The following is a 64,891-nucleotide window of genomic DNA, read 5'->3' on the forward strand; positions in this document are numbered from 1 at the left end:
AGCCTGAAATTTTAAATGCCTCTGAGAAACTCAAATTTATCATCTCCAAAATTTATTGAGACTTTTTATAAGCAAGATAGCAGACTAGTTGCTAAACATTTTTTTCAAAAAAAAGTTTGTGGGACAGCTAGGTGGTACAGTGGATAGAGCACCAGCCCTGAAGTCAGGAAGAGTTAAATTCAAATCTGGCCTCAGACACTTAACACTGACTAGCTATGAGACCTTGGGCAAATCACTTAACTCTAATTATCTCAGCACAAAAGAAAAAGTTTGTAAAATCTAATGACTGATTTCATATGGTGTTTATAGTTAACAATGCTTTTTTTAAGGTATAGTGAGCTAAAAATTTTTACTATGGAATAACAGGAAGAAAGTTACCTAAAACAAGTTAAGTACAAAGCAAACTAATGACAAAAGGTGATCCACTGAAGAAGGAAATGGCCAACTATTTTAATATGTTTGACAAAACTCAAGGACAGTACTAAAATGATAAAATAGATGAGACAAGAAGATAAACCACTCAGGTTGGAAGACAAAGGTGACCAATACATTACTGGGGAAGACTGGAGAGAGACTACAAGTATAGATATTGTACTAATGAAGTGGAGAAGCTCAGGTATGTATCCAGTGCTGTAAAGATTAATATGTAATGCTGGAGAAACTGAGCAAGATAGAGATTAGAGAACAATTTAATAATTTATTTAATGGAGAGATTTACTGGGACCAGATGGATCCATGGTTTAGTCCCAGGGCTAAATGAGACTATCATCTCAAAGAATCCAGCAGTCAATGTCAGATACAAGATTCTTTTATAGGGTAACAAGAACAATGACATAATGGGGGAGGTACCTGGATGGGGATGACCTAATGGGAGGAGGCACCTAGGATGAGATAATGGGAGATACTAGAGAGGTTCCTGATATTCTAGTGACATCTAAAATGGATAAAGACCCTTATCCCATCAAACATTAAGAGGGAATGATTATAGCCTAAGGTCTAAGATATAAGACCTTTATCCTAACATTAAGAGGGAAAGGTAAACCTGAGGGAGAGTAACTAAATAGGATAATTAGGGAAACTGGGTCAGGACATTAAAAGAGAACTGTGGCACATCAAATTTTGTATAGGAACCTGTAATGTAAGCTCTATAAACCAAGATAAGATTAAATATGGACATTGGGTAGGTATCTGTAAATTTAAATAGTCAGAAATGGGTGAATTAATTCAGATGATTTCTATACTACTGGGGACAAAAATCTTTTGGAAGAAATGGAATAGTCAATAAAAGGATAATAAAAGCAATACAGGGATATAATCTCAAAAATGACAGAATAATACTCATTCAAATCCAAGGCTAACCATTTATCACCACAGTAATACAAGTCCATACTCCAATTACTGGTGTCAAAAATGCCCAAGTTGATCAGTTATATGAAGACCTGCAAAATCTTTTAGAAATAACATTTTACAAGATACCACATTCATCATAGTGGGTTAAAATACTAAAATAGAGAATCAAAAGATAATTATGATAAGCAAATTTGACTTGCGACTACAAAATCTGAGTAAGGCAAAGAATAGGATGTTGTCAAGATAACTCATAAGTCTTTTTTCAACAACCCAAAAGGCCATTCTCTACATGAACAATAAACAAAAAATGGTCAATATAGAAATGTGATAGCTTACATACTTTGCAGCCAAAAGTGGAAAAGCTCTATAGAGTCAATCCAGACCTGGAACTGATCGTGGCTCAGATAGTGAACTTATTGCAAAATTCAGACTTAAACTGAAGCACATAGGGAAAACCATCAGATTGTATAGGTATGACCTAAATAACATCCCTTATGAATATAAAGTGGAGGTGAAGAATAGATTTAAGGATTAAATCTAGTAGATAGAGTATCTGAAGACCTGTGGACAGAAGTTTGAAATATTATACAGAAGACATCAACAAAAATTCTAAAGAAAAAGAGCAAGAAAATAAAATGGCTGTCTGATGAGGTTTTAGAAATAGCTGGGGAAAGAAGGAAAAGGAATAAAGAAAGAGAAAAGATATACCCAACTAAATTCAGAATTCTCCAGAAGCTAGTAAGAAGAAATAAGATGGTTTTCTTAAATGAATAATGCAAAGAAATAGAAGAAAGCAATAGAGTGGGAAAGACAAAAAATCTCTTCAATAAAATTAGAGCTATCAAAGGAAAATTTTATGCAAAAATAAGCATAGGAAAAGACAAAAATGGTAGGGATTTAACAGAAGCAGAAGAGTTTAAAGAATGCACAAAATTAGACAAGCCAAAATACTGGGATAATGAATTCAAATGGACCCTAGAAAGCATTGCTAACAATAGACTAGGGAAAATGATGATATTTTAGCTGAATTATTTAAAATTCTAAAAAAAAAAGATGCTGTTAAAGTACTTCACTCAATTAGTATACCAGCAAATTTGGAAAACACAATAGTATCTCCTGGATTACAAAAGATCAGCTTACATCCCAGTCCTACAGAAGGGCAATTGCTAGGAATGTTCAAATTAACGAACAATTGGGTTCATTTCACATGCCAAAAAGATCATGCTGCAAGCTAGGCTTCAGCAATGTGTGAAACAAGAATTATCAAGAGAGCAGGCTGATTTTTGAAGAGCAGAGGACAGGGAGTCCAAATGGCCAACATTTGCTATATTGTGGAGAAAGCATAGGTGCTCCAGAGAAAAAACAACTTCTGCTTCATTGACTACATTAAAGCCTTTGTGTGGATCACAACGAAATGTGACAAGTCCTCAAAAAGATTGGAGAATCAGATCCCATTTTTCTTGTCTCCTGAGGAACCTATATGTGGGCCAAGAAATAACAGAACTGAACATGGAATAATCGATGGTTTAAAGACTGAAAAAGACTAAATATTGTTGCCTACTTTATTTAATTTATATGAATTGTCACACAAAATGCCAAGCTGGACAAATCAAAAGCTGGAATTAAGTTTGCTAGGAGAATATTAACAATCTCAGTATGTTCATAATACCTCTCAGATGGTAAAAAGTAAAGAATTAAGAAGACTCTAGATAAGGATGAAGGAGAAGAATGAATAAACTGGCTCTAAGCTTATCATCTAAAAATAACCAAAACAAAATCCTAAACTCCTGGCAACTCATCCCATCACTTCCTGGCAAATAGAGAAGAAATTATTCTTGGGCTCCAACTTCATTGCAAACAGTGATTAAAGCCATGAAATTAAAAGACACTTGCTCCTTTGAAGGAAAGCTATGGTAAATATGAACAGCTTATTAAAAAGCAGACATCACCAATGGGCTGATCCAGGTCCAGAAGCAGGTCAATATAGCTGTAATTTGTCCAAAATCTAGAGCAACAACAACAACAAAAATCTAACAAAAGTTAGAACAGTCTTAGACAGACATACTGATTCACAGGGACTGCTACAAAATGTGGAGAGACCAGTATATAGACTGGTCAGCAGCTTCCCATGTAAGGAAATATGCTTGCCTCACAGGACAGTTGTCAGCTGCAGTCCCAATAAACAAAATAGCAGTTAGGTCTCACAGACCACTGTGATAATTGTCTTCCCATTATTAGAACTCTTTAAAGACCTGAATATCTACAGATGTAAGATAAGTATTTAGAATATCATGATTACATATAATCAGATTGGAAATTGAATTGCATTAATGGTTTCTAGACTATTTTCTCTGATCATAGAAATCAGCCACAGGAGGAAAAAACAGGGACATGATTATACCATAATATAAAGTCAAAACTGAGTCTCAACATATTCAGGACACAAGATAAAGTAGCCTTAACTCAGTTTCTCTGGCATTAAGTTTTGAAGGCTCCCCATGAAATCTGAGATCTGAAAACAGAATTAGAGATTAGAGATCTTCAAGTCTCTGTCTGGAGCCTTGGGGTGACTGAGGTCTGGATTCTTTGTTTGAGGAGGCTAGCCTTCTGGCTTATTCCAGAGTCCCACAACGAGAGCAGTTTTCAACTACAGCAAGATTCATTGGGTGTAAGGCTGTAGAGATTAGAGGTTTTTAATATTTTATTAGAGGGAGAATTTGGACTGGGGGCAAAACAGGATTCATGTTGACTCCAGCCAGGAGGATGGGACTATTTTCTCAAAGCATGCAATCCCCAAGGGAGGGATCCCAGTGTGAGAGATGTTGTCTAAGACCTTTACCCAAAATGACTATTCAGAGATCACTCAGTAGAAGGCAGAAAAGTTGTTTATTAAAAACCTCCGGAGGATGAACCATCCCATCAGGAGATAAGAAAGAGAAAGCTTGGATTAGGAGGGCTAAAGAAGTAGTAAAGATACATAGCTTTTATACAAGAAATTACATCACAAGTAAGAGAGCATTGAGAAGAGAGGGGGAGGCATCTAATTGGTTGTTGCTATTTGGGGAGATTGGAATGGAAGATTTCTGTTTCCCTGAAATCTCCTGATTTCTAGGACACAGAAAGTCAGGTCTTCAGGCTTAATCAAGCCAATAGACTAAATATCGATAAATGTCAAATACCAATAAATGTTATCAGTTCAGGTTAAGTAAATATGTTCTAGCTGGCCAAGGCTCAAGTAAATATGAGCCTGCACATATTATACAGGTCACAGAGGAAACACAGAAATAATAAAATACAGAAAAAGAATTCATACATTCCTGTAAGTTCTTCTCCTTATCTTTATTCCCCACATCAGAAATTCTTATAGGGCTCCACTGATCAGGGAAAAAAAGGCAAAGGTGGGTAGAGCACTGATGAGTGGGAATTTCCAGGAAAGGACCATAAATTTAGTTCTGACAGGTTGGGGATTAAGTAAGGATCATAAATTCTGATAAAATGGGAAGAAGCTTGTAGCCATTAAGTCTGGTCCAGAGGGTCCCATCTAGGTATCTGAGGTAAGCCATATACATTTTTATGACTCTTTGGAATGCTAGTGGTTAGGGATCCCAGTCCTAATTATCTCAGTCCTAATGGCTAGGAAGGAGGATGGCCACCAGGGAGAGTGAGGCAGAACAATTCAGGGAAACTGAAGCAGAGCATCAGGATAAATTGAAAGTTAACTTTTCTCACTCAGATGAGAAACCAAGCTATCCTGTGTTACAGGAGCAACCTGCTAGTGGCTGCTGGATGTTATGGGAGCCACCTGCCAGTGGTTTCTGGGGATCCAGATCAGACCAGCAGAACGGATCCCTTCATGTGAGAGGATGATAACAAGGATACAAGGAGACTGAGAGGCAGTTGCATTCTCTGACCTCTCTCCCCTTCCCTCTTGATACCACCAACTTGTTTCATTCCCAATCCATAAGCAACATCTGTGTCAATAAAGACTGATTTGCAATTCCTTCAGGGTTATTATGATTCATAGCTGTGGGGACTTTTGGAGAACAGATCTGCCCCCTTCACACTTAGGCATGGTCCTTAACAACCTTGAAACCAAATTACTGAAAATTCTTTCAGTGGACCTCCGCAATATATAAAGCAATCCAAAATAGAAGACCTAGAGGCATACTTTTGTTATTATTCCTCATCATTCACTACCATAAATTTTGAATGTGGACAAAGAGAGAAATTGTGTGTGTATGTGCTTATACTTGCATGCACTTGCACTTGTCTACACATGCATATGTGTGTTTGTATATATGTGTTGTGTGTGTCCTTTTCTTTGCCTTCCTTCTCTTTAAATTACTGGCAGCTGGAATCCACCATTGGTACTAATAACTGTTTCCTCTTTTGAGTCTGATAGAAAAAGCAGTTATAATTCACTTTGAGTTTGTATGAAGGCCTAATTTTCCACTGTATGAAATTTGTCAATAAACTTTAATCCAGTATCAATTAATCTTGCTCCTTATCTTGGTCCCTAAATTGTTTCCCTAGGAAAAGATATGGTAGAATACCAGCTAATAGGGTATATATCACCATAGGCTGTGTAGAGATAAAGAACTCTTGAGAAGTATACTTGAAAAAAGGTGTTAACTCAATGGAATTGATGAAATAATGGTTCTCTAATTCACATATATACTTCGTACTTAGTATGGTAGTGTAATGGTTCTCTAGTTCACACATACTTAGTATACTGTAATGATGTAATTGCAATAGGGTATTTAAACTAGGGGACAAAGTCAGACTCAGAGGGAGACTGGTTGAGACTGGCATCTGCTGGAGGAGACTGGGGCAGACTGAGACTGAGTCAGACTATGACAGACACAGACTGTGTAAGAGATAATAAAGACTCTGGACTCTTATTCTTGTCCATTCTTGTGGTGTCTATCCTGCTGAGGCCCTTCCAGAGGACTTCCAGAAAGCTATCCTGACCATTACGGGCTGGGTTTATTTTCATTTAAAAAGCAGAGAAACTACAACTGGAATGACTCAGGGGATTCAAATAAGAGCATTATTGGCAGATAGGGCCTAAGGACCATACTCATGAGAATTTAATGCCATTCCAGTGGACAGATGTCTCAGAATAGTGATCCAACATACTCTGATAGATACATTCCCATATAGAGATGATATGGGGATTCCTATATGGAAAATGGAACCAATATGAGATTGATAATGAATACTTCTTTTTAACTGTTGGAGGGTCTTTAAAGTATGTGAATAAATTTCAGTTCTGAGCATGAACTATTGAACCATCCATAATCAGACCTAGACCATAGTTAAATAGTATTTTGTCTTAATACTATGCATGTTCCTTTCAAATGTGAGCCTTTTGTCACTAGGCTGGACTTCAACCTGTTGGGATCCCATGCCGATCGAGTTTTCATTATCCTACAGTAATGCATGGTAAATAGCCTTTCCTTCTTAAGTCCTACTACCCAAAACACAGTGAAACAACCAGTTTGTTTTGGGGTCTCAAAAGAGTATTGGTAAATCTCCTGGAATGTATTATTAGTAGCAATGGAGGTGGTAGTGGTAAAATATATGTAGTACATACTATGTACCAGGCACAAGTGCTTTATAGTTATTATTTCATTTTACCCTAACAATAATCCTGAGAACTAGATACTATTATCCCCATTTTACAGCTGATGACACAAGCAAACAGAAGTTACAAACTATATAAATGCTTATTCTCTTCCCCTATTTTGTCACTTTTAAAATTTTACTCTGTACTTTGTTCCAAGTACAAGTTTCCCCAGAAATAATTTATATTAATTTAAAATCAATCTAAAGAGGTAGTCAGGAGTCAACAGTACAGTGTTAAGACTTGGGAGTCAGGAAGGCCAGAATTCAAATCTCAGCAAGTCATTCTTTTAGGCTGTTCTCATTTAGTAAACTAAGAGTAAATAGCATTTACCTTTCATGGTTGGTATGGGGACCCAAAAAAGATAATGAACATAAAATTCTGTAAACTTTGAAGTGTAAAACAAGTCATTTCTATGTTAATGAAATGCCTGATACCCTTTCTCTGGTCTCAATCCTACCAAAGACCTTGGACAAAACAATCTCAAATTAGGAAAAGCCATCTCCCCAAATAAATGTGTTAATGTTTTACTTCAATAGGGCGAGACACAATCTTTTCCAAAATATTGGATTTCTTCCTGAACCACTCGGGTCAAGGATTGAAATGGGCTAGACAATGATCCAATGTTCTTCAGTGAGTAAACACATCCTTTCCTTTTTCTTTTGCTTTCTCCTCTTTTAACAAATGGGAGCTGGAATCCACCATTAGTTCTAGTAACTGCTTCCTTTGAGTCTAATAGAAAAGGCAAGTATAATTCACTTGAGTGAATTTTGCTGTCCGAATCTTAGTTACCAATCCTATATCCTACTTCCACGCTTTCCACAACGTTAAAACTGGCTTTGTCACTTAAAACACTTGGCAGGAATCCTCACAAGAACTTTTCCATATAGTTTGAAATTCGTCTACAAAAAGTTAAAACACAACATCTATTTCCTGTCTTTATAACACTGAGAATTTCTAAATTAGAAATAAATCTAGACTGTAAAATGCCCAGGGAGCATGATCTACCAAATTCAGAACCTTAGTAAAACAACTCTTTAAAGGAAAAGGTGATGGCCCTGAAAAGAGCCTTAGGAAAGATTGGAGGAAGGCGAAGGAAGGAAAAGAGGCAGTTATTTATTTTTTTTAAAGAAATCCTTAAACTCAACCACCGAAACCATATAGAGTGCGGCCCTGTCGTTTGAGCGCATACACCACGTCCATAGCAGTCACAGTCTTTCTCTTAGCGTGCTCAGTGTAAGTCACGGCATCCCGGATAACATTCTCCAAGAATACCTTGAGTACCCCGCGGGTTTCCTCATAGATCAGGCCTGAGATCCGCTTGACGCCGCCACGCCGAGCAAGACGACGGATGGCAGGCTTAGTAATGCCTTGGATGTTATCCCGCAACACCTTCCTATGCCGTTTGGCACCCCCTTTACCCAAACCTTTGCCTCCTTTACCGCGCCCAGACATGGCGAAAGAGAACACAAAGACAAAGGAAATAAAAGAAGCGAACACCAGCAAGAAGGCTTTATATAATATAGTGCGGACCTAATAGAAAACTGAAAGTGAGTTCGCAGAGGTGGGATAGCGGGGAAGAGGAGGGAAGAAGAGGGCATTGGAAACCTACTGCCTGCCGTCTCCGCCCCTTTTACTATTATTAGTCGTCCTAGAAAAAGTATAGGAAAAAATAAGCAATAGAATTCCACTACCGCAGCTCGTATTTTCCCCTTTAAAATGGTTTTTGCCGGAAAAAGGTCTTGATTGGTACTATATTCTAATCCTCATTTTTGCTTAACTTAGAGAAACGCTGAATATTTATTAGACCACTTCCAATGAAATGAAAATAATATCTTGTTTTTCAGACTTTCCAATATGCGGATTGTGACTGTAGACAAAACAACTAAGTAATTTAAATGATGCGTATGAAAAACAATGCATAATATTAACTTATATAGGTTTATACTGTGAAGAGCAGTTTAATGGTCATTTGATTTTACCTGTGTTTTTTACAGCAAAGGAGGAATTGATAGAAGGATTAGAAAATGTACAAAGTTGCAAAGTCCATTCAGGCAGGAATTTCATTGTATGTAAATTATGTAAAATTTTTGTCCATCTCCCAGTACCATGCTTTTCTTCCCATAGTATTCAGTGAATGTTTACCAAATTTGCTTGAAAACAAATTTTAAAATAAACTTATGCAATTTAGCTGAAAGATATTTTCCACTGTTAATTGATCAAAACAATCAAGCATTTTAAGTGGTAACTTATATAACCATCCAGTAGGCTCTGGAGACATAAAAGCAAAAACTAAATAGTCCACGTGATAAAGGAATTTACATTTTGTAGTGAGAGACAACATGTACACTTATAATTATATACAAAAATATTTGGAGAGCTGGCTTGAAGGAAAGCTACAGAACTCTACAGACAGCGGGGTGGATTCTCACACTTGAACAGCAAGGCCGGTTTGACGGAAATGAAAGGATGTAAAATATAAACCTGGATAAATAGTTTGGAGTCAGATTGTGAAAGGCTCTAAATGACAAAGAGAACACTATTTGATCTTAGAACATGAGTTCTTAATCTTTTTCATGTCATAATGTAATGCCGGAAAAACTGAGGCAAGATAGAGATTAGAGTTTTTAATATTTCATTTGAAAGGGACCAAATTACTTGGATCAAATGGATCCATAGTTTGGTCCCAGGGCTGAATGAGATTACCATCTCCAAGAATCCAATGACATATTTATACACAGTATCTAAACAAAGGCAGAGGGGTGGAGTCCACACTCTGGTAAGCAGGAATCTCCAGACAGGAAAAATGGTTCTGACAAGTTAGGGTGTAGGACCAGAAATTCTTTTTTTTTAATTATTATTTTTTATTATAGCTTTTTATTTACAAGTTATATGCATGGGTAATTTTACAACATTGACAATTGCCAAACCTTCTGTTCCAATTTTTCCCCTTCTTCCCTCACCCCATCCTCCAGATGGCAGGTTGACCAATACACGTTAAATATGTTAAAATATAAATTAAATACAATATTAGTATAATATACATGTCCAAACAGTTATTTTGCTGTATAAAAAGAACTGGATTTTGAAATAGTATACAATTAGCTTGTGAAGGAAATCAAAAATCAAAAAAAAAAAAAATCAGGACAAAAATAGAGGGATTGGGAATTCTATGTAGTGGTTCATAAGGACCATGAATTCTAACAAACTGGGAGTTAAGAAAGTGTCTGGCTAGAGACAGAAAATCTGGACTCCCCCTTTTTGAGTTTACACATTGGCAATTTATAACCTCTGAATTATACCAGTCTTAATGAAGTGGGGGGAGAGGGGTTTGCAACTAAGGAGATTGAGGCAGAACAATTAAGGAAACTGAGGCAGGACCAACTAGAGAAACTGAGGCAGAACAATTTAGGGAAACTGAGTCAGGAAAATTAGGGAAACTGAGTCAGAACAATAAAAGAGAACTATGGTACAACAATAGATCCCTTTGATAGTATCTTAAAAATCATGAACCTTTTCTCAGAATATTTTTAAATACATAAATTAGGAGAAGAGGAATAAGCATTAACAAAAAAAACAATTTATGTGTTAAGTGCTTTTATAATTATTATTTCATTTGATCCTCATAACAACCTTTCTAAGTAGGCATTATTATTATCCCATTTTACAGTTGAGACAACTGAATTAAAGGTTTTGTAATTAGCCCAAGGTCATACAAATCATAAATCTGGGAAGCTGGATTTTAACTCAGGTGATCCTGATTTAAAGCCCAGTGCTCTATCTACTGCACCACCAGCTGCTTCTAAAGTACATAGCATTACAAAGGAAACCAAGTATATTGAAATATACTTAGTAATGAATATGTATAACATACATATATTTATTAAAGTTCATGGATCCTAATTAAGAATCCCTGTTTGAAATGCAATGGAAGGAACTAATGGAGGTTATTCTGAGTGACAGACCTACACTTTGGGCATATCACTTTGGCAGTTGTGCAGAAGATCAATTGAAGGTGAGAAAGATTGAAAGCAGAATGAACAATCAGTTATATGTTGCAATAATCAAACAAAGAATGATAAAAATCTATACTTAGCTTGTAGTAATGTGAATAAAGAAGAAAAGAAATGTTGTGGGATAATATCTTCAGGAAAGAGCAACTAATAAGATGGTAAGGGAGAATAATAAATTAAGATTGATTTTTATGTTTTCAATTTGGGTGGCTAAAACTGTGGGTGGCTAAAAGGTTGTGGTGCCCTGTACAAAAAAAAAAAAAAAAAAAAAAAAAAGAGTTCAGGAAAAAGGATGCATGGCTGTAAGAGAAAAAGAATTCTTTTTGGAACTTGTTGAATTTGAAAACTGTATAGGACTCTCAGATTGAAATATCCAATATGGGACTATAGCTTAGGTGAAAAACTAAACCTGGATAAATTTATATGGGAATCTGCATAGAGATGATAATTGAATTCATAGGAGTTGATAAGATCACCATAAGAGTGCCAAGCACAGAGCCATAGGGTACAGTCACAGTTTGGGAATATGGTACAAATGATGACTAAGCAAAGGAAACTGAGAGCGAGGAGTCACAGCTAAAGGAGAATTAAGTGAAAATGTATTGATAAAAACCCAGAGAGGAGAGAAAATCCAATAGGAAAGAGTGATAGTGTCAAATGATAGCTAGCAGTTGATCACTACAAGGATTGAGAAAGACCACTTACCTGAATAATGAAGAGATTGTTCATTTTGGAGAGAATAGTTTTAGTTGAAACTGAGAAAGAAGCTAGACTAACTAGCCAGGAAGAGAAAGTATACCAAAGGATACCAATGGACCTTTTTCTAGAGTTTGGCTGTGAAAGTGGATGATAATAACTTAAAAAGTGAAGATTTTTAAAAAAGGGGGAAATCCAGATGTTTTATAGACATCAGGAAATGAGACAAGAGAAGGGGTTAATTATTGTGGTAATAGTAAGAAACTAGAAGGAATGCTTTCAAGTACAAATATAAGAATTGGCCTTAGTGAGGCAAAGCAATTTCTACCTCAGAAAAATAGGTGTAAAGAACTAGAGAATACAGGAAATCTTTTTTTTTTTTTTAATTTTTATTTAATAATTACTTCATATTGACACTCGTTTCTGTTCCGATTTTTTTTTCCCTCCCTCCCTCCACCCCCTCCCCTAGATGGCAAGCAGTCCTTTATATGTTGGATATGTTGCAGTATATCCTAGATACAATACATGTTTGCAGAACCGAACAGTTCTCTCAGCCATGAACAATTAATTCCAGAATTTATCAATTGAAACTCAGGTCTCTTTGTCAAAAAAATCCACTTCCATCAAAATATATCCTCATACAATATCGTTGTCGAAGTGTATAATGATCTCCTGGTTCTGCTCATTTCACTTAGCATCAGTTCATGTAAGTCTCGCCAGTCCTCTCTGTATTCATCCTGCTGGTCATTTCTTACAGAACAATAATATTCCATAACATTCATATACCAGAATTTACCCAGCCATTCTCCAATTGATGGGCATCCATTCATTTTCCAGTTTCTAGCCACTACAAACAGGGCTGCTACAAACATTTTGGCACATACAGGTCCCTTTCCCTTCTTTAGTATTTCTTTGGGATATAAGCCCAGTAGAAACACTGCTGGATCAAAGGGTATGCACAATTTGATAATTTTTTGGGCATAATTCCAGATTGCTCTCCAGAATGGTTGGATTCGTTCACAACTCCACCAACAATGCATTAGTGTCCCAGTTTTCCCGCATCCCCTCCAACATTCATCATTATTTTTTCCTGTCATCTTAGCCAATCTGACAGGTGTGTAGTGGTATCTCAGAGTTGTCTTAATTTGCATTTCTCTGATCAATAATGATTTGGAACACTCTTTCATATGAGTGGTAATAGTTTCAATTTCATCCTCTGAAAATTGTCTGTTCATATCCTTTGACCATTTATCAATTGGAGAATGCCTTGATTTCTTATAAATTTGAGTCAGTTCTTTATATAGAATACAGGAAATCTTAAAGAATTTTTAGGAAAGGATAAAAGGACAGAGAACCTCAGCAAATGGTTTCTCTTTTCTCAGTAAAATATTTGGTGAAGTCCTCTATAGAGAAGATGGTAAGATAATGGATTGTGAGAGAAGTTATAGGAAAAGAATCTGCTTCAAAAAAACATTTAGTTTCAACTGAGATACAGACTCACTATAACATTCGTTCATCTGTCATCCAATTCTCCTTCTAGCTAAATGATAGACTCAAATACCTTCTTTTTCAAATATACATACATCATCTAGATATTTTTATTACAAATATTTCATTCAAATCATCATTCATAATATGTTTAGCCTATTTACTATATCCATCATATTTCTTCATTGACCTTGGTACTATATACAATGTTAAATCCATAAATTAGATGCTTTGTAATTGACAGCTACATAAGCATTATCTGAAAAGACTGGGGACTTTAGGGAACAGGTACCTGAAGATCCCAAATTTCTATTATTGTTTTCTCTTTCTCTAGTTCAATTCTGAACTAAGCTCATTGCTTCCCTGTTATTTCTACATGGAATATATTTTCTGATGAAACATCCAATTACAAGATATTGTTTTATGATCAAGAGAGATTATTCATCCACTTAATTTTTACTATTCAGATTATCCAACAAAACTTTTTTGAATGGTTTTGGAACTCATTAAGGAGATTATTTAGTATTATATTATAATGCAATCAGCACCATATCATCTGCAAACCCAAATATCTATAAGACCTCATCATCTACTAGAAAATTGCTCTTCCATTTAGATTCTGTGCTAGACATCTTCCTTGACATTGGAAACACCTTTGCGGGACTGCTGCACAAAGTCATTTCTATTGTCGCATCTTTCAAGAAATCTTTTATGACATTAACACAAATATAGGTAACTAATAAAAGCATGTTCTCCTAAAAAACAAGAGGAACTAATATAGATCATTTTGTTTTTCTCTTTGATAGAAACTGGAAGAAATGTGTTGACCCAGAGCTACTAAAATGTCCAAGATACAGAGAAAAACCTTAAAGCATATAGCCAGACACGACATAGACAGAACCAAGTTTAGCCTAATTTAAATCCTACTTAGGATTTCATAAGGGACTCGTGGAATTGTTCCCAATTTTTATTATAGGAGCACGCCAAAATGAAGAGAATCCATTGATGTTTTAGTTCCTGGATGTTAATAACCTAATAAAAACCAATTTCAGACACTAATTAGCTGTGTGACCCTGAGCAAGTCACTAAACTTTTGTCTGTTTAAATTTCCTCATCAATAATAATAGGCATAATAAGAGGACCTGCCTGTTATGGAAAATAAAATAATGTTTATGAAATGCTTTGCAAACTTAAAATAATACAAAATGTTTATCACCATCACTTATATTCAAGAGTTAATGTCTTGTTTATTCAAGAATTAATAACTTGTTTGAGTACTCATATTAGTAAACTGTGGTAATTGTTATTTTTATTTCTGTAGTAGAAACAATTAAAAGTAGCAATCCAAAATTCTTATGATACTATATTGGTATTAGTTTGCATCAAAATTTATTCCAGCAAATGATTTTTCAGTGAGCTTCCCCTTTGGCTGGTGAATTTTCTGCTTTATTATACAGAAATATATTCTTATTGTAGTTTTTATTTTAGGACTTCTAATTGTGTGACAATTAAGAAAACAAAACCAGGCTCTTCTTACTTATATCTATAATACCAGAGAAACTGAGGCAAGTAGAGATTGGGTTTTTAATTTTAATGTGGAGAGTGTAAACTAGCTGACTGAATGGAACTATAATCCAAAGCATTCAGTGCAGATAAACAGAGGCAGAGAGCTTATATAGAGTTTTAGCTAACTAGGATTTGCAAACAGAATACAAAACTTGAATATACAATTTTATCCTAAAAGCTGCTAACTTTAGGGGAAACAGGCACATAAGGGAGGCAAGGATACTAGGAGAACAAACAAGCCATAACTGCAGAAAAGGATCAAAACTTAAGCCTGACAAGATAGGGGTCAAGATTAGAAGTTCAAGGACTGGAGATAGCAAGACCTGAGGCAATAGTGAAAAGGAAGAGGAATTATCCTACAAGGATCTAGATAATGCACCTGGACATTTATGACACAATGGTATGTAAGGTGGGGTTGGAGCTTAAAGGTTTTCCTGGGTTCTTTTCTAAACTCAGTTTCCCCAGTCCTTATTGCAAGGAAAGGGAGGTAGCTATGGCTTATTATCCAGGGCTTAACATACCTTTTTGTTCTTATGTTTCTTCTTGAATTTAAAAAGATTTTCATTTAATGCCATACATAAAAGTTGTACAGTAATAGATTTATGAATAAATTGTATACAGATACATAAAATTGCCTAAACATATACTTTATTTTATATCATCTCAATCTGTGTCTTCCCATTAATTTACCATAGAAGATTTGTCCAATATGGTAAAAGCCTCTCTCTAGATAATTTAAAGATTATATGGGTACCATTGTATCAGTCTAACAGGCCATCTTATTTCTTCTTTACATGACTGAAACACTTCTTTTTTATCAATTAGACATCTCCTTGATAATAGTTTATGTAATGCTTATGATTATACTCCACATTTGTCCAACTCTTCACTGCAAATATGCTGTAGCCTATTTATGTTGTATGTCCCCCTGTCCATTGTATTCAGGTCACTGATAATTTTGAATTTTCAAGCATTGTTGTATTGAATAATTCACAACCATCTAACACAAGATATTGGTATGGGGGGGGGGGAAGGTAGGGGAAGATAGACTTTCCTTTCAAGAAGCATCTTGGTAACACTGAAATGCATAGTTTCCCACATATGATATCTTCTTCCTTATAATTCTGGGTTAATCTCATTGTTTGTAAAATAACTTTCAAAATACCTCAATGCGTTATCCATTCAACTTTATGTTGTACTTTATACAACAAGCATTCTTCTTCCATTTGTATTGATTTTTCCCTTTGTTTACATATTCATTTTCAAATGGTCACAGATTTCACTGAGGAGGTTCAAAGGAATTTCTAAGGCTTGAGGAAGTAAGCACATTATCATCAACCAACAGAAGCATCTGAAGGACTATAAAGAATTCTCCTTCCCTTTGGATTTTTGAAGTTCATCTTCTATGGCTGATTTTAACACCTTTTATCCTTGCACCAGGAGTAAATCTTGAGAACCTGACCAAGTTAAAGGATCAGACCACTCTTTGGGAGTTGAACTAAGTTTCCTAGATGAGGTACCAAATCTATATTGATTGAATCCTGGCAGTGGAGAAGATTTTATTTTGTCAGGATAATATCCTTTTTTATCTGCAGCTCAAATCTACAATACTTGGACTATTCAAATAAAAACTCCTTGAGAACTGGGAGCATTTTTGTTTTCCTGTGTATCCCCTGCATTTAGCAGAGTGACTGATACATAAATGCTTAATAAATGTTTGTTGATTAAGCAACAAAGATATCATCAAAGTCTTTAGCACCAGTCCAGAAGATTTTATAATGCTGGAGAAACTGAGGCAAGACAGATTAGATTTGTAATATTTTAATAGTGGGGAATTTGGGCTAGTGATCGAACAGGTCTCATGTCCAAAAGATCTCCGACATCTAGCTGGATGAATGGGACTTTTGTCTCAAAGCATTCAGCCATGAACAATTAATTCCAGAAACTTTTATAGCCATCTATCAGGGAAACAAAGGCAAGAGGGGAGGGGAGAACACTGGGTGAATGAACAAGCCATAATTTCAGGAAGGATCATAACTTTAGTTCTGACAGATTGAAGGTCAAAGAGGTTGGGAGCAAAAGACAGAAAGTCTGGGGTAAGTGAATACTTCCATCTGGAATTTTATGACTCACTGGAATGTGAGCTTAATGGGGTAAGGAAAAAGGGTGGGGGGGCCATAATGTTTTATTCAGGATATAGCATAACAAGGAAACTGAGGTATTACAATTAAGGGAAACTGAGGAAGGGAAACTGAGGTATTACAATATAATGAGTTTAGAACTCTAGTTTAAACTTATCTTTGTTCCTCTGTCTTGGTTTACTCCTGGTTATTCTTCTACACAAACAACTAAAAATAATCTTTGTGCCTTAATTTTTCATCTAACAAGAGATTGTTGTATGATTTTAACATATAAATGAGTGATATCTTACTGAAGTATTGCCTTTAAGACTGCATTTTGCTCTGCCTGGTAGGTAGATGGAATGTGGATACAGCATCAGGCCTGGAGTTAGATTAAGTTCAGATACAGTCTGAGACACTTTCTAGCTGTGTAACCCTGGGTTAAATATCCTGAGGCAAACACTTAACTGTTTACCTCAATGTCCTCAACTGTAAATTGAGCTGAAGAAGGAAATGGCAAACAATTTCAGTATCTTTGCTAAATGGGGTCGCAACATGAAATAAGACTGAACAACAACAAATTTACTGAGTGAAATCTTTTGCAATAATGAATGAATAATAAATGGAATCAAGTACTCTATGGATTTGAGTTGGTTATATAGAGGTAAAGATAAAGCCTTTTGGAGAAAAATTTTATGCAAGCTTAACTGTTCCCTTCTCATATATATCTTCATTGAAGATACCTTGAATGTGAGAGATCATTCTCTTAGAAATAAGGAGTTGCCCTTGCTTGGGAGGGAGGGGCAGAGGGCTAAATAATACTTCTTTTTGTTTTCCCCAAAATATCCCATATCTTCCCCTTCTTTCAGGGGTCATAAAAATCAATCTCGATGTTTTCCAAATTATCATCTCAGAAATATCTTCTTCTTCTTTTTTTTTTTAGAATATATTTTCTTAAACACCATTTTTATTTCTTATAATATAGCAAGTATGGGGACATTAGAATCTACCAAAGAGGTTATTTCTACTGCCATAGATGGTAAGTATCTTATCAAAATATTGCCAGATTTCTTCTACTTCTTATCAATTTCTTATCATCCCAGTCTTTTGTTTTGGGGATAATCTGGCTAATATGAATTTAAGATCTGAATTTCTGTACACTTTCATTTTGACCTCCACTATTTTTGTTGTTATATTGTGCCACAGTTTCCTTTTAATGTTCTGCCTCAGTTTCCCTAAATTGTCCTGCCTCAGTTCCTTGAATTGTTTTGATTCAATTCCCCTGATTGCAACTCTCCTCCTGACCATTAGGACTGAAATAATTAGGGTTATAGAGATCTGTCCACTCTGGCATTCCAAAAGATAAAACTCCAGATGTCTTATCTCAGATACCTATTTGGCATCCTCTACCTCTATCTCTCCAGACTCCCAAATTGTAAAAATTTATGGTCTTCATTCCCCACCCTGTCAGAACTGGATTGATGGTCTGTCCCTGGAAATTCCCGCTCTCAGTGTTTGTATGTAATGCCGGAGAAACTGAGGCAAGATCTAAAGATTAGAGAGTTTTTAATAATTTATTTGAAAGTGAGAGATTGTGCTGGGGGCATGATGCCCCCAGGGCTGATGTCCAAAGCATCCAGCTAACAATGTGAGTTCTCAGTTGACATATATATACACACATGGCTCAGCTACAGGGGTAGACTGAGGCAGAGACCAAGCCAGAGCACTGGGAATGGGAAAAGATTGGACTATCAATCTGGTTCCCATAGGGTAGGGGGAGTCACTGAACATAAAGAAGAACAATGACAGGATAGGGGGTAGGACCATAAATTCTTGATGACAGAAGGAGTTAGGAGCCAGGAAGTTTGAACTCCCCCTTATCCTGAGTCTCACATTGACAATTTATAACCTCAGGCAAGTAGCCTGAGTTATATCAATCAGTCTTAATAAATTGGAGGGGGTAGGGGGATTGCAACTAAGAGATTGAGGCAGAGCAATTAAGGAAATTGAGTCAGGACAATAAAAGGGAACTGTGGCACAAAAGGACTCCACCCCTTGCCTTTGTCTAATCTGATATCTGGAGCCATGTATAAATCATTAGTCTCACATTCCATGCTGATGCTGAATGCTTTAAGACATCAGCCCTGGGACCAAAATAGATTATTTGGTCCCAGACAATCTCTCCCTCTTAGAAACTCAAATAAAATATTAAAAACTCTCTAATCTCTATCTTGCCTCAGTTTCTCTGGCATTACAGTTAAATATGGTAAGGTTACCTATAATCTTTCAGGATAGTCAATTTAAAAAAATTATCACAAATTAGAAAAATCATGAACAAACATGAAAATTGCCAGTTATTCAGAAAGTAAGAATGCCATGTGAAATTAAAATTTTCTTACCTCGTTTTTAAAACAAGATTTGTAGTTTGTTTTTTTAAAGATTTTAAATTTATCATGGCAATATAAACATTGCCCTATTTGTCTGTGTCCCTTTCCAAAATTCCTTCTGATCTCTTCTATTTTTGTTTAAAGAATATATATTAACCTTTATTTTTACATCACCTAATCACTTTTGCATTATGAACCTATTTCACATAACAAATAATTTTTTTTCAAAGAATTAAGAGGAAACAGAAAAAAAATCAGCATAACACATCAATACATCAAAAACTGATATTTTATGCAATTTTTCCACACAAACTCACCCCTAGCTCCCTTCTCTGCAAAGTATTGAGAAGTATTGTTTTCTCATATCTCTTGTTATTAGAGAACTTTGTTCTTAAAAAATCTCCAATTTTTTAAATTGTTTTTACTTATTGTTGCTTCTATTTATATTGTAATCGTGTAGACTATTTGCTAGCCTCTGCTAATTTCACTTTTTATCAGTTCTCGGACTTCTACATATTCCCAAATATTTCATTAATCCCTAATTTCTTTTTCACAGCATCATCATTTTTTAAATATCCTTCCAAACTCTTCCTCTATCAAATAAAAAGTCCTAAATAATAAGCATAATCAAGCTAAGAAACTTTGTATTGTATTAATCATGTCTGAATCAATCTATTAATCATGTATTAATCATACATTTTCTGGTGTGAAAATGTATGCCTCAGACACTATGAACTTCATTTTCCTTAACATTTTTTAAATTAGTTTTTGAGATAATTTTTTTCCTCATTATATAGATTACTTTACATTCATCGAACTGTAAAGAATTATGAGAGTTGCTCCAGTGTTATTTTATTTTAATAAGTTCTCTTTTGTTTTTTCAAGTGTACTTAATGGCCTATTTGTTTTAGAAAGGTTTGAAAAAAACAAGATGGTGATTTTGTAATAATCATTTCATGATCACCAACAGGTGAAGAACTCTGTCCTTCTACAATAGTCAAAGTAGTAGCCAACAGGTTCAGCTACTGCTTTGACTATTGTAGCAGAAGGACAGTTTCTATGGTCACCTTCTAGAAGCCTTGGGCTTTGCCAACTATCCAGAATACTCCTCTATCTATTGTCTTTATTAGATTATATGTTCTTTGAAAAAAAGGATTATCTTTTGTATTTCAACGCTCAGCAAAGTACTCATCACATGGTAAGCATGTAATAAATATTGCAGATCTTCCTGACCCTGGCTGGTGTCCTATCCCCTACACCATTAAGCAGCCCTGGTACTCTTATGAGCTATCTTCCTAGTGAGCACTGCAAGGCAAGACAAACAAGTGTCACCTGAAATTATACTTCCTGCTTCGGAATGAAATAATTTCCACTAATTCCTTCATTTTGTTCACTGAAAGGAATTATGGAGTCATTCTTTAACTTAGAGGCTATTTTCGTATGTTTTCTGGGTTTTTATAAGGATTTGGAAGAATATATACTAAAGAATGTAAATATTGATATGGTTTCAGTTTCTCCAATAATATATTAATTCCTTGGTCAGGAATAATAATAATTACATTTACACAGTACTTTAAAGATTGTAAATGCCTCTCACATTTGGAATAGCAATAGCTAAGTTGACATTTAAAGAGAAGTCTAAAATCTGTGATAATTAAACTCTCAGAATCCTTTTTCTACCACTGTTTCCATGAGTGGTGAAAGCATGAATACTCATCTCAAAATCTATCAGCAGCTGTAGCTATAGCTATATCTACATTAATATCTTTATCTGTGGTTCAGTTGTTCAGTCATTTTTTCAGTCATATACCCCTATGTGGGATTTTTTTGGGGGGTAAAAATATTGGAGTGGTTTGCCATTTTCTTCTCCAACTCATTTCACAGATGAGGAAACCAGAGCAAAGAGGATTAAGTAACTTATCCAGTATCACACATCTAGTAATTATCTGAGGCCAGATTTGAACAGATTAAATAAAGATGAGTTCCTGACTCCAGGTCTGGCACTCTATCCACTTTGCCACCTAAATAATCTTTGTAGTGGGAGAAGCCTTCAACTTAGAAGAAGAAAAAAAAAAAACTTTGGCAGAAACCTTATAATAAAATCCCCTATTTTTGTTTTTTGATAATGATAATTATCAAACAATATGAGGTTCACATAAAAACACAATGATCACCTTGAGATGATGAGAGTACAACTTGAGAAACTGATTATATCATAGTAGGCTACATTTTTGAAATTTTTCATGGCTACCTTACATGAATTATTAAAATCAAGATCATTTTATTTTTAGAAACACAAATTAAGATCCATGGAATTTAGGAATAGAACAAGTTAAACCTTGTATTTGTAAGACATTTTTGCCTACTAACATCCACTATGTAATCTATAACTATCATTTCTATACCTTGATTGATCTGTCATCTAGTCTATGTGAATATTTCTACCAATGGTTCAGAATTCAATCACTTTGCCTTCTCATCCTGTACAACCTTTGTTCATATCCTCCTTTAAATTTCCTACATAGGATCTACCCCATCTATTGAGATCTCTTTATATCTCTTGGCATTGTAAAAGTAATTAGTAAAGCATTTGGCTGCTATCCACTGCTTGTGCTTTGTATCCTTTGATGATGCTATGTAATATGCCCATCTTCTTTTCTGGCCTTATATAACTTGGATGACACCATTTATACCACTTTTTCTTCTTCGTTCCTCATTGGTAATGTATTTCAACCCACTCATATTTATTCTGCAGCTTTCCTTTTCCCTTTGAATAATACAAAAATTTAATTCTTCAGAGACAGCTTGTCCTGAGTAACAGCTATGCCATCACCAAAAGCATACTCATGTCAAATAAATGTTGTTATTTAAAAAAGAGAGAGAGAGATTTGCTTTAAAATAATGTTGTTCTAGGATCCTATGGTTATTACTATTGAGAGGCATAAAGCATGGAGAGAAGTCAGGCAAGCACCAAACAAGCATTTATTAAATGTCCCAGGCATTGTGCTAAGTACTCAGGATATAAATTTTAAAATGAAGCAATCTCTCCGAGGGAAGCAGAATGTGTGGAAAGGAAACTAGACTTGGATCTTAGAAAGATGTGAATTTGAATCTACTCCCAGATATTTCACTAGTAAGGTGATCACTTTGACACCTGGACAAATCACTTTAATACCTCTGTGCTTTATAGTTTCCTCAACTATAAAATGAGTAAATTAGACTGGATACTATCCATCTATCCTCTCTAACCCTAAATCTATGATTCTATATATACCTGTAAGCAAATCTGAAGTAATTTGAGCAAAGGGACACTAGCATTTGTAAGAAAGAAAGAGATTTTGGGAAGGGCCCTTGAAGAGGAAGTTACCACCTACCTCAGCTTTGAAAGAAACTAAACAGGCAAATGTGAAAAGGATAGGCATTGAGGAGAGAGGGAATGTCAGGCGGGGCAAATGTATAGAGATAGGATATAGAATGAAAAACTGAAAGTGGGCATGTTGGTTAAAAACACTGGAAGGAGAATCATGAGTAATAAACCTAGAAAGGTAATCTGGAATCAGACTGTGAAGTACTTTATGACAAAAAGGAATTTTGTATTCTATCCTAAAGGCAATAAAGAGTCAATGGAATTTTTTGAGCACAGAAATGATCAAAGTTTGTTTTAAGTATAACACTTTAGTAGCTATGTAGAACATGCACAGGGAGATTCTAAAGGGAAGAAGAACAATTATGAAGTATTGCAATAGTACAGGCAAGAAATAATGAGCTAAGGTGGTGGATATATGAGTAGGAAAAAAAGTATGAAAAAGATGATAAAGAGATTATATCTACAAGACTTAGAAACTAAGTACATATATGGAAGTGAGCATAATGTAAAGTTTTAGATAATTTTCAGGTTGGAAACCTAGATTACTAGAAGAATGGTGATACCACTGACATAAATACGGAATTTATGAGGTAATGAGGAAGAAAAGATAATGAGTTATTTAGGATACCTTAAGTAATTTCAAAATGTCCAATATGAAGATGATGCTAAACTGGAGCTCAGAAGAAAGCCCCATGAATGCTCTTTACTACAGATGAATAACAAATGGATGATACATTCCTTCTAGATGGTGAATTCCCCTAAATGCTTATGTTTTTAGAAGAAAATGTGTTAACTGTATCAAGTCAGGAGCAATGCAAAGTCCCCATAGTCATTTTACAGGTGTTCTATCTAATTATCTACATAGGGAGAAAAAACTAAGTGAATGAAGTATAGCTATTTCCCAGATTAGTATATGGTTACATGGGACCATAAGACAAGTCTATCCACACATATATATTGTATAAACGTTAATGATGAATAGGGAATTAGAATCAAAATTGAATAAGAGGAAAAGCAGAATGGATTACATTTGAGAGAATACATAGTGTTTTTAATCTAATACATGCTTTAAAAAAAAACTACCAAACATTTATGCCACTTTTAAAATTAAAATTAGTTAAATTAATGAGTGCATGTTGAGGTTCATACTCCCTATCAGGAATTTTATGATTTCATGTCAATGAGGTTGCTTATACAGTGATATTCCCTCAAAAGAAAGCATTTATCAGTCATCTTAAAAGTAATGTGGAGACATCTATATAAGGAAAGAACTCCAAGGGCCTGACATTCTGGGAATTTTCCTGGATGCTTAACATGACTTATTATTTTAAATAGAAATTAAATAATTTTAATTATTTTGAAAAGCATATACATGGATACCCCAGGCCCACTGACCTCATAGATATAATTTCAGGCAGCATGCCTTACTAAATATGTGAAAGAATCTTTCATATATTCTCACCACCATGCAAAATTTTGCCAACAAATATTTTTTGAATTGACAGTTTTTCTTTGAAAAAGTTTCAAGATCCATTTGCTTATTACATAATCACAATGCTAGGTGCTGTGGATTCAAAAAAGAAAAATCCAAGGCTTCAAACTTCAATGAGTTTACATTCTCTTACAGGAAACAGTAAGAAACATGTAAATATGTACAAAATTTTAAAAGGTAATTTGGAGGGGCAGGTAGTACTTGAGAGGTGGATATCAGAATCCTCCTACATATCATGTAGGAGGTAATATTTTGAAGAAAGCTAAAGATTCTAAATCAGAAATGACGAAGAAATACAGATATGGCAAGAAATTGGAAATAAATGTTTTGTTTAAGAGGAACTTACAAAAGAAGAGTAGTTAGGGGCACAAAGCGTACAATAGAGAGTACCATATAATAAGGGTGGAAAGGTAGGTTGGAGTGAAATTATGAAGTATTTATTATGCCTGAGGAGTTTGGAAGCTAATAAAAAGCAACTATATGATAAACATGAGATCATTTCATATTATCTTAATTGAAATGGTTTTAATATTCGTGTTAATGATTTATATTTTTCATTGACAATTCTCTATCATTTACATTATTTGTGTTCACAAAAACATAGTTTAATGTCATTTAGTGTCACATTGTTTTAGTCTTCCCATCTTGCAATATCTATAAACAATCATTATATGAAAATAAAGGCAAATCAGAATATTTCCACGAGCGAAAATAATACATAATTTACTTTCATTAATACTTTAGCTTCTACCTTTTTCCAGACCTTATGTTTTCCTTTTCCCCCAGAACATTTTTATAACTACTATCTCTGCAAATTTAGACTAGTGTCGAGGTTAGTATTCCCAGGAATCTTTCACCTTCTGATACATGTGAAGAAAAAAAAAAAATCACCTCTTGTCTTAGCTTCCTCCTAATAAATGAAAGGCAAAATTTTCTATCCTGGGAATTGGTGAAAGAAATTCTGAACCCGAAAATGTTTGCCCTCTTTAATCTGCAGAAGTAGCTGCCCCGCCCCCATCCAAGACACCAAAGATTTTGCTAAAGTTTTAACTTCCTCAAAACAAATTTTACACCCGGATCCCCATCTCCCATTAGATACTCTCCCCTCCCAAAAACCTGTGGTTTCCCCCTTTTATCCCAAAATAACTTCGTGTAATGACTACAGAATCAAATCGTTGCCCCAGTAGCCAATTCCCACTATTCCATTTACAGAAATCGTGGGAGAGCCTGTGTTACTTCCCCCGCGGAGAAACGGAATTTTTGTGTAAATGATGATAAAAATAACTTGGTTTTTGTGCAGATGAGAAGCCAAGCATATGATGAACAATCCCAGGGAGGAAGAACTTTCAGGAGTAAAGGGACGAATTTGTATTTTAGAGAAAAAACAAGAAGTTGACTCGATTTCACCTGAATTTTGCTCAGAGTTACGTATGTTTAGAAAGGCTGCTGATGTAGTATTTGAGGCTACCGAGAAAAAAGAAGAGGGACATGAAGCCTGAGACGTCTCCACTTATTTTCCGATTGAAACCGCGTGATTCCATACAGGGAATTTTTATAATTTTCCCTTTTTTTGAAGTGTAACAAACACAACTCCTCTTCAGAGCTGAGACACTGTCCCTGCCAGGGAGGCGAGCTGGGCAGCGCACCAATCACAAAGCAGCTCCTCTCTATATATACCCCCGGCCCTGCGAGCACTGCTATATTGACACTGTGGGTTTTACAGCATTTTTTACTGTAATTGTCTAGGTTTGCTACTATGTCTGAGACTGCTCCTGCCGCGCCAGCTACTCCAGCTCCAGCAGAGAAGACACCTGTGAAGAAGAAGGCTAAGAAGCCAGCGGGTTCCGCAGGAGCACGGCGGAAGGCGTCTGGGCCCCCGGTGTCTGAGCTGATCACCAAGGCCGTGGCCGCCTCCAATGAACGCAGCGGCGTGTCTTTGGCCGCCCTCAAGAAGGCGCTGGCGGCCGCCGGCTACGATGTGGAAAAGAACAACAGCCGCATCAAGCTGGGGCTCAAAAGCTTGGTGAACAAAGGCACCCTAGTGCAGACCAAGGGGACCGGTGCCTCGGGCTCCTTCAAGCTCAACAAAAAAACTCCTGCGGGTGAAGGGAAAGGCAAGGCCAAGAAATCGGCCTCTACAAAGGCGAAAAAATCGGTGGGAGCTACCAAGAAGCCTAAAAAGACGACGGGGACGGCTACGAAAAAAGCGTTGAAGAAAACGCCTAAGAAAGCTAAGAAGCCAGCAGCGGCAGCAGGAGCTAAGAAGGCAGCAAAGAGTCCGAAAAAAGCCAAAGCTGCGAAGCCCAAGAAGGCGGCCAAAAGTCCTGCGAAGGCTAAAGCCGTGAAGCCCAAGGCAGCTAAGGCAAAAGTGACTAAACCTAAAACTGCCAAGCCCAAGAAGGCGGCGCCAAAAAAGAAGTAGGTCTCCGCGGGAACTTCCAAAAACCTCAAAGGCTCTTTTCAGAGCCACCCATAGATCTCAATGAAAAGAGCTCAATACGTATGTTTCGGGGCCCTGCAAGGTCTTTTTAGTTGCATGGCAGTTCAGTAGGGAGGAGGTGGCTATTGGCACCATACTTATGGGGAGCTTCGATTCCCCAAAATCTGGTTGGGGGTGTGTGCGTGTGTGTGTGTGTGTGTGTGTGTGTGTGTGTGTGTGTGTGTGTACGTGTGTGCGCGCGCCTCTATGCCTGATAAATCTGCAGTATTTGCATGGTCTTGTAAGACTGCAGCTCCAGTAGCTACTTGTAATTTTTTCGTTGTTGGTACCGGATATCCTGCGGCGCCATAATGCCTGGCCCAGTTATAAAGCCCACGGGCCCTTGGGAGAGTTGCCCGACTGGTAGATCTGATAGTCGGGTGATTCAGCGTCCTTTCAAATTTGAAATATATTCAATGGATATTTGTCTTTTTAAATGATTAGTGATTGGATTAAAGCACCTGTTCTCACAATGTCTAGATACCCCTTGACTCCCCGAAATCCGACTCAAGGGCAACCGAGGTCAAAAGTGTTTATGATAACAGTAAAAGGTTTTCATTTCTAATACAGTGTCAGTAGATAAGACACGTTAGGTCGTTTTTTTTTGTTTTTTTGTTTTTTTTGTTTTTTTTTTTTTTTTTTTTTTTTCAGAATTAGGATCCTTAATTTCTTAGTGTTGTAAAAGACCAAAAGTTTGAGAACTGCTGGGCTAGAGTAACATTCAAAAGTCCCGCGCCTTGAATAAATTGGTTTGTTACTCAACCTCACGTAGCCTTGAATTCTGGACAATTTGATTGGAAAAAAATAAGTCCCTACACACTCCCACTTTCCTCTTACTGGTTATAAATGTCTTTTCTTCTCCATTTTTTCTTCATTATTCATATTCTGTGTGCGTACTGCAATCTATGATTATTCTTTCAGTTTGGGGATAAGGACTTTTCAGCACCTGAACGCAGGGAGTTTCTTTTTTATTTTTTAAAAAGTGCAACAAAATGAGTTCTAAGTCACCATATATCTTGGTTTGCTATTTAGTTTTATGTCTTATAACCTTGCTAAGGAAATAAGAACAAATTAATTTAAAGCAAGTGCATAATATATACAATCATCCTTATTAATGCAAATAGCCTGAAATATTTTGTTACTTCTCAAAGAAGTACCATCCCAGCTTCACCACTACTACCAACCTACCCCCCCACCCCCACCCCTGTCCCCGACTTCCGCCCCAAGAAAAATTCTTTTTGAAGTCGAATACCAAGGAATCCAGTATCGACCTGTTTATGGCAACTGGAACTCTTCAAATTCTAGTTTAAATTTTTGGTAATTGAGAAGAAAGAGGGAGCCAAGGAAAGCTTTTTTGTTTTGTTTTGTTTTTCTGAAAGTGGGTGATTGATTACAAAAATCTGATTCCACCGGCTTCAGTGCTTCGCTGGTCCTGAACTAATTTCGTCCCTCACCGGCTTCCCTAAAGTCCTAGACATTGAATTCATCTGCTCTTTTTGGTGCTGCAATATGTCCGTGTTTTGGAGCAAGACGCAGACAAGAACTATTTAAACTCATTATTATGACATTAGGTAGCCATTTTACAAGCATAATTTATCTTATGTGGGCCTATCCTTATACCTTTCCCCTCCTCATTTCAATTTTATATAGAAAACTTGAACTCAAAAAGCTCAGGAAAAACTACTTTGGGCAGCGCCATAGCATTTGTGACTGAGTCAAAAAACCGTGCCTGCACTTTATCCAAAACGCAGTGCTTATGTGGCCTCTGGCATGTATGTATCCGTAGGTCATAAAGTACATATGTGAATTTTTTTGCTTTGTTGCTGGGCAACAAATCTAGATTCTCCTTAGGCTGGGTACAAGGATAAATCTAACTTGGGGGTGGAGGTGGGGAGGAGAGGGAAGAGGTTGTACACTGACCTTCAGACCAAAGAGTTCGAACCAAAAAAGGCACCAAAAAGAGTATTACTTGCATTGAATAGCCAACTTGTCAAACTGATTAGCTATTGGTCAAAAACAGCATTATGATTGTTTTAGCCAATCAAAAGGTAAGATTAAAATCTCACTACTTAAATACGATCTTCTCTCTTTAGTTAAGTTGCTCCAATGGAAACTGAGATGGACTTTTTAAATTTGCATAGAACTAACCCTGACTTAAAACTTACTTGTTTTGCTTTTTTGAAAATTATTGACTTTCATTATTCCACTTTACCTAATTCATCCCAATCCAGTATTCAAAAAATGTAGCAGTTTAAGTAGAGACCAATGGTAAAAAGCATGAGCATGATTTGAAGATTTGCTGAGACGCTACATCAGATATCTCTAGCAAAGTCTGAAACATAATTTTAATAATATTTTCTCTTATATCTTTTTTTTTCTCTTATATCATAGGATATGAGTGTCGCATCACTTCTCGAGAATTCAGATGGCCCTATAGCTGTTACTGTCTGGGGAGTTCATCAAGCACATCATGTTGGAGGGCAGTACCAAGTATGCCAATTCTCCTATAGTGATCCTTGTATAATGTAAAGGTTCTTTCAAAATACACTCCTATTCTGTTGTTTTAGTTACATTGTATAGCTAGTATCAAAATAATTACTTTTCACCTATTTTGTATCCAATTTAAGTGTAGCTCGCAAAAGTGATTCATAATTTATCATAATTCATCATTGAATTTTCTTCTTCCTTCTCCTAAAACATACATGAAAGATATCCCAAAGAATGCTTGCATCAATGGGAGTATCCTGTAGCAATTTATGAACACTAGACTCAGAGCTCGACGACTGAGATTCAAAACATGTCTCTGTCATTGACACCCTGTGTTCCCTTTGGCAAACTAATTTCTCTGGGCTTCATATTTCCCCATTTAAGTAAGGGGGTTCAACTAGATGATCTCTGAAGTCTCTTTCATACCTAAGTCTAGGATCCTGAATTCAATGGTTGAAAATCATCTCTGGTTTGATTCAACATTTGAATGTGTTTCCCTGACTCATTTTTGTTTGCTGCATAACCTAATATCTGAAGAAAAAGAGGAAAGGCAAGGGTGAAATAAAGATATTTTAAGGTCTGACCCTCTGACATGATTCTCTTCTCCAGCATTTTCAACACACTTTTGAATTTTGCCTCTCCACTCTAATATGTAGCAATTAGATTTTACTTTATGCAATCTTGAGACAGACACTTTTGTTTTTAGAAACTTAAAACACTAGTTCATAGAGGTTTCAGCATCCAAGAGAGAAAACCTCAATAATCCCAGGAAATACTAATCCATTTTCTCATTTCTCTGTTCACAACACTGCTCCTGTGTCATTGGTATCCATTCAATACGTAAAAGTCTCATAGGATCATAGAATATTAGATTTAAAACCTCTTTTTCTAACTCCTTTGTTTCCTTGATCTGGCAGATGAGATAATTTGCTGCCAACTAGATGACATAGATTTTAATATCTATTCTACCACTGACTTCTGGCCATCTTTCATGTGACATCCTATATTTGACTTATGTTCTCATAAAGGTAAATTGTGAGGGAAAAGGAAAAAAATGAAAACATTTATTAAGCACTTACATTGCAAAGAACTTTATTAAATATGAGCCTACAAAGAGAAAAATAAAACAATTTTTGCTCACAGGATCACATTCTAATGAAGAAAACTGCATATTTATATGTATTATGCATGTATGTATATGTATATAGTTTCAGCTAAAAATAAAACAAATGATCTTGAAGGATATAAATGGAACATTACTCTAACATCAGTTCCAATGATAAAATTGTCATTTTTCTGATATTGAATTCTTCAATAGTGATAAGAATTGTGGTGGTAATGTAATGCCAGAGAAACTGAGGCAGGAGAGAGATTAGAGAGTTTTTAATATTTTATTAATGGGAGAGTAAGAATGACTGGACAGGACTCTCGTCTCAAATTATCCAGTCAGACAGAGATAAAGATATACTGGGACCAAGGAATCTATGTTGGTCCCAGGGCTGGAGGAAACTGTCATCCCAAAGAATCCAGCGTCCCGCATCCAACCGCCAGCCTCCAGCCATGAATGGAGGAACCCCAACTTCTTAAATACCTTTTCACTAAACAAAGAAAGGGATAAGAAGCTGTCAGGATGGGGGAGGCCATAAATCCTAAAAAACAACCCAGAGACAGGATGTCTGAATACACAGATATCTTGGAATATTTTAGAGGGATATTGTAAATTCTTGAGGACAGAAAAGAGTCAGGAGGTCTACTCTCTTGTTTATCTTGCTTGGGCTAACAATTTATAACCTTAGTCTTAAGGGAGATTTACAGCTTAGGGGATTGACACAGAACAGTTAAAGAAACTGAGACAAGGGAAACTGAGTCAGGACAGTTAAAGAGAACTGTGGCATAACATTAAAAGCCTTCTTTTCAAAGTTTTTGGTAACTGTAGCTATGGTACCTGTAGAAGCAGTTACCAGACTGCATTTCCATAGGAGTTGCTTCAAGGAATGATGATTGCAAACACTAGAAAAGGCATTGCTATTTCAAAGCTGTTCTCCCTTACAGTTCTGAGCTATCTCCCTCAGGGTCTGAGAGATGGTAGCTAAAGTGTGGTAATGATAATCATGGTTTGACTTAACTGGCACAAGCTAGTCTCTCCCTCTCCTAAATTGCCTACCACGTGAGAGGCATTTTGTTTGCATTTGGCGGAGATAACTGGACCCTTCTCTATAGGAGTTGCTTCCCCAGATGAGGGCTAATGGTGGATGGATTGAAAGCAATATTTACTGTTTCAGGGGGTACAACTATTCCTAGAACTCTATGCTTATCTGCCATTTGGTAGCAGTTGGTCAATAATTGTTGATGGTAGTGGTAAGGAAGTTAGGTCCCTTCTCCAAAATGATTTCTCCTCTAAGTGATTGTGGAGACAGGACTGAAAGCAGATCTGGTACTTTGAAGAGGGGAATGAGTACTACTTTTTCAAAGGTTTCTTAGGTTCAGTGTTATGACCTGCCTCCAGTCAAGTCTGAGGGAGAGGAGATGATTGTCAAGGTGGTGGCAGTTACCCATTTAAGAGGTCTCTCCAGTTCTTTCACTTGCTTATATTCCCTTTTAATAAATGTTCTTCAGAAAAATGATGCTTGAGAATAAAATGCCAAACTCTGAAACCTTGTTGTAACATCCCCCACTAAGCAACTAGTTAGCATAAAATCTAGTCATTTTACCTGAGTATCATCATGCATTTCATTTTTGTATATAGCAAAGTACACAAATCCTACATGATATCTAAGAATAAGGAAAGTGTTTTATTCATGAAAAACATTTGATAGTTATACAATAATAAGTTCCAGGAAGAGATGTCTTTGTCTTTTCAGTTGTAACACCCATCTATCAATAGTATTTCTTCTGCTATAAGAATTACCTACCAAAAATACCAGCTCTTTTTGTAATGGCAAAGAATTGGAAAATGAATAGATGTCCATCAATTGGGGAACAAATTATGGTATATGAAAATAAAAGAATATTAGTTCTATAAAAAATGATGAACAGACTGATTTTAGAAAGGCCTGGAAAGATTTACATGAATCTTTCAAGAAGAACCCAGGGAAACATTGTACACAGCAAGATTGTACAATGATCAACTATGACAGACTTGATTATTCTCAGCTGCTCAGTGATCTAGGACAATTCCAATCAAATCTGAATAAAAAATACCATCGGCATCCAGAGAGAAAACTGTGGAGACTGAATGTAAATCAACACATGCTATGTTCACTTTTTTTTCCTTTTCTTCTGTGTTTTTTCTCTAGTTGTTTTTCCCTTTTGTTCAATTTTTCTCTCCCAATATGATTCATAAATATGTTTTTTTCTTAAAGAATGTACATGTTTTACCAAAATATGTTGTTTTTTACATGTAACTGGGAAAAATAAATATTTTTAATTAAAAAAAAGCAGGTCAAGGGGGGAAAATAATTCATTCCCTTTGGGCATTAAACCCTCAACTCAGACATTTTCACTGGAATGCCAGAGAAACTGAGGCAAGACAGAGATTTTTTTAAAAATCTTTTTAATGTGGAGAGTTTAATAAGCTAGCTGACTGATGGGACTTCCATCCATCCAAAGCGAGGCACAGACTTTATATAGGATTGTAACTAACAAAACAAGCAGGTAGTAACAGAAGGAAAAAGAATGCAGTTAGGTAATTTCCTTATTTATCATCAAGCAGCTTTTATACAAGGAAAATATGTTTTTCACAACCTAAAACAGTAACAATGATGGAAATAGGCTTGGGATATATACAATGGGAATGACAGAATTACAGAATGACAGAATACAAGAATACAGAATACAGAATGATAGAATACAATGATAGGAATGGGCTTAGTATGTATGTAATGATGGGAATGGGCTTAAGGGCACCTTCCAGGGTTAGTATTTTCAGAGAACAATAATTGATCCTATCTGTAGAAGCATCTCACAGGTGTGATGCCCAAGAAAGCAGAAGAACAGAAGTAGGCAAGGTCACTTTATGGTCATGCTTGTCACTTTGAATCTAGTGTGTGAGGCTAAGTGAGAAACTTACAGTGTCCTTTTTGGTTCAGCACCACAACCATAATGCCAAGGTCCATTTCTTAGGATTATGAACACTGACCTGTGTTCAAGAGAGAAAACAAAAAAACAGTAGAAGATAGACAAAGGGTTGGAATCGATATGCAGTTGTATCTGACACATTTTGAACCCACTTGAAGTTTTCTTGATAAAGACACTAACGTGGCTTACCATTTCACTCCAACTTATTTTACAGATGAGGAAACTAAGGTTAAGTGACTTGCCCAGGGTCACATAGTTATAGTACATGTTTGAGGCCAAATTTGAACTCAGGAAGATGAGTCTTCCTAACTTCACATCTGGCACTCAATCCACTTTGCCCCCTACCTGACCTTTAGAATCAATAGGGAAACAAATGTTTTCTCACTGCTGCTATCAGTGCTAATGGTAAGAAGAGAAAGAAATCACCTCTACTGGAATTTACTGGAAGTCTAAGGAAGGTCACGTACTGGGAAAGTCTCAAAAGATAATGTAAATTATTTTTCTTCTATTACACATAAACTATTAAGTAGGAATCTCTTCTTTGTTGTTGTTTAGTCATTTTCAGTCATATATAGTTCTTCATAATGCCATTTGGGATTTTCTTGGCAGATACAGGAGTGGTTTGCCATTTCCTTCTCCAGCTCATTTTACAGGAGAGGAATCTAAAGGATTAAGTGATTTGGCTAAGATCTCATCTTAGATAGTAAGTATCTGAGGTTGGATTTGAACTCAGGTCTTCCTGCCTTCAAGCCCTCCATGTGGCACCTAGACCATGACTCTATAGTAAATAATTTTCAACATGACTTCTATTCTTGGTGATCAAACGGGAGTTTCTACATTATTGCAATAAGCCGTAAGTACTTCAACAAGAGGTCAAATGACATTCAGTAAAGGAATTAGAGTACTGGCCTATTTACATAGGAGGCATATTCAGCAAATCGGGGACTTTTCTCTCTTATACAAATTAATCATTCCAAAGATTTATGCTATTTTATTAGAATGTGAAAGGTAAAGTCTCCAAATGTCTACCAAACCAGACAGACAACCTTCTTATCTCACAAGGGGGCACTTACAGATAACTTACAATGGAGAGCAGGCACAGTTGAACTTCAAGTTTATTAAAGAAATCAATTAAATAGACTAGACCCCTACTAAAATCTAGACTGATTTCCAATTATATATATCATGGGCCACTGCTACAACTTTTATTGCAACAAAAATTTTAAGGGAAAAAATATATATGATACATACATATCATGTTCTCAAGGAATTGCCCATCTAATGAAGTGAAAACACTTGTAGTAAAAGGCTCATTGGTGGTAAACAAGATAAGATGAGATCTTTCAAGACAGTTGTGAAAATCGAGTAAGGCTTCATCTATTTCAAAGTTTGAGTAGGCCTGAAGGACTTTAAGCATTTAGTCAAGGGCATACTTAAAGTGTCTCCTCCCTGCTATTCTCCTAAGGACATACTTAAAGTCTCCTCCCTGTTATCCCCCTAAGGGCATACTTAAGCCCCCTTCTTGTTATCCCCCTAAAGGCATACTTAAGCCCCCTTCTTGTTATCCTCTCTATTTGGACCAAATATGGGCAACTGTGTACTTATTAGTCAAGTTCAATTTCTTGGGTAGTTCCCCTGTTTAGAATGTAAGATCCTCAGCCAATAAGGATGAGGGTCAGTGGTGGGAGGGGGAATTTGCGTTAGGGATTAAAAGCCTTGACCCTGCCCCCTACAGTGCTTCCTCCCTTCAGTTGTCTGCTCATGGGTGGGAAGCCTGATTCTCGCAAGAACTTATAATAAACTTTGCTTTGCTTCTAGAGATCTATCCAGTCTTTTTTTATAAATGGTTTCTGACCCACACAGTCTTGGGGGCTCGTCTAGGATTACACTACTTGTGGTGAGTAGGTGAACCCTTGGGGTGCTGGCGAGGTGGCGCCCTGCCCTGATTTAGGCAGCCCGCCAGCATCCAGGGCTTCTCCTTACTCAGAGCAAAGCAAAGGGAGACGTATAATAAACTTTGCTTTGCTTCTAGAGATCTAGCCAGTCTTTTTTTATTAATGGTTTCTGACCCACACAGTGGGGGAGGTATATCCAGAAATAACTATGATATAAAAACTAAAGATAGTAATAATTTCTATTTAAAAAGATACATAGAAAAGAAATAACATTCAAATTAAATATGTGAAAATTATATAAAAGAAATCAAGGCAAAGTGCTGTTAAATAAATAAAACCTATAATTTGAAATGTTCCACTCCATTTCACTATATTTCTGCCTTCATATATAGTAGGACAACAGCCATGATTAAGTTATTTTCTCTCCTAACTTCAAAAAGAGATTTTTGCTAGAAACATATCTTTTACAATAAGATATTCAAGGGGTACAATGATCTTTTGAAGTTCAAATTAAAAGCCAGTGTCCTTTGGTAACTCAGATAAGTAGATCAATCCCAAATCAGAAAGGTAACAGCTTGGGGCTGCTAGGTGGCACAGTGGACAGAAAGCACCAGCCCTGAAGTCAGGAGGACCTGAGTTCTTAGCTGTGTGATCCTGGGCAAGTCACTTAACCTCAACTGCGTCACCAAACCAAAAAAAAAAAAAAAAAATGGTAACAGCTTAATCTCTTTAGCTCCCTTCCCACCAAAAATATAAAAAGGAAAAAAAAAAAACTACAAATACTACAGATAGGAAACAAGTATTTATCCAAGAAAACAGTGAAAAAGAAACTGAAGAAAGGTAAAGAGATTAGTTTGATGTTAGATTACATACAAAAGTCACTTGGATCAAGATTAAATCTCAATTTGATCATAGAGTGAACATTTTTAACAAGCTCTGAGAGTTTCGGATGTTGAAGACATTTTTAGGTGCCTATTTTTCCTATATGCCTGCAACGTTGGTGAATTCTCCTATTCACCATTCAAATTCTGCACCTTCTGAGTATCACAACACTATTTTTCAGGAGACCATCCAAGCTCATCTGGATAGTGCTACATGGAAATTCAACAGATATTTACTAACACTTTTTTGTGCAGAGTATTGTTTCAAAGGATCAATCATTATATATTTATAAATTCTTAATAAACTATAAATCCTAAATAGGCTCATTCCTCAAGGCTAAATACCTTGCTTACTCTGATGGTTTCAAGAGAACTGGCAAGCTTACAAATTAAGGGGAGTTGACATAGATCCCAGGGAAGGGGCTGAGCTTGCTTTTTGCCCACCCCAGCTATTCTTAGAGTTTTCATGAGCTGTTCTGTTCAATACCCCCCCACACTCTGAGAAGGGGCTAAAGGTGTTGAACACCTCATACTTGGAGGTGAATTGATAAGGCTTTCACCTCATCCTCCTTGTTCCACACACAGTAATTACCAATTTTAGGTTTAACATGATGGCAATAACTCTAAATAACTTAGTTAACAATTTTAGAATTGTCTTAATTTCTTAGCTGTAGTTTTTAGCCCCTTAAAGAAGTTTTCCTTTTGTATTAGGGAGAAAATAAGACTTTTTTTTTTTTTTTGGCTGAGGCAATTGGGGTCAAGTGACTCACTCAGGGTCACACAACTAGGAAGTGTTAACTGAAGCCAGATTTGAACTCAGGTCCTCCTGACTTCAGGGCTGGTACTCTATCCACTATACCATCTAGCTACCCCTACGACAATTCTTAAAATTGAGATAGAACAGATTTTAAAATTGACAACTTTAGTTAATGTGATTCCCTAGATTCTGACTAAATGTCCTAGACAAACTGAATTGCAATTTAGTTATTTTCCAATTCATGCAAATCATTTTTTTTGTGTGTGACACAGTTTTTACTAACAGGGCCCATAAAAGTCTGACTCTAGATAACTCAAAAGCAGGCTATTTGAGTAGCCAGAGTTTTTAAATTAGTAGCAAATTGCTTTTCTGTTTTCCTGAAGTTCCAAAACTCTTCTGTTAACACTATCAATGCAAATAGATTACAATTTACATATTCCTTAAATGAGCTTTAATTAGAGCTCCTTTAAAATTGCTTTAACTATCTTATCTCAAATTTCCAAATTACTTTACATACACATAAAAATCATTTCTCTGTTGGTCATATCTAAAAAAAACATAGTTATCAAATATGAATAAATTATATACAATAAAGCAATTAATAGTCATATAGCATGTTTAATGCTACACTTTTGCAATCATGTAATCTTTACAACAACTATTATTTCTTTTTACAAATCAAAAAACTGGGCAGAGATAAAATAACTTGTCATAAATTATATAGTGAATACGTATCCATAATTGAAACAGAGAATGATGGTCTCAGCAAATGCAGAACCTGATTGGCTTTCTCACCTCTCTTCCATGCTAGATGGTGCCAGGGATACCCTAATTTTTTCCTGGACAGAATCTGCTGAAAGCTGGGGTGATTGGTGCCAGGATCTCCCTTTGATGTTAGTTAGTTTTAGGTGCCAGGATTCAGGGAATGCTGACCCTGGAATCTTAACCGCCCCTCTATCCCTATTTCCTCAAGTTGGGCTGGGGAAGTGTTTGGGCAAGGTTGTATTGGGTCTCCACAGTTTCACTGCTTCCCAGATTTCTACAAACATTCCCCACAACTGAGATATACTCATGACCACTCATGGTCCCTTAATACCTTCTGGGGTGCTTTCCCAAAAGAATAGAAGTGGACTCTGGAAAAGACAGGAGTCAAGGAAGGTTAGCAAAAAGTTGCTATTTACCCAGTTTGTGTTTTTTTTTTTCAGAATGGGCTAAATTCCTGGAATTATCCCCAAAGTTTCAGGAATTTTTCTTGCCATCTTAAAACGATTAATTGTAAAACTTCTTAATCATTGCTCTCAAAACTTTGAGAATCTGTTAAGATGCAATTTTAATGTTAATTACCATATATACTCGAGTATAAGCCTAGTTTTTCTGCCCAATTTTTGGGCAGAAAATCCCCTCCTCGGCTTATACTCGAGTCACTAGATAAAACATGTGTAAATATCCCTTTGAATGCCCCCCTGCTGTGTAGTATACAGCGTGAGTGCCGATTGTGATACTACAGGGCTGGCGTTGCTCCGGTGATGCGGCTATTCCTGTAATATCACAGTCGGTAATAGGACTATATACTAATGCTGGCAACCGCTCTACATACGTATACCAGCACCCGCTCTCCTCCTCTGCGGGCACCGGTGCGCTATCTAAACCTACTGATATTATAAGTTTTCCCAGATTTTTGGGTTAAAATTAGGGGCCTCGGCTTATACTCGAGTATATACGGTAGCTAACCTTTTTGTGTAGCTTCCAGCTTGGTCAGAGCTGAAGTCCATAGAAAAAAAGTTAGGCTTTTTAAGAACTCCTCCCAGCATTCTAACTATAGCATAAAAGTTTTTTTCTGGCGTCCCAGAGAAGATGAAAAGGTGGCAAAATTTACATAGAAACTTTGCCAAAAATTGCAAGAATTTCCAGCACAGTCAAGTGTGAAGTCCAGGTTAACTCCCTGTTGACCCCAGGATCAGCCAGAGTCAGGATCAGCACAAGTCCTTGGTCTTTAGGGGGAGAAGTAAAGGAGATGGACGAAACTGCCACAAGCTCTCTTCCTCCTGACCTCCCTTCTCCTCATTCTCCTCCAAAATGATTCTGGCTTGTCTTCCTCCACCTCCTAATCCCTCCTACAATTATCTGTAAACACCAAAAGAGTCAGCCAGCATAGAATAGTGGGAAGGGCCACTTTCCAAGCATATGCTAATAGAGCATTGTCCAAAAGGTAATTAGCCTTAAGTGCTTGGTTGTCCCATTCCAGTGCACCTATTCAAAGTTTTAGCCCTTTATAATCAAGGAAAACTTTCTGAGAATGGAGCTCACTATGACCCAGATAAACCTTCTCCCAGTGGCTTAGGGTGTCCCAATTATAAGATTGTGGGAGAAAAAATGGTGGTGGTGGTGGTGGTGGTGGAGTGGGGAGGGAGGGAAGGGACTTACCTTGACAAGGAAGAAATCAAGCCAGAGGAGGCCAGACTCTCCCCATACTGGGCCCCCAAATGCTTAGGTTGGGAAGAGACCCCAAAAATGTTGAGGGTTATAGACTGGTATTGTGAAGTGTCTCAAAAGAATCTGCAGCCTTGAACTCATTTCCTAGTCAAGGGACAAAGTTGATTGTAATTGTAATGCCAGTTGAAGCAGTCTAAATTCTATGAGAATATTCAGCAAGGAACCTGAAACAAGGAGACACATTTATCTGGTTCTTCATGTCATTGATATGCTAATTTTATAGGCTAGGGGTAGAATCAAGGAATAATCTCAAGAATTTGTTATCACAGACAGTAATGTTTGTAGAACTATTCTAAGGCCAGAAGACTTGAAATCATTAGATTGTTAGAACAATAATCTCAGGATCACCAATACAGCTTTCCTAAAACTAAGGGAAGAAATATTATTATATTCCTAAACCAGAGGACTTTTACAATCATTGACAGAACAATAGCATTTTTAGATCAGAGGGCCTCAAGATCAAATTCCAAAGCCAGAAAATTTAGAATCACTGAACTTGTTAGAACAGAAGCTCCCTAAGGTCAGGGAACCTTAAAATTAATTATTGCTGTCTCCTCTAGAAGCTATATTACATAAATACCGCATACTCCCTTAATGATATGTAACAGTGAAATGTAACAGATTTAAGCCTTTAAGCAAGCGAGACCAGCGTAGTAGTCACTGTTACATATATAAAATTAATATCCTCTGTTTTAGATGTTAGTGGTAGCAAAGCAGGAGTTCAGGTTTTTTAAGGGACTTCAGGTATAGATGCCAAGATTGCCTGTGAATTTACAGGAGATACTTTTCGAACACCAGTGTTTGTAGATATGCTTGGTCAAGTTTTCAACGGTTCTGGGAAACCTATTGACTGAGGCCCAGTTGTTCTAACTGAAGACTTTATTGCCTCTTTAGCAAGGAGGGGTAGTGATAACAAAGAAAGTGAAGCAATACCACAGAACACATGAATCTGGTAGCAATTTCTCAAGATTAGATAAACAAGAAGATACTAAAACATATTAAAGATGTTATTCACTGTGACTACATTGTATTTCTACCAAGAATGCAAGATTGCATTTGAGGTAGCTTAGGTGGTACAGTGGACAGAGTTCAAATCTGACCTCAGACACACTTCCTACCTATGTGACTCTGGGCAAGTCAAGTAACCCCAATTGGCTCAGCAAATAAATAAGATAGTTAAAATTAAAATGCAAATTGAGGGAACATATTTTCAAAAATTTTCTTTAAAAAATGGCAAAGTTTAAATATCAAGATTTATAAGTAAATTGTTCAATAAAGCTTAAACCTGGTTGAAGATTTTTGGGATACTGTATATTTGAATCAGCTTGAACTTTTAACAGTATAAAATGCTGCGGAGACTTTTGGGATCCTAGGTATAAAAATTATTTCTTAATAGAAAATGAGTAAATGCATAAGGAATCCAAAAGAAAAACTTGATAGGGGGGAGGAAGTGGAGGGAGCAGAAAAAAAGAGGGAGAGGAAAGGACCAATGTTGAATGTTTCCTACAAAGACTGTGGTGCAAATTATGAAATACATTTTCTAACATGGTCAGTATGTGCATTGGTTTTGCTTGACTCTAACTAACCTATTACAAAGGAGGAAATTGGGGAAGGGACCAGATACCTTAGCTAATAATTGTGCCAAACATAGAAGAAATGAAGAGTATTGGGAACGTTTTAAAAGAACTTATAGAAGATAATAGTGATCAAAAGGAGACTATCAGTAAGTCAAACTGTTGAATCTATTTATTTTAAAAAGAAACAAGTTATTCTCACATTCTATGCTCTCTGTTCTTCCTTGTTCATGCCTGTTTTTCCAAGTTCAGAATCACCAGAAAAAAAAATCTTTAAAACAAAAAATAAAATGGCAAAGAATTTTTAGTTAGAAGGAACCTACTCCAGCTCCCTTCTTTTACAAACGAGCAATCTAGGATTCTGAGAAACTAGTTACTTAAAAAAAAAAAAAATACAGCTAATCCCAGAGGTTTTAACTGAAATAAAACCAGTTTTTCTGATTCACCCTTGTAATGAATAGACAAGGTTCAATGGTTAGAGAGTTATGCTATGGCTGAGTTGCCAAGCTAAGGGGTTTTGATTTGCATAGTAAAAGCTTTTAAAATCCTTGGCCCTGTACAATGGCCTGCTATTATTTCTCCACTACCCACTCCACAAAGTTCAGTAATATTGTCACTCCCCTGCTCAAGAAACTCCCAGTTGTCGCTTGTTCTTCCTAGATCGAGTACTTTTCTAATAAATTAACAATCCTCACGCTCTAGTTGGATCCTACTCCTTTATAGGCTTATTATTACATGTCACTATGCTCTCCCTAGAGTTTTTGCTTTCCTTTGTGTCATTTCATTCTCATCTCTGCCCTTGCAAAGATTGTCAAACAGCTTACAATGATCACTTGTGACATCAACACTTTAAGAGGGCAGCTAAGTGGTGCAGTGAATAGAGTACCAGCCCTAAACTCAGGAGGACCCGAGTTTAAATATGACCTAAAGACACTTAGCAGTTTCTAGCCGTGACCCTGGGCAGGTCACTTAATTCCAACTATCTCAGGGGAAAAAAGGAAACGTCTTATGTTTAAAATATTAAGGTAGACAAGTAATGTGACTTAAAAGACAGTAGCATTCTTTGCACTATCTTCTATAGGCCCTCCCTAAATTTTTACTAGGTTACAACTACTGATATTGATAAAGTGGGTGGCTCTGAAAAGAGCCTTTGGAGGCGTTTAGGGTTCAGATGGCAAGTTAAGCCCTCTCTCCGCGAATACGGCGCGCCAGTTGGATGTCCTTGGGCATGATAGTCACCCGCTTAGCGTGGATGGCGCAGAGATTGGTGTCCTCAAAAAGGCCCACAAGGTAGGCTTCACTGGCCTCCTGCAAGGCCATCACGGCTGAGCTCTGAAAACGAAGATCAGTCTTGAAGTCCTGAGCGATCTCGCGCACCAGTCGCTGGAAGGGCAACTTGCGGATGAGTAGCTCGGTGGACTTCTGGTAGCGGCGGATCTCTCGCAGGGCCACAGTGCCGGGCCGATACCGGTGAGGCTTCTTCACACCACCAGTAGCTGGTGCGCTCTTACGAGCGGCCTTAGTAGCTAGCTGTTTTCTAGGGGCCTTGCCGCCAGTAGACTTTCGTGCGGTCTGCTTAGTACGAGCCATCTTGAGCAAGAAATTAGCAAACAAGAAATGAAAACTTGAGCGCCAGTCACCTTATTTATAGAGTAAAAGTAAGTTCTGATTGGACCGAGCAACACACACAAATCCCGAGCTGTGACTCAGGACTGGTTGATAATTCTAGTCTATGTATTCTGGGCATTTTGATTGGGTAATCATGCATTATGCCCTTCCTCCTTCAATTCTGCAAACGGTTCCTTTAAGCAGGATAACTTCTTCCAGATACTGATTTTTTTTTTTTTAACGGAGCAAACAGCATTGTCCTGAAAATACATTTTCTGATCCTATATATGCTTCCATTGGTCCTCCAAAATTACTAACGTCACGCTAAAGACCAACATGTTTTCTTTGGGTGAAATTTGAAAAAAAAAAAAAAAAACCGCGCTAACACAGGATTGGCCCATTTGTTTGGGCCTTTGTTTCTTTTTCTCCTGCGCATTTTCATCCTCCAGATCTCCCCAGTCTCCCTTTATCAAATGCACTGTACTCCCCCGCCCACTTAATTTCTCTATGACCTAATCTTTTTTCCAATATTAAAGATTTAGCCCCAAAAAAATTTCCCAGCTGCAGTTGGCTTAGCTTTGAGAAACATTTTATCGCAGCTAATATATGACAATCTTGTAATCCCAATACTAAAAAATTCCCATTAATTTCCTAACTGCAGCTAGCTTGAATAACATTCTACCTCAGCCCATCTACTTGTTTGATTCCCCCTGTGTTGCTTCAGAAGCCACACATTTAAGGAACCTGGAGTTAACGGTTTATATTTTTAACGTTTTAAATGCACCGGATGTTGATAGTGAGGGGGGAAATGGCTGTTCAAACCTATTAACATATCTAGGACATAGGCCCTCTAGTGTCCTAAATGTTTTACTTAAAGACATGTAATCCAACATGCTATCAGCCCTCGTCTTGAATGGATGCGTGGCTCTGAAAAGAGCCTTTGGTTTAATAGAGAAGGGCAAGGAAAGTACGTCCTAAAGAACGGACAGAGACACTCTATTTGCCCTTAGCTTTGTGGTGACTCTCGGTCTTCTTTGGCAGCAGCACGGCCTGGATATTAGGGAGGACGCCGCCCTGAGCGATGGTAACCTTGCCGAGCAGTTTGTTGAGCTCTTCATCGTTGCGAATGGCCAACTGAAGATGACGAGGAATGATACGGGTCTTCTTGTTGTCTCTGGCAGCGTTACCCGCCAGCTCCAAGATTTCGGCAGTCAGGTACTCGAGCACAGCAGCTAAGTATACCGGAGCACCGGCACCAACTCGCTCGGCATAATTGCCTTTGCGAAGAAGGCGATGGACACGACCAACAGGAAACTGAAGACCAGCCCGGGATGATCGGGTCTTAGCTTTGGCGCGAGCTTTGCCTCCCTGCTTTCCTCTTCCAGACATGGCGACTATAGTAAGCTTGGAACGAAGAAAAAAAAGCAACTACCTAACGTCAAACAACAGAACCTATTATACCATTTTGTGGTAGGGTAAAGTAGGCTTTCGGATTGGCTAAAAACAGCTTTCGATAAAGTAGCCAATCACAAAGTAGGTCAAGAATCTGCTTAATTACAGATGCTCTTCCTACTTGGGAAGTTTTAACCCAATCAGAGATTAGATAAACTAATCCTTCATTTGCATAAAAGTCTTCAAACTTCTGTAACCTTCAGCCTTCCCTTTTTGTTGTTTTTGTAAACTGGGAAACTAATCTTGTTTTTGTCCCTTTAGTCGTCTCTGGCATCAAAGATTATTTCCAAGAAATTGATTATTAATGTGAAAAATAATAGTAATGAACATTTTAGAATGTTAGAGGTCTTGAGAAAACCATTGTTTTGCTAACGAAATGAAATCAGAAAGATGTTTCATTTAACTCAACATTGGATCTAGAATACAAACTCAGATCTCACTTAAGGTTAGTCCACTACAACTCCACCTTCTACGAAGTGCTGAACAAATTCATCCAAATTTGAGACCATATACATAACTTCTCAGAAAGTATCTCTACCTGGACAGTAATAAATCAACCATAATAGGAACCACAAATTCTAAGGGTTGCAACCTCTATTTAGAACCCAACATGGAATAAGTAATTGGGTTAGGATTGGAAAAATTTTTTTAAAAGGCTGTATGTTACAATCTTAATTCATTTAACTTCTATGCAGAGTACAACACGCAAAATTCAAGGCTAGATGAATCAAAAACTATAATCAAAGTTGCCAGGGGAAATAACAATCTCAAATATGGAAAATCATACTACTTTGATAGTAGAAAATGAAGAATTAAGAAGCTTTGGAGGAGGATAAAAGCCTACTTGAAGGTTAACTTCCTAGAGAGAATATACAATCACTATGGTCAAAGCTATGGTTTTTCCAGTAGCAATGTATGGCTATGAGAAATGGAAATAAAGGAAAGCTTTCAGTCTCCCAGTTTTCAGATTCTAAAGTTATTTTTCAAATCTAACTTTTGACTCTTACTAGCTAAGTGATGCTGGCAAGTCACTTAAACCTCTCTATTTGCCTCAGTTTCCTCATCTGTAAAATGGAGTAATAAATAGCATCTCACTCTTAGAGTTGTTATGAGGATCAAATGAAGTAATAATTGTAAAAGGCTAAGCATAATTCTTGGCCCATAATAAGCTCTTTATGAATGTTGAGTTTTTATTATTATTATTGAATGCTCATCTTCCTAGCTAAATCCTGACAGCTAATCAACATAAGAAATGTATATTGTATTCTTCCCAACATAGCTTAAACAAAACCTTTATTTGCTCATGTCTATTTCCTGAACATTCTCCTTGTTTCTTTGGACATGTCATTTCCCTTCATGAGTTTTCCCTCCTTGCCAAACCCTGAAAGTAATAGGAATTGTCTGTTACCTTTTCTACCTATGCATTTTACCATGTACTCCAAATTTGAAGCTTGAGATGAGGAGTGGAGAGCAGAAAGACGCTTAGAACTAATGTTCTTGCTATCTCATCTTATAATGCCAGAGAAACTGAGGCAGGATAGAGATCAGAGAGTTTATAATATTTTATTGAAAGAGAGAGATTGTGCTGATAGCATGATGCCTCCAGAGCTGATGTCCAAAGCATCCAGCAGAGAATGTGAGTTCTCATTGACATGGTTATACACAGTAGCTAAACAAAGGCAAGGGGGTGGAGTCCAAACTCTACGGAGCAGGAATCTCCAGGCAGGAACCATCGGGAGGGGGTAAGGTCTATAAATTCTAACTGGGAGTTAAGGATGTGTCCAGCTTAGAGCCAGGAAGTCTGGATTCCCCTTTATTTTGAGCTTACACATTGTCAATTTATAACCTTTGAGTTATATCAGTCTTAATGAACTGAAGGCGGGGAAAGGTTGCAACTAAAGGGATTGAGGCAGAACAATTGGGGAAACTGAGGCAGGACCAATTAGGGAAACTGAGGCAGAACAATAAAAGGGAACTGTGGCACAACAATCTAATTGCCTTTGCTAAAAGGTAATTGAGCAGACTAATGTTAATAGAAAGGACATGCAGTGATAGAGGCTAATGGAAATGTGATTCCTAGACTAAAGTGTTAAGATTGAATACATCTCTGAATCTGATCCATCCTCTGGGAACCTAATATAATTCAAGTGAAAATTGGGGAGATAGCCCCTGGATGCAGCATTTTATAAATATTCTATGTCTGTACTTAAAAAAAAAAAAAAAAAAAAAAAAAAAAACTTTCCAAAACTTTTTAAAAACCTCAAAAGTACCTTACATCATAAGTATTCAATAAACCTTTTAACTTGAATTCTCAATAAATATTGAATATGATATTAACATCAAGTTTTCATTTTATAATTTTGTATCCCTTTATATCCCTATAAAATTTTGTATCGCTTGAAGTGAGCTAATTTCTTTGACTTTGGGATCTATTTCCCATGGGAACTATTAATACCAATTGACATTTTAAGGTTTCCAAAGTATTTACATATATCTTATTTGACCATCCGGAGAACCCTATGAGCAGAAACAACTATTATTTCCATTTTACAGATAAGGAAAATGGACCTTCAAGAAGACAAGTGCTTATTCTAAATTCAGAGAATTAATAAGTATTTAAAGTGGATTCACATCTAGGCCTTGCTGAATCTAAGTCCAGAACTCTATCCACTAAGCCATGCTATTTCAATCTAGTGTTTCTGTAAGTCTTAGTTAGTAACTTGTACTTTTTATACAATTCTAGAAATGAAAAAGAATACACAGTAACTTGAACTCAACATCTGTTCTAATTATTCTTGCATTGCCTCAGCATTCATTTTAAGTTTTTTTTTAATATTCTGTATAATATTCTGCTCTTTAAAATTTACTTTATAATTGTACTGAAGTCATTCCAAGTGTTAATGCTCTGTATGAAACTATCTCATGGTGTAACTCTACTTTCTCTAATAATATAAACTCCTTAAGGAAAGATATGTTTGGGTTTTTTCCCCCCTTAGATTTGACTGCATACCAGACTGCAAATTTCCCTAGAATAAGATTTTTGATCCATTTCTTTTGTGATTGAATGAAGCTCCTAATACCATATTATTAAAGTAACTGATTATTAATTACCCAATAGTGTAGAATGCTATGGCTATTTTGGTGGGGATCCAGCTCTATGACAGTGGATGTGTCATGAACATTCATGAACAATGAATTTGATCGTTTCAAAACATTTTTAAAATCCTACAGTGAGGATAAGTTGAATGGTGGCAACAAGATCTTTCATTCAACATATATGAAGCATGCTATGTTCGGAGATCTGTGCTAAGAGCTGAAAGAGATAGGATAAATAATGGGGAAATTATTAATTTGTGAAGAGAGGCAAAATAGCCCTTGCTCTCAAGGAATTTAATTTCTCTTTGTTCAGTATGAACCGTGTTATAACAGTATGTCCGAGTCCAGAGCTATTCCTCCAATTCTACGTCCACGGATTCTGCATAGCTGGATTCTTTTTAGATTAATGTTAATGATGGGCGGAGTTGACTATAGTCCGGTTCAAATGAAGTCAAAAACAAATGCTCAAAGCACAGCGAACATCTTTTTTTCCCTCAAAAATAGTTCTGGGCAGGGAATAGACTGGCTTAAAAGATCTTTTTGACTTCTGTGAAAATGGAGGTTTGCGGTCTTGTGCGGTAGTAAAATGGCAGGAAGCCGTTCTGTGCAACGATCATCGCACTGCAGTGTGCTGAACTTCTAGTCCTGGAAGATAGCCAGTAGCTGTATATTACAATTATTATGGGCCAATCTCCCCCGCCAGGCAATTCCAACAGCTCCAGCATCACGGCTTCCTGACCCAGATGTTCAGAACACCTTTATAGAGCAGAATATGCATGCGCCATATTAGAACCAGCAACACCTCTAAACAATTATAATTCCAAGGTTTTGTCCCAGCTTTTCGCGTCCACACGAAAAATACAAATCGAGAGCAGTAAAGTTTAGAGGGAAAAAAATCCCTAATGGAAAGACAGCTTTAGGGCATTCTGATGCAGCACTAGGAAGTGAAGAAAATCACTATCATTGGACACGAAGTATAATTACGCAACCAATAGGAAAGCAGGATTGGAATCTGACATTTACATTGGACAATGCTTAGTCACGATAATCTTACTAAGAATTCTCCAATCAGAAAGGGACCTTGAAGGTACCTCTATTTGCATATGTCCTGTATAAGTACTAAGTCGCTCTGTAGCAGGAATTCCGTATTCATATTTACTGGTTTCCCGTTGAGATGCCTGAACCTGCTAAGTCCGCTCCAGCCCCGAAAAAGGGCTCCAAGAAAGCTGTGACCAAGGTACAGAAGAAAGATGGCAAGAAACGCAAGCGGAACCGTAAAGAGAGTTACTCTATCTATGTGTACAAGGTCCTAAAACAGGTCCACCCGGACACGGGCATTTCATCCAAGGCTATGGGCATCATGAACTCTTTCGTTAACGACATTTTTGAGCGCATCGCTGGAGAGGCGTCCCGCCTAGCGCATTACAACAAACGCTCCACCATTACGTCGCGGGAGATCCAGACGGCCGTGCGCCTGCTTTTGCCCGGAGAGCTGGCTAAGCACGCAGTGTCGGAGGGCACTAAGGCCGTAACCAAGTACACTAGCTCCAAGTAAGTTGTATTCTGGTGGACTCCTGATTTGAAGAATCCAAAGGCTCTTTTAAGAGCCACTTAAATTTTGCTGAAAAAGAACTGTAATTGCCATGTTCCCTTCCTGAACATTCTAAAGATTTGTAAAATGTCAAAGATTATTTTTTTCCTCTTTCCACCCCTTTCAGTTTCTCCCTTTTATTTCCTCCCTACTCCCAATTCCCTTTATGTAGTGTGTAGAATTGGAGACTAATATTAAGGATAGAAAACCACATATATCCATTCCATTTGGGAGGGATACAGAGGGAAATATTTTTACTTTCATTTTAAAAGGCTTTCTCTGCACGGTGTCTCCTTTCTCTTAGTCTTACCTTCTGTACGGCAGCCAGACTATTGTGTATGACCAGATTTAAGTGAATATCTTACCCTTTCCTCAAATACTCGCTAGTAAAATTTCTAATCCGGAAACTGGTATCTCGAACCTTTTCCACGAATATTTGCTAGTAAAGGTCTAATTTCTAAATCAAAAACTGTCTCTGGTTTCTCATCTATAAAATGAACTGGAGAAGAAAATGGCAAACCATTCCAGGATCTTTGCCAGGAAAACTCCAAAAATTATCATGAAGAGTCAAAGTTGAATAACAAATTCTTTCTATTCCCTTTGAGTATTTCCTCGTTCTAGATCTATATACAACAATCCCATCTTAGTGGAAAATGTAATCAAAAATATTCAAATGAATATCATATGCTCTGTACATAAAATGCTAAAATTTCCTTTTGTCTAATCTATCTTTGTGTGTCATTAACAGCTTAAGGTAAGATAGGGAAGGAGGATTCAAGGAAAGCTCTGAAGTGGGAATCATCCAGATTCTAGAATTCAAACTTGCTCTGCTCTATCCAGAACTTCTAGCTGTCTCTCAGGAATTCTTCACCACTTATCTCAGGAAACATCATTTGGTTTAATGATCTCCAAAATTCTTTTAACATAAATTCTTCAAAGCTTTAGTGTCCCAAAGGACATCTATTCCAAACAAATTTTGAAAAACATTTTACTCTATAGCATATCTGTTCTACTTTGCATTAAGAGTTCAACACTACTCTCAGTTCACTTCATCTCTAAAAGGGAAAAAACTCAAATATAATCTATTCCAACCTGTAGCTATGGATGAATTCCCTCTACAGCATTCTAACTTAACATCTGATAGATCCAATAATATTACCTCCTAACTTAGCCTATTTCGTTTTTATGTGACTCAAAACTGAGTTTTCCTTTTAACAACGCAAAAATCTGTGTAACCTCTATTCACTGCCCCTCCCCTTCCTTTTCTTCTTGAACCATGCAAAAGAAGAGAGCTCTGCCAAACAGAAAGGGCCTTCAAATACTTCAAATACTACATAAGTGCCATGTTAACCACTCTCTCAAGCCTACTTCTTCAGATTAAATATACCAAATTTCATCAGACCAATTACTAATCATCCTTTCATATGTTTGGAGCATCCTCACCATCTTGGTCATTTCCTGGATTCATTCCAATTTTCATTGTCTTTCAGAGAATATTTTAGTCTGGGTTTTATATAATCAGTACTATGACTTCTCACAATAGACAACATGTATCAAAGATTAGTTTAAGACTCTTGGGGCAGCTAGGTGGCCCAGTGGATAGAGTACCATCCCTAAAGTCAGGAGGGACTGAGTTCAAATTTGGTCTCAGACACTCAACATTTCATAGCTGTGTGATCCTGGGCAAAACACTTAACCCCAATTGCGGAGGTTGGGGGGACTGCACTACCTGTTTTGGTTGCCACAATTCTCCGTGTACTAAACTCAGCAGTTTTTGTAGTTGTACAAATTGGGATCAAGCTTTACCTCCTCCATTCTGTATTTGTGCTGGTAATGTTGTTTAATTATAATTACAAATATGATTACATTACATTTATCCCTATTAAAATTCATCTTAATCACTGACTGACTTCATTTTAAGCCTCTAGAATAAAATACAAAATGCCAATGATATTGAGTGACTCAGACATCCTTAAAAGGAATGATTTTGTCTTCTAGCACTCTCTATTTTTATTGTTCAGCACATAGCAAGCCTCTTTTTTGGATTTTCACAAGAAGAGCAAGGAGTATTCAGATTCTTCAGTGTGGCACTGCCATCTGACCTACTGACTTAACTGAAGGACTCCTAAACCTTGACACTTGTACGACATTAGCACCCTTAGGATTTCCAAGACTTTACATATATTCTTTGCAATTGAATTTTCTTTGATGTATTGTCTTCTTCAATAAGAATATGAATCAATATTGTCTCAATTTTTCTGTTTGCAACCCCAGTTCTTAGCAATGTGCTTGGAACATAGTAAGCACTAAATAAATGCTTTTTCATTTATTTATTAATTTACAATTCAATATGTGACTATAAGAAAAAGCATTTACTATATTTCAGATGTAACCCCTGTCCCAAACAAAACCTATGGGTATGGGACTCTCCTTATTGATGGACATGAATGCCTTACCCTGGGTGAAGAACAAGATAGACTTAGAGCAGGAGAGCTCCAAGGAGCTTCAGTTTTGTTTGGGACTTTTCAAATATCAAGTTACTATGGGAACACTTATTGTTTCTACCTTTGAGAGGGAAGAAGAAAGAAATTAACCTCATTTCAGTTTACTAAAAGAAAAGACTCTGAGAAGACATCTGAGAAGCAGGTAGTCATCATGAACCTATCCCCAATTTGTTTCAAGGACTTTCACTTTAGGTGAAATCTAGAACTTTCTCTCTATTCCTCTCTCTTTTTCTCTCCCCCCTTCTCTGTCTCTGTCTCTGTTTCTGTTTCTGTCTCTCTGAATTCCTTACTCTACATTGTCTAGTATATATTCTCCTATGTGTATCTTCTCTGATTTCTGCATTTGGATTAAGGTGTTTCTTTGCTATTTGCTCTGTGTGCTTATTGTGAAACTGGTATTTGGAGGTAAAGAAATCAAACTTTCTTAGACATAGAGTTTGGCATTTCCCTTCTCCCCAATAATTTAAAAAAAAAAGTGATCTGAAGTTAGATTGTACATGATCATATTCCCTAGACTAGTAGTTCTCAAAGTGTGGTCAGAGAATACTGGGAATCTCTGAAACTCTTTCCCAAGGGCTAGAAATTCAATATTAGCTTTTCTTTCTAATATGGTAAACAAAACCCACATTAAAAACCCTTTGGACAGATCCTTAATAATTTTTAATAATGTAAAAATACTGAGAATGAAAGTTTGAGAACCACTGAAGGAAGGAAGGAAAGAAAAAAGGAAGGAAGGAAGGAAGGAAAAAAGGAAGGAAGAAAGGAAGGGAGGAAGGAAGGAGAAAAAGAGAGAGGTAGAGAAATATCTTTGTGTAGTAGGTAGTAAGAAGAATAGGCAAATAGAAAGGAGAGGTAAACCTAGCTCATTGACGACCTTGATTTTCTCTGTTCTTCCTAGCATTTTTTGCAGTGGAATAGAATAGGGTAAAGAGGAAGAAAAGGGGATAAAGATAAGGGTAGCATGAAAGAAAATCAGCCAAAGACAGAATTTCTCTCTCCAAAATATAATGGTTAGATCTCCAAACTCAGTATTTCTTTGGCTAGCAGTGGGATAATCTAATGGTAATTTCCTCAAAAAGCTCAGTCAACCTACAATGAATTAGTTGATTGGGTCTTTTTCTCCTTACTAGAGAATTCCAATTATAGAAGAAAAGAGGGAGAGAAATCTGTTAGATCTTCCCCATTGTTTTGTCCTATGAGTGTCTTTTTCATAAGCATGTTGGAATAGAGATGAAAACTTCGTGTTAGAACTTAGTGCAGAAATACAGTTGACTTGCTTAAGAAAATCTGCTATCTTTGAGGGATATGGGTTGACACCAGGGAGTCATGTCCAATATTTATATACCACAGGGTATATATCCTTCAAGATTGTCTGGTTTGTTATCCAAAGAAGTCTGGTCCACTATCTTTGATTTTATATGTGGATTTTTACAATGAACATTTCTAGTTACAGGAAAGTAGGGGAAGTTGCTACTAGGCCCTCATTTCCAATTGCCACATAATCATCCCCCATTCCTTAGCTCTTTAATCAATTATATCAATTTCATTATTCATGATAGCTCTTGTAACCCATCATAAATCGTTCCCTACCTATAAAGTCTTGTTCTTTGTTCTGTATTCCCCAAAACTGTTTAAGGGAATTGTCCCTTTCATTTGAAGTCTTAGTTTTGTGAAGAAGCAAAGATCCTGTTTAATGTTCTGTAGTGTTCTTCTTCTTTTGTATAATATATGATGGTTCTCTGGGAGCAGGTTTCTTGGGGAGATTTTCTGGAGGCAGCCTTAGTTTCAGTTCAGATCAATAATCACTTCAAATGCAGCCAGTTGATAAAATCTAAACCTTTATTTTCTCCTTCCAAGTCTTATCTCTTTCCTTGGGCCCATTTAGCTTTCTTAGAGGCCTCTCTCCCTCCTTGGTTCCATGAACTCTTGCAGCTTGTCTTTTAGCTCTTCCAGCTTCTGCCTCTAGCTCAACTCTGACTCGTGGCTTCTCAATCTCCAACTGACATTCGCCTCTCAATCTTTTTCAACTCAACTCTCCTGACTGAGCTCAGCTATTTTATGCTCTTTTAGAGGTGTAAACTCAAAGGTTGACTCCTCCTCTGAGAGTGGGATTATGGGAGGTGTGAATTTGGATATCTCATACTGAACCCTGAAATCTCCCAAACTTGTGAATTAATGTGTGAGCTAATGTGTGAATTCTCAAAGGTGTTAACTTAAGCATTGTTTCTATCAATACTAGTGACTTAACACCTTGTAAGGATTTGCTTTAATGTGTGAACCAATAAGCATTGTATCAATTCCATTGAGTTAACACTAGCATCCTAACAATATTCATTTGTACTTTACTGATAAATTGATCATTCTCAGAACTTGGTTCTCATTTTACTCTATTTTGACACCCCTGACATGAAGGCTCTGTCATCACCCAGAAGAACTTCCAGGCTCATCTTTTCCAGACATTCTCTTGCCATTGCCCCTTTTTGACAGGAAATGGTGCCAGTTTGCACTTAGCCACAGACTTACTACAACCTTGAAGGTTTATACCTTCAAGTAAATCACTTTCATTCTACAAAATCAGCATGAAAAGTTGGTTTATGGTATAATTAATTAGTGTAATGGTTAAATGGGTATCTCAGGAAGAAACCCATACAAAAGTTCAACATTATTTTCCAAGGTAATTGATATATGTATTATAATGGTTCCATCATATGTTTTAAGCCAAGGGAATTTCTCCAAAGATAGGAATCTCAGAGATATTTTCTTGTAGCTGACTTTTGCAATGTGCTGAGAGCACTGAATAAGTAACCATCTTCAACTACAAGAAAGTGAAGTTTTCTGTTTCCAACTGGAATGTGTCACCCAGTCTTTCCCCATTCTTTTTTCCAAGGTTATCTTCATTGAATCCCCTCCTGACTTTCTGCTTGTGTCCTTTTGAATATAGCAAGGAAAATGGCAAGCTTTCTATATACCTCTTTGTTTGGCACCATAGCAGCTCATATTGGGCTCAGGTTGGAGTTCCTGCTGGTTTTTTTTTCCATAGAAAGTTCTCAAAAGAACAATTTTTTCCATAAGAATGAATTTAAAAACATTTATTAAGCATTTATTGTGCTAAGCATTAGAGATACAAATAAAAAAATCAAAATAATCACTGATTTCAAGGAGCTCATATTCTATCAGGTAGATATAACATACAGGAGAAAAGAATGTTCAGAATAGATGGAAAAGCATGTGGTTTTTAGTGTGTAATCCAGGAATATGCTAGAACCAAGTGTTAAATTTCCACTGTGAGCATTTGTACTTCAGAAATCTGCAATGTCTACAAATGAAATTTGTTGAATATGTAGATTTAAGAAAGCATCAATAATAGATTAAACAAATGTCAGAGTTCAGATGTTATACATTGCCAGCACACTACTGTATTACTCCATACTGCTACACACTCCTTGAACTCAGAAAGAGCCTGTAGAAGACTCAAAAAGGAAGTCATCACAATATATTGGAGTTCTGCTAGCCATAGAATAACAACAAATAATAATAATAATAATAACTGGCATTTACACAGCACTTTAAAGTTTGCAGAGTGCTTTACATTCATCATCTCACTCAAGTCTCACAACACTCATGAGTATAATAGAAAAGCAAAGGACAATTTAATTTCATTTATTGCCATTAATATTCATTCTTTAGCCATTTCTGACAATGAAATATTTTTCACATTGCCAAGGATTTTGATGGCAAGAACTTTCCCAAATGGCTACTGAGAAGGCTGAGCTTAAGCACTTACTTATAGAGTCAGTTTCTTTAAAAATTTATTTTCTTACTTAATAGCTGGACCAGGCTGAAAGCAGAACCAAGAGACCAGAGAACAGGGATGCAGCTATTCCCAGACTTTGAATATTTATATTTTGTATTGTCTGCCTCCACCATAGTTTGAACATCTCTCTCTAAAAAGTCAAAATAAAATACTGTCAAATCAGAAAACAACCTTGCCAAGGAAATGCTTAGATAAGAAAATTTGATCCTCTTCTCCTCCTTACTGTAAGAAATAATTCCATTGGAGTTGGAAGGGATGAAGTTAATTACACAACTGCAGAAGAACGTGGGATTCCAGAACACCTAAAATTTTATTAATTTTATTTTTTTATACCCTGTTGGCCAAACACAAGTTCCTCCCCTGATTTCCCATTGACTATGTACCATAGATGACATAGCCTATTCAGAGCACCTAATCCTTCCAAATGAGTGGATGGATCTCCACCCCTGATTACACCATTATACCTTCCCTTCCTGGTCACCTTATTTGGACCTAGTGCAGTCTTTTCCCTGATTCCCTGTTGGCTGAGTACTATAAAAGGTGACAGCCTATCTTGAGAGAGTAATTTACCCAAATGAGTCTTCACCCCTAATTACATCACTACTACTTTTCTCCCTCACCTGAGTTTAAGTCTTTAATTACATCTTCCTTTCTACTGGTAAGTCCCTACCCTCTGATTATATTTTACAATCCCATTTCTTATTCTAAGTCCCCACCTCTGGTTACATTTTACAATTGTTTGCAAGTCTGAGGATTTTGAGAATGTAAAAAAGGATGGATACATGAGGAAGGTAGGTTCTGTCAGGGAAGTGAAAGTCAGTATTGGTTTGGGACTAGGATAGGAACATTGTTAGATAATAAGTTTCATTCCTTAGCTATGAGTTGGAAATTTATATTAGATTTTGTCCCTATCTTTCCCTAGTTCCAATAGTTTTTACACTTTGCTTTTTGACTTTTCCCATATATTCAATATTCTTTCCAAATTGTGCTTTCTCTTTTATTGTAAAGAACAAAGAATTCTTGGATTATCTGAAAGCTATGATAGAAAAAAGAGTCTGGATAGCATCTTTCAAAAAATTATCAAGGAAAGCTGTCCTGATATCCTAGAATCAGAGGGCAAAATAATCATTAAAAGGCTCTACCAATCACTAATCTACCAATCCTGAAAGAGATCCTTAGAGAAGAAAACTCCAAAGAATATTGTAGCCAATTCTTAAATTATCAAGTCAAGGACAAAGTAAATAGCTCCAGCAAAAATAAATACCAGATGATTCAGGCCAATTCCAATAGACATATGATGGAAAGAGCCATCTGCATCCAAAAAGAATACTGTGAGTACTGAATGTGGATCACAACATGGTATGTTCACCTTTTTTGTTGTTGTTTGCTTGGTTTTTTTTTTTTCTTTCTCTTCTCTTCTCTTCCTTTTGATCTGATTTTTCTTGTGCATCATGAAAATGTAAATATGTTTAGAAGAATTGCACATGTTTAACCTATATTGGATTACTTGCTATCTAGGAGAGGGGATGGGGAGAAGGGAGGGAGAAAAATTTGGATCACAGGTTTTGCAAGGGTGAATGTTGAAAACTATCTTTGCATATATTTTGGAAATAAAAAGCTATTATTACTAAAATATCAAAAATATTTTTTGAAAAGAATAAGTATCAGAATAACCAGGATCACAGCTAAAACCACCTTTTAGATCTAATCTTTTTAGAAGAAGGAATCTGGAATGGAATGGTCACATTCAGTGATTAAACATAGGGCATATAAAACTTCAGCCTTTCCTGTCTTGGAAAATATCAAAGCTACTCTGGAGAAGGAAGAAGCTCCATCTATCAACTTTGTACTTGGTTCATCCTAAATATCTAGGCTGAAACCTCAATTTCTTTCCATTACAATAATTATGTTTCTGAATAGAGGAAAAAACTAAATTGCTATAGAAATCCAACCCAACTTCTCTTGTTTGAAGAGGAGAATTTGGATATAATCCCTACAGATTTTCCTTTGACAATCACAGAAGCTGCTACCAAAAACCAATCTTTTCTCTCAGGAGTTGAGAATTCTTTCAGGAATGATATTCTTTTTACCCAGTGATCTCTTCACTGTAGATGAGGCTTTGGGTACCATCCAGCTGACTTGTATTCCAATTATATGTCCCTATCTTCATGACTATTCATTTCAGTTTAATAGCAGTTGAAAGCTATAAAGATCTGAAACATGATTCTTCAATTGAATTCCATGACAATTACACCAAGCCCTGACTCTCGACACTAATGTTTTATCTCCTTATTGATTTCCCAAGGCAGGTTAGTGGGAATGCTCTGGATCAGTGGTGGCTCGTCAAGCAGAAAATGTAAGAAAATTCTGCTTCCCTCTTTGGATTCTGTCTGCTTCAGGAGAAATCCAAGCTCTATATGAGTCCAGAATAAAAGATACTTATGGACACATACTCCCTATATTTCACACACACACACACACACACACACACACACATTTTGCCCATCATCTATGTTAGGTCACACAGACATGACATAAATTGATTCTACACTAATTCTCAATTCACCTGTGGGATGGCATCTAGCTAATTCTGAGGTTACTCTCACTCTCACTCACTCTCCAAAGGGTTCATGACAATGACATGGCTCTGAACTAAACAACTGAATGAAATGAAAGCTCCCAAAATTCTTTGGCAATGATTTTCTGATTTTTAATCTATCATTGATTATGAATAAAAAAAGTGTAGTTAATATACTTTTCCTTTGACCTTTCTCCAACACCAAAGATAAAAGACCTCAAATATGTTGGTTGGCTTCTTTTCTCCTCTCAACTGGATATTCTTCCCCTATTTGTTAAGACCCTAGACCTGAGCCAAACCTAAGCCTGTTGTGCCACAGTTCTCTTTAATTGCCCTGACTCAGTTTCCCTAATTGGTTCTGCCTCAGTTTCTTAACTGTTCTGCCTCAATTCCCTTAGGTGCAAAATCCCCCTCCAGTTCATTAAGACTGAGGACCACTTGCTCTAAGGTTATAAATTGTCGATGTGAGACTCAAGATACAGGGGAATTCAGACTTCCTGTCTCCTAACTCCTTCCATCATCAAGAATTTATGGTCCTACCCTCTATCCTGTCATTGTTCTTCTTTATCCCAATTTGCCAGAATGTCTGGGTGTCTCCCACCACCCTGTCAAAACCAGATTGATAGTCTATTCCCACTCTCAATGTTCTGACTCCGGCCCCCGCCTTAGTCTATTCCTGTAGCTGAGCCATGTGTGTATATATGTCATTGAGAACTCACATTCACCACTGGATGAGAGTCTTGTCCAGTCAATCAATTAAACTCTCCAATTAATAAAATATTAAAAACTCTCTAATCTATTCTTGTCCCAGTTTCTCCAGCATAACAGTCATAAGTGATTTTCTACCCTTTAGCCCTCTCTGGTAGAGGTATAAAGAGTTAGAAGGAAGATTCCTTTCTTTAGAGGCCAGAGTCTCCCATAACTGACCCTGCATGTTACATAGATAACAAAGTTAAGAGGGAGCCCTTAGTAGAAGAGAGACTCAGTATCCCCAGGTCTCACAGTAGGTCTGGTTATTACACATCTTATTTCATATTACCCCCTTTCACACACTAGGTGGCACAAGTGCAAACCTTAAAATACTATAACTATTTTGATGATGATGACACACTTTCTCTTCCAACTGAAAGCTATGTTCTATGTAGTAATTTCTATCTCAACTTTCATGCTTTTGCACAATTGTTTCTTCTCGACAGGAATGCACTCCATCACTACAGTCCTTTCCTAATATTCCTAGCATGGAGGAGGTAGAGTTTGGGGAAAAATATCTTCTCCCCCAAAAAAGTAAGCATAGAAATCAAAGACACAGAACTACAGTATTATGAAAATAAAGTCCCTCAGGTTGGCAAGAATAGGATGAGCCTTAGTGATTTCTATCTTGAAGGAGGAAGGACTCCACTATCTTAGAAATTTCCTGCAACATGTTCTGATAAGGCTAAGCTCTGAAAAATGCATTATCTCATTAGAACAAACCTGATCTTTGAAACTCCAAAGAACCAGTAGGTTAACAATTCTAATCCTAAGGTTAGCTCATCCTCCTCCAAATCACCCAATATGCTGTCCTTATTAATCAACCTCCCAGATAAAGGGACTGAGCAGTCTCCCTGATAAGCTCCTTTTGCCTTGCAATAATGTTACCCTGAAGCTAAGTAAAACTTATATATGTGTATCTTTATTGCTCAACATTCTCCACTTACTGCCAATGTTAATTTAACTTTTTATTTTGCCTCTTGATTTATTGATCTCCAATAAAACTCATGGAAATAGGAGGAATTACTCTCTGGAGGATCTTAGGACTCTCTGGATTGAATAATTCCCCAATACTAGCTTCCTTCAAAACAAAAAGTTATTCTTCAATTATTGGCCTCTTTCACTCTGGAAATTACTTTGTATTACTTTTAAATTTCTTTGTATTTTTTATTTTTGTATATGTCCTACTCCTCAGTAGAGTATACATTTCTAGAGAGGAGGGACTGTTTCATTATATGTCTTGTATATAGTAGGTGTTCCACGAGTGTTGAATTGAACACTAAAATCCAGAAATTAAGAAATTCCCTGTAAAGTGTACTTAGGCCTTTGTTTAAATAGGCAGTTCCCAACAATGTTTACATAGGTCTGATGAGTCTTTTTTTTTTTTTCAATTCAAATGATTGAATATTTATTCAAAGTAAATATTTTGGGATAGAAGTATTAAGATAGTCAATTCATATCAATTAATCAACAAGTATTTATTAAATGCCTATGTGTATCTTTATTGCTCAACATTCTCCACTTACTGCCAATGTTAATTTAACTTTTTATTTTGCCTCTTGATTTATTGATCTCCAATAAAACTCATGGAAATAGGAGGAATTACTCTCTGGAGGATCTTAGGACTCTCTGGATTGAATAATTCCCCAATACTAGTTTCCTTCAAAACAAAAAGTTATTCTTCAATTATTGGCCAATTATTATGTTCCAGGCACTATGCTGAGCACTGAAGATACAAAGAAAGGGAAAAAAAAAAAAAAACTGGTCCTTCCTTGCTCTGAAGAAGCTCAATCTAATGAAGCTCGAGCTGTACAAACCAAATATAAAACAGGATAAATTGGGGGAAAAATATTAGAGAGAAGAACTAAAATAAGGAGGACCTGGAAAGTTTTTCTGCAGTAGATAAAAATGTTGTTAAGGAAACCAGAAGTCAGAGATGAGGAGGGAGAGAATTCCAAGCAGAAGATGACAAGTTAAAATTTACAATTGGAAGATTAGGTAGCTTGTGAGAGGAACAGCAAAGAGGTCAATGTCACTGGATCAGAAAGTACTTGAAAGAGGATAAGCCAGTATGGGGGCTTGCCTATATTAAAGAAGACACTATGCTTTGTGAGCAAAGCAGATTTGCAAGAACTCAAAAGAAATATGAGATATACAAATTTAGAGACATCGCCACTCTAAATGTTCATATGAACTATTTTGCCCTATCTGTGGTAGAGCCTTCCAAGCTCATATTGGTCTGATCAACCACAGCAGGACTCATACTACCTAAATCCCAACATAGTGATGTCATTTTAGTTCTCTTTGAGAATGAAAAAGAGCAATCAAACAATCTGAAAGATAATAAGTGTAAGAAGACTGGAAAGATTAAAGGACCAGGATATGAAGGGTTTTTAAAGACAAATAAAATTTTATATTTGTTTCTGGGAACCACTGGAGTTTAGGGGAAGTAACACGCACTTCAGAAAGATCAAATTGATAATTATCTCGAGAATGAATTGTAATGAAAAGAGATTGTATATTAGGGTATTGCAGATATCCATATATGAACAACAAGGCCTGGACTGGAATAAGATCAGTGTTAGAGAAAAGGGAATATAAACAAGAAAACTGACAGGTTGAAGTGAGAGTGAATGTAACACCTAGATGACTGAGAAGCTGGTGGTACCCTTAGATAGAAACAGTAGGATATGAAGGACTGAAAAAGTGGAAGATAATGAATTCAGTTTTGGATATGTTGACACCATAAGTCTGTGGGACATTCAGTTTGACATATATGCCTATTGGTAGTTGCAGATGCAAATTGGACTTCAGGATAAATAATGAATATGTAGCTTTCCAAGGAGTTAGAAATACCTGGTTCAAACTTTGCCTCTGGCACATACTGTTTGTATGACCCTGGACAAGTCATTTTAAATTCTGGGTTTCTCTGACAACTCTTTAATATTTAAGTTGCATTGGCAGAGGAAGTTTCTCATCTGAAGCTATGAAACAACATCGATGCTCTCACAAAAACGGTAAAAAGAAAACAAAAACAAAAACACTTCCATATTTATACGTATGTGTGTACCTTTACTAGCTTTCATTCTTAATTCACTATATAGCATTGTTACACGATACACTGCTTCTTAAACTTTCTAGATGGATTTTCTACCTAGTAACTAATGAAGTAGTTAAATTCCGGGATTCTATTGGATAAATTGCTAAAAAATCTACCAATCCCAGGCTAGATCCTGTTAAGCCCTCTTTAGAGTTGCATGGCCTCAAAATGAAGATACAGACCAGAAGTTTCTAGGATACTGCCGAAACGTTGAGAAAATTCTGTTGCCCTCTTCAGGCAACTTTGACCTTTGGGTTTGTCTATCCCATGAGGAATTCAAGCAGGTGAGTAAGAGGGAAAAGAGTGTACAGGTAATTCACAGAGGAGACTTAAGAGCAAAACATGATGGTAAAAGAAAGGGAGAAGAAGAGGAGAAATCCTTCACTGTTGAAGAGAAATATCTAGTAATTGATAAAAGAAGCAGAAAGAGTAAAAGGGAAAGTGAACCTCGTTTCCTAATGGCCGTACTATTTTATCCAGCTTTTATCTTGCCTACTGAGTAGATAAAGAAAAAGGGAAACCAAAAATGAGGAAAAGTAGGCAGTGAAGGTTATGTTATTGTTCAGTCATTTCAATTGTGTCTGATGCTTCCTTCGTGACCCCATTTGGGTTTTGTTTTTTGTTTTTTGGGTTTTTTTTGGCAAAAATACTAGAGTGGTTTCCCATTTCCTTCTCAAAGAAGGTGGGATGGCTCAACTCATAAAGTATGAGTATGACTTTTGCAATGAAGCTTGATACAAATACAAAAAATCGATACTCTATCTCTCTGTGTAACCAAATTCTGCAGTCCCATATCCTTTCTCAAAGAACAGATGTACAACCTAATGCTCAGCAGAAATTTAACTTCATTATAAAGTATTAGTATCTTCTTTACAGAAGTAGAATAATCTATAGTGGTGGAATGTTGCATACACTGTTAAATTCTATTGTGGTATTGGTTAGATTTGATGAACTGATTTTACCTCCTTTTTCTTTTGTTATATAGAACAAACCTTGGATGGGAAACCGGTTATTTTAGAAACAAAAGCTATGAGTTTTATCTGGGGTTTCCTTTGTTTTGATTCCTAGATATATGGAACATTTGTTGTCCAAAATTAGATGAATTCTGCCAGGTTAACAAACATCCATTTTTTTAAAAATGCTTAACTTCCTGTTCTCCCAGAGAATTTTTGGTTTTGTTTCTTGATCTAGATCTGTGATTTCATACATAAGGAGGTTCCTCCTCAACCAGAATAGATCAGTGTTTGCTTTACAATCTTGGAGGCTAACTGAGAACTAAGAGGTAAATTGATTTGCCCATAGCCATTACAAGGCCATCTGTCAGAAGACAGGAGTGAACTTAGACCTTTATGACTCCCAAAATAGCTATTTATACTTTACACTGGAATAATTCCCATACAAAGAATAAACACACACATAAACAATGGTATCCTTTTCTAAAATATAAATCTAGAGTAAGCAGATCTCAAACTTTTAAATATGCCAATCAAGAAGCAATCCAGAAGAATTTATACCCAGTTTGATACCATTTCTTTAAGGGTTGATTAAACTGTGGGTTAATCAGTGTACCTGTTAACATGTTCTGTATTCACTATCCTGAGTAGGGAAGGGAACCAACATTGAAGCATTGTGGTATAGTGGAAAGAGTATTTCCTTTGGAGAAAGATAACAGGGGTTCAAATTATTCCTCTTGTATATAGTATTTGTGTTGATGCTGGGCAAATTATTTAACCTACTTGGGCCTCAGTTTCCTAATTGGTAAAATGAAGGATAACTATATGACCTGTCAATTTATAAAGTAATCTTTTATCAGCTTCCTCTACTATTGCATTTTTAAGGTCCCAAACTTATGCTTGTGTCTCTTTGATTCTTTAGTATGGATTAGCACAGCATCTGTCACATAGTAGACATTTAATAAATGCTTATTGTTTGATTCCCCAGGATTTGTCCTTGACCTTTCTGTACTTTCTTGGTCATTCACTCAATTGCCTCCTCTACACAGATAGGCTGATTCTCTGTTTCTCTCTTTCTCTCTCTGCAATGGGATTAAATAATTTGCCCAGTCACACAGCTAGTGAGTGTATGAGGTCAGATTTGAACTTACATCCTGTTAACTTCAGGGTCAATGCTGTATCCACTGCAGCACTCAGTTGTCACCTAACTGCCCTCTAACTGCCTCCCTCAAGTCTCTTTTGAACTCCAAACCCACATCTTCAAGCACTTATATGATAATTCTATCTTGATATTTCTCTGACATTTCAAATTCAAAATAATCACAAATTAAGTTCATCTGTTGCTTTAAACTTGCTCCTACTGTTTTCACTGTTTCTCTCTAATACACCACCATTTTTTCAGTCTTCTGTGTTTATAACTTTATCTCTTTTATAAGTTTATCTCTTTATTGCTGTCTTTCCTCTTCTTCTATCTAACTAGTTATAAACCTTGTAGATTTCCCCTCTAAAAGATCTCTTAAATTTGTCCCTTCCTCACTAAGTCCCACTATCACCATCCTATTACTGATTCTTGTTACCAACTGGCTGGACTATTACAATAGCCATCTTAAGGACTTCCCAGTTCCTTTTTTTTTCCCCTCTCTCATCTATCATTCATGTTTTTAATCTTCTGGCTTCTTGCTTACCTCATGCTGCTAGTCTACTCTATGGTAAAAAAAAAAAAAAAAATACTTACTCTCCTTCAACTATTTCTAATACTTTTCTACTCATAAGCCTTTGCTCATGGATTAATGAAAATTTATATACTCATTAATATTTATTTATTTGCTAAGTGCTTACTATAAGAATAAAAAAAAGTAATTAATTCTTGCTCTTAAAGGACTCACATTCTAGTGGGGGAAACACCTCATATAGGAGATTTCATCTGCAAGTCAAATGAAAATGTTCCATGTTCCTTAGGATTCAGTGGAAGGCAGATGGCAATACATTTTTAAGGCCCCAAGCTATCTTCAACAGGTTTGATGTGATGAAACTGCTGGCAGTGGTTTATTTCTTGTTATTCCCTCTGCCTGGAATATCTTCCTTTCCACTCTTTCCCTGATGAATTCCTTCTTATCTGTCCTTTAAATCAATTGCCACCTCTTTCAGTCAGTCAATAATTATATATTAAGCATTTACTATGTAACTGGCACTGTGCTAAACTCTAAATTCAAGAAAAAAGAAACAGTTGCAGCCCTCAAAGAATGTGTGTTCTAACAAACATAAAAAGAAGCTTGAAAGGTTGAGGGGAAGAAAGCCAACCAATATAATACAACCTTAAGAAATGGAGACTTGAAAAAAATAAAAAGAAAAGAAAATTTAAAAAGAAATGGAGACTTGTCTGGCTCCTGTGTATTCCTTAAATAGAAGTCCTGGGAGAAAGTCATCCAATCAGAGGAAGTTGTCAGAAAGAGAATATTTTAATGTAAATTACAGGGTTGGAGTGAGTGTTCAGGACAAAAAGAATTCTGGGTCATGATAGAGAAGAATTGAGTGAGAAGTCCTAATTCCAAAATTAATAATGATCTTCCCTTATAGACCTAATGCTGTACTTTGTTTTGTACTTCTCTAAAGCATTTGTGTATTGAAATTTCATTCCTCTACTAGATTGTGTCTTATCTATTATAAAATTTTTTAACTTTTCTCAGCACTTAGCAC

At 36.6% G+C, this 64,891-nt stretch overlaps 4 protein-coding genes across 5 annotated transcripts; 2 read left to right on the forward strand and 2 right to left on the reverse strand.

The window, feature by feature from the left end:
• Window positions 1–8,012: 8,012 nt before the first annotated feature.
• Window positions 8,013–43,189, reverse strand: LOC127560821 (histone H3-like). Its single transcript, XM_051995698.1, has 2 exons — window positions 42,013–43,189; window positions 8,013–8,450 (listed from the first exon to the last, which is right to left on the reverse strand). Exons 1-2 carry the CDS (start codon window positions 42,336–42,338, stop codon window positions 8,120–8,122), a joined length of 657 nt encoding a protein of 218 aa, XP_051851658.1. The 5' UTR covers window positions 42,339–43,189; the 3' UTR covers window positions 8,013–8,119.
• On the forward strand, window positions 25,801–32,508 carry LOC127560808 (histone H1.4-like). Of its 2 annotated transcripts, none has more exons than XR_007953409.1 (2): window positions 25,801–26,605; window positions 28,976–32,508. XR_007953409.1 is itself a non-coding variant. In XM_051995684.1 (2 exons), the coding sequence occupies exons 1-2, from the start codon at window positions 25,862–25,864 to the stop codon at window positions 28,980–28,982; spliced, it is 669 nt and encodes a 222-aa protein (XP_051851644.1). In that variant the 5' UTR covers window positions 25,801–25,861; the 3' UTR covers window positions 28,983–32,508. The 2 variants fall into 2 exon arrangements, 1 of the variants encoding a protein (XP_051851644.1); XM_051995684.1 differs by having other exon boundaries at window positions 25,801–26,523.
• An 85-nt stretch (window positions 43,190–43,274) lies between the features above and the next one.
• On the reverse strand, window positions 43,275–43,789 carry LOC127560811 (histone H2A type 1). Its single transcript, XM_051995688.1, has one exon. It carries the CDS (start codon window positions 43,743–43,745, stop codon window positions 43,353–43,355), a length of 393 nt encoding a protein of 130 aa, XP_051851648.1. The 5' UTR covers window positions 43,746–43,789; the 3' UTR covers window positions 43,275–43,352.
• A 4,243-nt stretch (window positions 43,790–48,032) lies between these two features.
• Window positions 48,033–48,964, forward strand: LOC127560816 (histone H2B type 2-E-like). The gene has a single exon (XM_051995692.1). The coding sequence runs from the start codon at window positions 48,079–48,081 to the stop codon at window positions 48,457–48,459; it is 381 nt and encodes a 126-aa protein (XP_051851652.1). The 5' UTR covers window positions 48,033–48,078; the 3' UTR covers window positions 48,460–48,964.
• Window positions 48,965–64,891: the final 15,927 nt, after the last annotated feature.

The sequence above is a fragment of the Antechinus flavipes genome, chromosome 4 (assembly GCF_016432865.1).
Source record: "Antechinus flavipes isolate AdamAnt ecotype Samford, QLD, Australia chromosome 4, AdamAnt_v2, whole genome shotgun sequence".
Classification (NCBI taxonomy): Eukaryota; Metazoa; Chordata; class Mammalia; order Dasyuromorphia; family Dasyuridae; genus Antechinus; species Antechinus flavipes.

What these genes read in the sequence shown, in the direction of transcription:
- LOC127560808 (XM_051995684.1), top strand. Translation starts at nt 25,862, where the DNA reads ATGTCTGAGACTGCTCCTGCCGCGCCAGCTACTCCAGCTCCAGCAGAG.
- LOC127560821 (XM_051995698.1), bottom strand. Translation starts at nt 42,338, where the DNA reads ATGGCTCGTACTAAGCAGACCGCACGAAAGTCTACTGGCGGCAAGGCC. An exon ending in GGCCTTTTTGAGGACACCAA is followed by an intron (nt 8,451 to 42,012) that starts TCTCTGCGCCAT and finishes TATTTCCTTTGT; the next exon opens with CTTTGTGTTCTCTTTCGCCA.
- LOC127560811 (XM_051995688.1), bottom strand. Translation starts at nt 43,745, where the DNA reads ATGTCTGGAAGAGGAAAGCAGGGAGGCAAAGCTCGCGCCAAAGCTAAG.
- LOC127560816 (XM_051995692.1), top strand. Translation starts at nt 48,079, where the DNA reads ATGCCTGAACCTGCTAAGTCCGCTCCAGCCCCGAAAAAGGGCTCCAAG.